This window comes from Heterodontus francisci, unplaced genomic scaffold, assembly GCF_036365525.1.
Source record: "Heterodontus francisci isolate sHetFra1 unplaced genomic scaffold, sHetFra1.hap1 HAP1_SCAFFOLD_43, whole genome shotgun sequence".
NCBI lineage: Eukaryota > Metazoa > Chordata > Chondrichthyes > Heterodontiformes > Heterodontidae > Heterodontus > Heterodontus francisci.
In genome coordinates, this window is record NW_027141852.1 from 17,489,935 (window position 1) to 17,547,420 (window position 57,486).

At 46.1% G+C, this 57,486-nt stretch overlaps 3 protein-coding genes across 3 annotated transcripts; 2 read left to right on the plus strand and 1 right to left on the minus strand.

Annotated features, from left to right (window-relative positions):
• Window positions 1-32,757: 32,757 nt before the first annotated feature.
• LOC137364985 (histone H2B-like) lies at window positions 32,758-47,179 on the plus strand. Its single transcript, XM_068027857.1, has 2 exons — window positions 32,758-32,808; window positions 46,835-47,179. The coding sequence occupies exons 1-2, from the start codon at window positions 32,758-32,760 to the stop codon at window positions 47,177-47,179; spliced, it is 396 nt and encodes a 131-aa protein (XP_067883958.1).
• A 1,002-nt stretch (window positions 47,180-48,181) lies between these two features.
• On the plus strand, window positions 48,182-51,768 carry LOC137364986 (histone H3-like). Its single transcript, XM_068027858.1, has 2 exons — window positions 48,182-48,649; window positions 51,703-51,768. Exons 1-2 carry the CDS (start codon window positions 48,218-48,220, stop codon window positions 51,766-51,768), a joined length of 498 nt encoding a protein of 165 aa, XP_067883959.1. The 5' UTR covers window positions 48,182-48,217.
• An 867-nt stretch (window positions 51,769-52,635) lies between these two features.
• LOC137364957 (histone H2B 1/2-like) lies at window positions 52,636-53,010 on the minus strand. Its single transcript, XM_068027827.1, has one exon. It carries the CDS (start codon window positions 53,008-53,010, stop codon window positions 52,636-52,638), a length of 375 nt encoding a protein of 124 aa, XP_067883928.1.
• Window positions 53,011-57,486: the final 4,476 nt, after the last annotated feature.

The window sequence follows — 57,486 nt, forward strand, 5'->3', positions numbered from 1 at the left end:
TGGCTGGGTTCAGTTCCACACTCACTGCTTCCCCTCCCACTCCTCCCCTGAAGGTGCTAACTCTGGCTGGGTTCAGTTCCACACTCACTGGTTCCCCTCCCAATCCTCCCCAGAAGGTGCTGACTCTGGCTGTGTTCAGTTCCACACTCACTGCTTCCCCTCTCTCTCCTCTCCTGAAGGTGCTGACTCTGGCTTGATTCAGTTCTACACTCACTGCTTCCCCTCTCTCTCCTCCCCTGAAGGTGCTGACTCTGGCTGGGTTCAGTTCTACACTCACTGCTTCCCCTCTCTTTCCTCCCCTGAAGGTGCTAACTCTGGCTGGGTTCAGTTCCACACTCACTGGTTCCCCTCCCACTCCTCCCCTGAAGGTGCTGACTCTGGCTGGGTTCAGTTCCACACTCACTGCTTCCCCTCTCTCTCCTCTCCTGAAGGTGCTGACTCTGGCTGGGTTCAATTCTACACTCACTGCTTCCCCTCTCTTTCCTCCCCTGAAGGTGCTGACTCTGGCTGGGTTCAGTTCTACACTCACTGCTTCCCCTCTCTTTCCTCCCCTGAAGGTGCTAACTCTGGCTGGGTTCAGTTCCACACTCACTGGTTACCCTCCCACTCCTCCCCTGAAGGTGCTGACTCTGGCTGGGTTCAGTTCCACACTCACTGCTTCCCCTCCCTCTCCTCTCCTGAAGGTGCTGACTCTGGATAGATTCAGTTCTACACTCACTGCTTCCCCTCTCTCTCCTCCCCTGAAGGTGCTCACTCTGGCTGGGTTAAGTTCCACACTAATTGCTTCCCCTCTCTTTCCTCCCCTGAAGGTGCTGACTCTGGCTGGGTTCAGTTCTACACTCACTGCTTCCCCTCTCTTTCCTCCCCTGAAGGTGCTGACTCTGGCTGGGTTCAGTTCCACACTCACTGCTTCCCCTCCCACTCCTCCCCTGAAGGTGCTGACTCTGGCTGGGTTCAGTTCTACACTCACTGGTTCCCCTCTCTCTCCTCCCCTGAAGGTGCTAACTCTGGCTGGGTTCAGTTCCACACTCACTGCTTCCCCTCCCACTCCTCCCCTGAAGGTGCCGACTCTGGCTGGGTTCAGTTCTACACTCAGTGGTTCCCCTCTCTCTCCTCCCCTGAAGGTGCTGACTCTGGCTGGGTTCAGTTCTACACTCACTGCTTCCCCTCTCTTTCCTCCCCTGAAGGTGCTGACTCTGGCTGGGATCAGTTCTACACTCACTGCTTCCCCTCTCTTTCCTCCCCTGAAGGTGCTAACTCTGGCTGGGTTCAGTTCCACACTCACTGGTTCCCCTCCCACTCCTCCCCTGAAGGTGCTGACTCTGGCTGGGTTCAGTTCCACACTCACTGCTTCCCCTCTCTCTCCTCTCCTGAAGGTGCTGACTCTGGCTTGATTCAGTTCTACACTCACTGCTTCCCCTCTCTCTCCTCCCCTGAAGGTGCTAACTCTGGCTGGGTTCAGTTCCACACTCACTGCTTCCCCTCCCACTCCTCCCCTGAAGGTGCTCACTCTGGCTGGGTTCAGTTCCACACTCACTGGTTCCCCTCCCACTCCTCCCCTGAAGGTGCTGACTCTGGCTGGGTTCAGTTCCACACTCACTGCTTCCCCTCTCTCTCCTCTCCTGAAGGTGCTGACTCTGGCTTGATTCAGTTCTACACTCACTGCTTCCCCTCCCTCTTCTCCCCTGAAGGTGCTGACTCTGGCTGGGTTCAGTTCCACACTCACTGCTTCCCCTCTCTCTCCTCTCCTGAAGGTGCTGACTCTGGCTTGATTCAGTTTTACACTCACTGCTTCCCCTCTCTCTTCTCCCCTGAAGGTGCTGACTCTGGCTGGGTTCAGTTCTACACTCACTGCTTCCCCTCTCTTTCCTCCCCTGAAGGTGCTAACTCTGGCTGGGTTCAGTTCCACACTCACTGGTTCCCCTCCCACTCCTCCCCTGAGAGTGCTGACTCTGGCTGGGTTCAGGTCCACACTCACTGCTTCCCCTCTCTCTCCTCTCCTGAAGGTGCTGACTCTGGCTTGATTCAGTTCTACACTCACTGCTTCCCCTCTCTCTCCTCCCCTGAAGGTGCTAACTCTGGCTGGGTTCAGTTCCACACTCACTGCTTCCCCTCCCACTCCTCCCCTGAAGGTGCTAACTCTGGCTGGGTTCAGTTCCACACTCACTGGTTCCCCTCCCACTCCTCCCCTGAAGGTGCTGACTCTGGCTGGGTTCAGTTCCACACTCACTGCTTCCCCTCTCTCTCCTCTCCTGAAGGTGCTGACTCTGGCTTGATTCAGTTCTACACTCACTGCTTCCCCTCTCTCTCCTCCCCTGAAGGTGCTGACTCTGGCTGGGTTCAGTTCTACACTCACTGCTTCCCCTCTCTTTCCTCCCCTGAAGGTGCTAACTCTGGCTGGGTTCAGTTCCACACTCACTGGTTCCCCTCCCACTCCTCCCCTGAAGGTGCTGACTCTGGCTGGGTTCAGTTCCACACTCACTGCTTCCCCTCTCTCTCCTCTCCTGAAGGTGCTGACTCTGGCTTGATTCAGTTCTACACTCACTGCTTCCCCTCTCTCTCCTCCCCTGAAGGTGCTGACTCTGGCTGGGTTCAGTTCTACACTCACTGGTTCCCCTCTCCCTCCTCCCCTGAAGGTGCTGACTCTGGCTGGGTTCAATTCTACACTCACTGCTTCCCCTCTCTTTCCTCCCCTGAAGGTGCTGAATCTGGCTGGGTTCAGTTCTACACTCACTGCTCCCCCTCTCTTTCCTCCCCTGAAGGTGCTAACTCTGGCTGGGTTCAGTTCCACACTCACTGGTTCCCCTCCCACTCCTCCCCTGAAGGTGCTGACTCTGGCTGGGTTCAGTTCCACACTCACTGCTTCCCCTCCCTCTCCTCTCCTGAAGGTGCTGACTCTGGCTTGATTCAGTTCCACACTCACTGCTTCCCCTCTCTCTCCTCTCCTGAAGGTGCTGACTCTGGCTTGATTCAGTTTTACACTCACTGCTTCCCCTCTCTCTTCTCCCCTGAAGGTGCTGACTCTGGCTGGGTTCAGTTCTACACTCACTGCTTCCCCTCTCTTTCCTCCCCTGAAGGTGCTAACTCTGGCTGGGTTCAGTTCCACACTCACTGGTTCCCCTCCCACTCCTCCCCTGAGAGTGCTGACTCTGGCTGGGTTCAGGTCCACACTCACTGCTTCCCCTCTCTCTCCTCTCCTGAAGGTGCTGACTCTGGCTTGATTCAGTTCTACACTCACTGCTTCCCCTCTCTCTCCTCCCCTGAAGGTGCTAACTCTGGCTGGGTTCAGTTCCACACTCACTGCTTCCCCTCCCACTCCTCCCCTGAAGGTGCTAACTCTGGCTGGGTTCAGTTCCACACTCACTGGTTCCCCTCCCAATCCTCCCCTGAAGGTGCTGACTCTGGCTGGGTTCAGTTCCACACTCACTGCTTCCCCTCTCTCTCCTCTCCTGAAGGTGCTGACTCTGGCTTGATTCAGTTCTACACTCACTGCTTCCCCTCTCTCTCCTCCCCTGAAGGTGCTGACTCTGGCTGGGTTCAGTTCTACACTCACTGCTTCCCCTCTCTTTCCTCCCCTGAAGGTGCTAACTTTGGCTGGGTTCAGTTCCACACTCACTGGTTCCCCTCCCACTCCTCCCCTGAAGGTGCTGACTCTGGCTGGGTTCAGTTCCACACTCACTGCTTCCCCTCTCTCTCCTCTCCTGAAGGTGCTGACTCTGGCTTGATTCAGTTCTACACTCACTGCTTCCCCTCTCTCTCCTCCCGTGAAGGTGCTGACTCTGGCTGGGTTCAGTTCTACACTCACTGGTTCCCCTCTCTCTCCTCCCCTGAAGGTGCTGACTCTGGCTGGGTTCAGTTCTACACTCACTGCTTCCCCTCTCTTTCCTCCCCTGAAGGTGCTAACTCTGGCTGGGTTCAGTTCCACACTCACTGGTTCCCCTCCCACTCCTCCCCTGAAGGTGCTGACTCTGGCTGGGTTCAGTTCCACACTCACTGCTTCCCCTCCCTCTCCTCTCCTGAAGGTGCTGACTCTGGCTTGATTCAGTTCTACACTCACTGCTTCCCCTCTCTCTCCTCCCCTGAAGGTGCTAACTCTGGCTGGGTTCAGTTCCACACTCACTGCTTCCCCTCCCACTCCTCCCCTGAAGGTGCTGACTCTGGCTGGGTTCAGTTCCACACTCACTGGTTCCCCTCCCACTCCTCCCCTGAAGGTGCTGATCTGGCTGGGTTCAGTTCCACACTCACTGCTTCCCCTCTCTCTCCTCTCCTGAAGGTGCTGACTCTGGCTTGATTCAGTTGTGCACTCACTGCTTCCCCTCTCTCTCCTCCCCTGAAGGTGCTGACTCTGGCTGGGTTCAGTTCCACACTCACTGCTTCCCTTTCTCTCTCCTCTCCTGAAGGTGCTGACTCTGGCTTGATTCAGTTCTACACTCACTGCTTCCCCTCTCTCTCCTCCCCTGAAGGTGCTGATTCTGTCTGTGTGTACATGCTCTCTCTTCGCACCCCCCCCCCCCCCGCACCCCCGCCAACCCCAACACGCTGATCCTCCCGGTTCAACATAATATCTCCCAGTTTTGGTGACGTGCTCTCCCTGACCCCTCTCCATTTCTCCTTCTTATACAGACTTTCCCTGACTGTCACTATTTCACAGAATCATACAGCACAGAAGGAGGCCAATCGGCACATTGTGCCTGTGCTGAATCTCTAAAAAAAAATTATGCAATTAGTCCCGCTCACTGCCTATTTCCCCATAGTTCTGGAGAATTTCACTTTGAAATATTTGTCCAATTCCTTTATGAAAGTTGTAATTGAATGTGTTTCCACCACCCTGTCAGACAATTCATTCCAAATCCGAATCAGTTACTGGGTAAAAAGATCTCTCCTCGACTGTCTTTGACGTTTTTGGCCGATTATTTTAAATCTGTGTCCTCTGGTTACTGAGCCCCAGGACAGTGGAAACAGTTTCTCCCTCTCTACCCTATGAAAATCCTTCATGATTCTGAACACCTCTATTAAATCTTCCCTTAACATTCTCTACTCTGAGGAGAACAATCCCAGCTTCACCAGCCTGTCCAGAGAACTGAAACCCCTCATCTCTGGTATCATTCTAGTAAATCTCCTCTGAACTGTCTCAAAAGCTGTGATGTCCTTTCTAAAGCCTGGTGCCCATAACTGGATACATTACTCTAGCTGAGATCGAGCCAGCGACGCCCACATCCCACGAACGAACAAAAAAAGTCCCCTGACCAGTTCCCATTTCCCTCCATTTACAGACACTCCCTGCCCAGTCCTCAATTCTTATCCATTTACAGACACTCCCTGACCAGTCCCCATTTACAGACACTCCCTGCCCAGTCCTCAATTCTTATCCATTTACAGACACTCCCTGACCAGTTCCCATTTCCCTCCATTTACAGACACTCCCTGCCCAGTCCTCAATTCTTATCCATTTACAGACACTCCCTGACCAGTCCCCATTTCCCTCCATTTACAGACACTCCCTGCCCAGTCCTCAATACTTATCCATTTACAGACGCTCCCTGCCCAGTTGCCCGACATGTCTGGCTGGCAGTTTCCGAGAAGCCTCACCAGGAAAAGCTTCACCGCCGCCATCCGCAGGGACACAGACGGGATTGTTCCATTATATTGTGGCCCTGAGGCCCTGCTCCAGCTGTGTGAGCCCGCAATGAGCACGGTCTTCCCGCACTTTGTGAATATTGCGCTCCCGCTCCGGAGCCGGAGCTCCAACTGCTGACGGAACTCAGCCCCAACCACGCTTGCGTGCCCCCGCTCCTGGAATAGACAGGGCGGATTCCGGAGCGCAGAGCATTCTCGGTAACCACACCTGTCATTAATGCCAGTCTCATATTTTGAGATACAGCACTGAAACAGGTCCTTCGGACCACAGAATCTGTGCCGACCAAGAACCACCCATTTACACTAACCCTACCGTAATCCCATATTCCCTCCCTGCACTCGGGGCAATTTGCAATGGCCAATTTCTTTGGCGGTGGGAGGAAACCGGAGCACTCGGCGAAAGCCCACACAGTCACAGGGAGAACTTGCAAACTCCGCACAGGCAGTACCCAGAATTGAACCCTGGTCCCTGGAACTGTGAAGCGGCGGTGCTAACCACTGCGCCATTGTGACTGTTTCTGCTATTGTCATGTGAGTTTCACCACATGTATTTCAACAACTTGTATGTGAGCATCAGCTTTTGTTGATATCTATCAGTTTCTAATATGTGAGAAAGGGTTTGATTCGATCCCTACCAGTTTTTGTTACATTACATACCTCCTCTAAGTGTTCTCTATACTTGTCAGTCTCTTGTAGTCTGTGTTTTGCTTTGCATCTCTCACTCTTCCAAGTGTGAGCCTGGGTTTGTACCTAGTTTCCTTTGGACCTTGCAGTTTGGATATGGAAGAAAGGTTTTTACACGTTAACTGCCAACTCCTGCTAAGTGATAAAAACATAGAAAATAGGAGCAGGAGTAGGCCATTCAGCCCTTTGAGCCTGCTCCGCCATTCATTATGCACATGGCTGATCATCCAATTCAGTAACCTGTTCCCACTTTCCCCCCATATCCTTTGCTCCCTTTCGCCCCAAGAGCTATATCTAACTCCTTCTTGAAAACATATAAAGTTTTGGCCTCAACTGCTTTATGTGGTAGCGAATTCCACAGGCTCACCACTCTCTGGGTGAAGAAATTTCTCCTCATCTCAGTCCTGAAAGGTTTACTCCGCATCCTCAGACTATGACCCCTGGTTATGGACTCCCCCACCATCGGGAACATCCTTCCTGCATCTACCCTGTCAAGTCCTGTTAGAATTTTAGAGGTTTCTATGAGATCCCCCTTCACTCTTCTGAACTCCAGCGAATATAATCCGAGCTGACTCAATCCCTCATACGTCAGTCCCGCCATCCCAGGAATCAGTCTGGTAAACCTTCGCTGCACTCCCTATATAACAAGAACATCCTTCCTCAGATTAGGAGACTGAACCTGCACGCAATATTCCAGGTGTGGCCTCACCAAGGCACTGCATAATTGCAGCAAGACATCCCTGCTCCTGTACTCGAATCCTCTCGCGATGAAGGCCAACATACCATTTGCCCTTTTTACCACCTGTTGCACCTGCATGCTTACCTTCAGTGATTGGTGTATGAGAACACCCAGGTCTCGTTGCATATTCCCCTCTCTCAGTTTATAGCCCTTCAGATGATAATCTGCCTTCCTGTTTTTGCTACCAAAGTGGATAACCTCACATTTATCCACATTATACTCCATCTGCCATGCATTTGCTTACTCAGTCAACTTGCCCAAATCACCCTGAAGCCTCTCTGCATCCCCCTCATAACTCACCCTCCCACCCAGTTTTGTGTCATCTGCAAATTTGGAGATATTACATTTAGTTCCCTCATCTCAATCATTAATATATATTGTGAATAGCTGGGGTCCTAGCATTGATCCCTGCGGTACCCCACTAGTCACTGCCTGCCATTCAGAAAAAGACCCGTTTATTCCTCCTCTTTGTTTCCTATCTGCCAACCAATTTTCTATCCATTGCAGTACACTATCCCCAATCCCATGCGCTTTAATTTTACATGCTAACCTCTTATGTGGGACTTTGTCGAAAGCCTTCTGAAAGTCCAAGTAAGCCACATCCACTGGCTCTCCCTCATCAACTCTACTAGTTATATCCTCGAAGAATTCTTGTAGATTTGTCAAAAATGATTTCCCTTTCGTAAATCTATGCTGACTCAAATCCATGCTGACTCTGTCCGATTCTACCACTGTTCTCTAAGTGCTCTGCTCTAAAATCTTTGATAATGGACTCTAGAATTTTTACCACTACCGACGTCAGGCTGACTGGTCTATAATTCCCTGTTTCCTCTCTACCTCCCTTTTTAAATAGTGGGGTTACATTAGCTACCCTCCAATCTGTAGGAACTGTTCCAGAGTCTACAGAATCTTGAAAGATGACCACCAATGCATCCACTATTTTAGGCTCACTTGCTTAAGTACTCTGGGATATAGATTATCAGGCCCTCGGGATTTATTGGCCTTCAATTCCATCAATTTCCCCAACACAATTCCTCTTCTAATACTGATTTCTCTCAGTTCCTCCCTCTCACTAAACCCTGTGTTCCCCAACATTTCTGATATGTTATTTATGTCCTCATTTGTGAAGACTGAAACAAAGTATGCATTTAGTTGGTCAGCCATTTCTTTGTTCCCCAGAATAATTTCCTCTGTTTCTGACTGTAAGGGGCCTACATTTGTCTTCACCAATCTGTTTCTCTTCACATACCTATAGAAACTTTTAGAGTCAGTTTTTATGTTCCCTGCAAGCTTACTCTCGGACTCTATGTTCCCCTTCTTAATCAATCCCTTGGTCCTCCTTTGCTGAACTCTAAACTACTCCCAATCCTCAGGTCTGTTGTTTTTTTCTGGCGAATTTTTATGCCTCTTCCTTGGATCTAATGCTATCTCTACTTTCCCTTGTAAGCCATGGTTTGGCTGCCTTTCCGTTTTACTTTTGCACCAGACAGGAATAAACAATTGTTGCACTTCAGCCATGTGCACTTTGAATGTTTGCCATTGCCTATCCACCGACATCCCTTTAAGTAACATTTCCCAATCCATCATAGTCAACTCGAGCCTCATATTTTTTATTTTACTTTTATTTAGAGATACAGCACTGAAACAGGCCCTTCGGCCCACCGAGATTGTGCCGACCAACAACCACCCGTTTATACTAACCCGACAGTCATCCCATATTCCCGATCACCTCCCTACACGAGGGGCAATTTACAATGGCCAATTTACCTATCACCTGCAAGTTTTTGGATGTGGGGGAAACCGGAGCACCCGGCAAAAACCCACGCAGACACAGGGAGAACTTGCAAACTCCGCACAGGCAGTACCCAGAATCGAACCCGGGTCCCTAGAGCTGTGAGGCTGCGGTGCTAACCACTGCGCCACTGTGCCGCCCATACTTTCGTACTTTCATTTTTTAAGATTCAGGATCTAGTCTCAGAATCAACTACGTCACTCTCCATCTTGATGAAGAATTCTATCATATTATGGTCGCTCACCCCCAAGGGGTCTCGCACAACTTGACTGTCAATTATTCCTCTCTCAGTGGACAATACCCAGTCTAGGATGACCTGCTCTCTAGCCGGTTCCTCAACGTATCGGTTTGTGGGTTTCACACTGTATCTGTCAGTCTCTGGTATGTTAGTGTAAGGTTTATACTGGAACTGTTAGTTTCTGGTCTCGGAGTGTTGGTTTTACTCTGTATAGAATCATAGATCGTAGAGTAGTTACAGCACAAAAGGAGGCCATTCAGCCTGTCGTGCTTGTGCTGCCTCTCTGCACAAGCTACTCAGCTCAGGACACATCCTCATGTATTCATGAAGCTCTGCAATTTTCTTTTCTCTTCAGATAATTATCTGATACCCTTTTGAAAGGCATGGTTGAATCTACCTCTGTTACAATCTCAGGTAGTGCATATCAGATCTTAACCAGTCGTTGCATAAAAAAAAAGTTTTTTCTCATGTTGGCTTTGGTTCTTTTACCGGTCACCTTCGATTAGTGTACTTTGGTTCTCAAACTCTCCACCAACGAGAACAGTTTCTCCCTATGCACTCTGTCCAGAGCTCCCATGATTTTGAATAGCTCTATCAAATCCCCTCCAACCATCTCTTCTCTAAGCAGAACAGACAAAACTCCTCTAATCTATCAATGTATATGCCAGTCTCTGGTGTATAATGCACTGTACCTGCTGTCATGCACACCGGAACTGCGATGATACACAACCATGGAATAGCTCTGAAGTGTTATGACAAACGGACTTTGTCTTTAAAAAATAAACCTTTATGTTAGAAAGTGAACAATGGTCCAAAATGGCCACCGAAGAAAAAGGGGATTGGCCTTTTGTGTGTTCAAACTGTCTGACAAAGGCAAAGGACAAATCTTCGAATCTAAAAGGTGTTGAGGTAACCCATCCTACATCTATCCTAAAACATTCCAGAATTGAACGTCTTCTTATGAAACAAAGGAGGTGTGAAGTATCCATGTCCTGGTCCATTGTGCAATCACCATGCGGAGGAAACCAGAGTTCCTCCCAACAAGAGTTGAGAGATAACAGCATTTCCTTGAAAAAGAGCCAGAGAGAGAGAGACTCACCCAGGAGCAAAAAGCAACATCAGAACAGCTTTCATTCCAGCCAAGCAAAGAAGCACGTGCCCTGCTGAAAAAATCCAACATCTCCCTTTTTTAGCAGTGAGAGCTGGAAGTAACCCATCGTTTTCAACAGAACCTTCAATCAAGAGAGAAATCTACAGTCATCTCAGGCCTGAATTCATCTCGAACTTGATTTCCAAGAGTATTCAACAGGTTTATCATAACCTTTCCCCCACTAAAAACCATCTTCCATTTGCCCTTCTCGATCTATCTTCTTGTGTGTGTGCGCGCGAATGCATGAATGGATGTGGTTGCCACAATTTCAGGATAAAGCATAGTTATCAATAAACAATTGATTTTCTGTTTTTAGAATCTACAAGAAAATCTGTCGCTTTCTGTTTATTAGCACAATAAAGCATCAAGATGCTAAACCCAAATTCAAATACACTTGCTGTGGTCAGGTGGGGAGTTGAAGAATGGGAACCGCTCACATCAAACCACATGGCTGTAACACTGGCAGTTTGTGGTATGTAAATATGCATTTTATTCTCTATCTGCCAGTTTCTGCTACTCGAATCTAGGTTTCACTCTGTATCTGTCAGTCTCTTGTATGTGAGTATGGGTTTTACTCTGTACGTGGCAGTTTTTAGTATGTAAATGAATATCTGCTAGTTTCTGATTTGTGAGTTCTGTCCTGTACCTGTCAGTTTCTGCTTTATACAAATGTATATTATCCTGCACCTGTCAATTTCTGTTATGTAAATCCGTATGTTGTTATGTACCTGTCAGTTTCTGGTACATGAGTCTGGGTTTTGCTCTGTATCTGTCTGTCTCTGAAGTGTCTATATAGATCGGTTGGAGACTTGGGCGGAGAAATGGCAGATGGAGTTTAATCCGGACAAATGTGAGGTAATGCATTTTGGAAGGTCTAATGCAGGTGGGAGGTATACAGTAAATGGCAGAACCCTTAGGAGTATTGACAGGCAGAGAGATCTGGGCGTACAGGTCCACAGGTCACTGAAAGTGGCAACGCAGGTGGATAAGGTAGTCAAGAAGGCATTCGGCATGCTTGCCTTCATCGGTCGGGGCATAGAGTATAAAAATTGGCAAGTCATGTGGCAGCTGTACAGAACCTTAGTTAGGCCATACTTAGAATATTGCGTGCAATTCTGGTCGCCACACGTCCAGAAGGATGTGGAGGCTTTGGAGAGGGTAAAGAGGAGGTTTACAAGGATGTTGCCTGGTCTGGAGGGCATTAGCTATGAGGAGAGGTTGGAAAAACTCGGATTGTTTTCACTGGAACGACGGAGGTGGAGGGGCGACATGATAGAGTTTTACAAAGTTATGAGCGGCATGGACAGAGTGGATAGTCAGAAGCTTTTTCCCAGGGTGGAAGAGTCAGTTACTAGGGGACATAGGTTTAAGGTGCGAGGGGCAAAGTTAAGAGGGGATGTGAGAGGCAAGTTTTTTACACAGAGGGTGGTGAGTGCCTGGAACTTGCTGCCAGGGGAGGTGGTGGAAGCAGATACGATAGAGACGTTTAAGAGACATCTTGACAAATATATGAATCGGAAGGAAATAGAGGGATATGGGCCCCGGAAGTGCAGAAGGTGTTAGTTTCAGCAGGCATCAACATCGGCGCAGGCTTGGAGGGCCGAATGTACTGTTCTTTGTTCTTTTTGTTCTTTGTGAGCCTTTTTTCCTTTGTACCTTACAGCCAACAAAATCGGAACTCAGTGAATCCATTGATTCTCTAGCCAGCGGAAAAGCCCCTGGGAAGGACGGCATTACCCCTGAAATAATCAAGAGTGCTAAGCCTGCCATACTTTCAGCACTCTATGAACTGCTTTGCCTGTGCTAGGACGAGGGAGCAGTACACAGGACATGCGCGATGCCAATATCATCACCCTCTATAAAAACAAAGGTAACCGCGGTGACTGCAACAATTACCGTGGAATCGCCCTGTTCAGCATAGTGGGGAAAGTCTTCACTCGAGTTTCTTTAAACAGACTCCAGAAGCTGGCCCAGCATGTCTACCCTGAGGCACAGTGTGGCTTTCAAGCAGAGAGATCAACCATTGACATGCTGTTCTCCCTTCGTCAGCTACAGGAGAAATGCCGCGAACAACAGATGCCCCTCTACATTGCTTTCATTGATGTCATCAAAGCCTTTGATCTCATCAGCAGACGTGGTCTCTTCAGACTACTAGCAAAGATCGGATGTCCACCAAAGCTACTAAGTATCATCACCTGATTACATGACAATATGAAAGGCACAATTCAGCATAGTGGCGCCTCATCAGACCCCTTTCCTATCCTGAGTGGCGTGAAACAGGGCTGTGTTCCCGCACCTACACTGTTTGGGATTTTCTTCTCCCTGCTGCTCTCACATGCGTTCAAGTCTTCAGAAGAAGGAATTTTCCTCCACACAAGATCAGGTGGCAGGTTGTTCAAACTTGCACACCTAAGAACGAAGACCAAAGTACAGAAAGTCCTCATCAGGGAACTCCTCTTTGCTGACGATGCTGCATTAACATCTCACACTGAAGAGTGTCTGCAGAGTCTCATCGACAGGTTTGAGGCTGCCTGCAACAAATTTGGCCTAACCATCAGCCTCAAGAAAACGAACATCATGGGACAGGACGTCAGAAATGCTCCATCCATCAATATCAGCGACCACGCTCTGGAAGTGATTCAAGAGTTCACCTACCTAGGCTCAAATATCACCAGTATCCTGTCTCTCGATGCAGAAATCAACAAGTGCATGGGAAAGGCTTCCACTGCTATGTCCAGACTGGCCAAGAGAGTGTGGGAAAATGGCGCACTGACACGGAACACAAAAGTCCGAGTGTATCAAGTCTGTGTCCTCAGTACCTTGCTCTATGGCAGCGAGGCCCGGACAACGTATGTCAGCCAAGAGCGACGTCTCAATTCATTCCATCTTCGCAGCCTCCGGAGAATCCTTGGCATCAGGTGACAGGACCGCATCTCCAACACAGAAGTCCTCGAGGCGGCCAACATCCCCAACTTCAACACACTACTGAGTCAGCGGCGCTTGAGATGGCTTGGCTATGTGAGCCGCATGGAAGATGGCAGGATCCCCAAGGACACATTGTACAGCGAGCTCGCCACTGGTATCAGACCTACCAGCCGTCCATGTCTCTGCTTTAAAGAAGTCTGCAAACGCGACATGAAGTCCTGTGACATTGATCACAAGTCGTGGGAGTCAGTTGCCGGCGTTTGCCAGAGCTGGCGGGCAGCCAGAAAGGCGGGGCTAAAGTGTGGTGAGTCGAAGAGACTTAGCAGTTGGCAGGAAAAAAGACAGAAGCGCAAGGGGAGAGCCAACTGTGTAACAGCCCCGACAACCAATTTTTTCTGTAGCACCTGTGGAAGAGTCTGTCACTCGAGTATTGGCCTTTATAGCCACTCCAAGGCGCTGCTCCACAAACCACTGACCACCTCCAGGCGCTTACCCATTGTCTCCCGAGACAAGGAGGCCAAAGAAGAAGAAGACCTTACTGTATGGATGTGGATGAGAGTCATAGAGTTTTACAGCTTTTACACTGGATCTGTCAACTCCTGCTAATCAATTGTGGGCTCACTCTGTATCTGTCAGTCTCTGGAATATGAGTATAAATTTTACTCTGTACCTGTCAGTTTCTAGTATGTAGATATGGGTTGTACTCGTACCTGTCAGTTTCTGGTATATAAATGTGTATTTTGTCTGGACCTGTCAGTTTTTGTAAATGTGTATTTTGTTCCGTACCTGTCACTTTCTGCAATGGGTGTGGGTTTTGCTTCATCCCGGTCAGTTTCTGGTATGTCAGCATGGTTTTATACTTTTCTGGGAGGTGAGTTATGTTTTCTTTCTTTTTCTACTGTTATCATTCAATTTCTGGTCTGTGGGTGTGTGTTTCACTCCATATCTCTCAATCTCTGGTCTACGGCTTCTCTATATCTGTCAGTTTCTGATTTTAAGTGCGGTGTTATCTGTACCTGTCAAATTCTATTTTGTGAGAAAGGTCTTATTCTGTATCTTTCAGCTTCTGATGTGTGTTTATGGCTTGTACTCTGTCCTGGTCAGTTTCTGGTATGAGTATGTGTCTAACTCTTTATTTTTCATTTCTGGTTTATGAGTGGGGATTCACTTTTTATCTTTTATTGTCTGGATTTTGAATTTTGACCAGTACCCGTCCACTTCTAATGTGTGGGTGTGATTTTTAATCTGTGCATGTCATTCTCTGATGGGAGTCGGGGTTTTATTCTGGTATGTGTGTGGATTTTACACCATATCTCTTATTGTCCAGGATGTGATTGTGATTTTTAATCATTGTGTCCCAGTTTCTGACATGTTGGTGTGATTTTTACTCCATACATTTCATTCTCTGGTATTGGACTGTAGATTTTATTCCATACCTGTCAGTTTCTAATATGTGAGTGCAAGTTGTAGTCTGTATCTGGTATATAAATCTGCTTAATTGTGTGTGGGTTTTACTCTGTATCTGTCAGAGTCTGAAGTGTGAGAATAGGGTTTTCTTTGTACATGTCAGGTTCTGGTATGTATGAGAGATTTTCACTCTATACCTGTCAATTTCCAGTATTTCAGTATGGATTTCACTCTGCATCTGTCAGTGTGTAAATGTTTTATTCTGTATCTCTCATTTTCTGGGATGCAAATGTCGATTTTACTGCCTGTTTCTGGTATGTGAGTCTGGGTTTCAATCTGTATCTGCCAGGTTCTGGTACGTGTCTGCTATTTTAATCTGTACCTGTCATTTTTCTGGTATCTGAGTATCAGTTTTAATCTGTATCTGTAGGTTTTGGGTATGTGAGCATGGGTTTATTCTGTATCATTCAATCTCTAGCATATGAGTAGCAGCTCTTCTCTGTATCTGTTGGTTTCTGGTATGTGACTGTGTGTTTTAATTTGCATCTTTCAGTTTCTGATTCATGTGTATGTGTTTTTCTGTAGCTATCAACGTCTGCGTGTCATTCTTACCTTTCAATTTTTGTTATAGAGGAATTGATTCCACTCTGGACCTCTCTGTTTTTGGTATATGTCTGTGTGTTTTACATTGTAACTGTCCATCTTTGTTTTGGGAATCTGGTTTATTCTGTATCTGGCAGTCTCTGGTATATGAGTGGTTTATTTTATTCACTGTACATGTCAGTTTCTGTTTTGTGAGTGAGGATTTTAATCTTTATTTAAACTTTTCAAATACTTTTTAATGTGCTTTTCACACTGTATCTGTCAGTTTCCAGTAGATAAGTGTGCGTTTTATTGTGTACAAATCTTGTATCTTCACCTTGGAATGTGTGTCTCAGTTAAACTCCTCTGTATCTGTCAGTCCCTGATGTGGGCATGTTTATTTTAATCTATATCTGTTAGTCTCATTTAAATGATTGTTTCTGTGTGTGTCTGTGTGTTTAGTATTTACTTTCAATGACCAGAACACCAAGCACATCTACACCCAACCCCTCACCTATTTCTAACTCTTGCATTTGTCAAAATATCTAAAATTCAATTACATTCACAGAATCCTGCTAATTTTCAGATTTTTATTTGTGAATTACTACCACAATTTCTGTCCATTAAATACCAACTCAGCTTTCAGTTGTTTGATAACTGTCACAGTTCTATATCTGATACTCATTGAGGCAGTTTGTGTTTGTGAGATTCATTAAGTGTCAGTCAGTCGCTTGATCTTGATCTATTCTGTGTCTTTCTGTGTTAATGTGTGTCAGAGTGTGAATATTTTTATATTTGCCAGTCCGTACTGCTATGTGCCATTGTGGGATTAATTTTAATCTGTCAGTCTCTGGTACGACATGTGAATGTGTGAATATGTAATTGTGAGTCTCTCGTACTGTGTGAGAGTTAGATTAATTCTGTACAACATAGTCTCCAGTGCTGTACGTTAGTATGAAATTGAATCTGTGCTTGTCCGCAATGTGCTGTATGAGAGTCTGTCACATTTTTCCAAATGTTCTTCTGTGCTATTGTATGTTAATTAGTCATTCATTTTGTATCTCTGTCAATCTGTGGTGATGTATGTCAATATGAGATTTATTCTCCAACTGTCACTCACTGCTACTGCATGTTTTGTGGGATTTATTTCTGTGTCTGACAGTCTCTGTTACTCTTTGTGAAACTTTTAAATCTTGAAGTTCAGAGTCTTGGGTGCAGTCGTACAAGGAACACAAAGTCAGCTTGCAAATACTGCAAACAATTAGGAAGGCAGATGGCATGTTAGCCTTTATTAAAAGGACATTGGAGTCCAAGCATAAGGAAGACTTGCTGCAATTGTGGAGGGTTTTGATGAGACCACACATGCAGCTGTGTGTACTCTTCCTGGTTTCCATATTTAAGGAAGGATATACTTGCATTGGAGATGGTGAAATGAATATTCACTCGATTGATTCCGGAGATTAGAGTGTTGTACTATGATGAGAGCTGACTAAATTGGTTGTTTATTCTGTTACGACCAGGTGAGAAGGGGTCCAGGGGTTCCCTCTCAGTCTTTGCCTGGTTTAATCGTAACAGGGTTCAATTTTTAAAACACCGTGCTTTTAGCTCCCCCTTAGTGAATCCTTGTTCATTGCTCCAGTTGTAAGGCAAAGAAATCAAACAGATTTCCTTAGATTTAAACAAGAAAGTTAGAAGTTTATTAACCTTAAACTCTAATCTGGTTAACGACTATGAATACGCGAAGTGACCAGGCTAGCATACCCGATAAACACAGGTGCAGATAGAGACAGAATACATAGAAGGAATAAAGGGGGAACAGTTTGAGGCAATATCTGGTATTTACAGTCCTTTAGGTTCAACATGGAGTCTTTGGTTGCCAGTAAGTCTTGCAATTCGTTGGGGCTGATTTCACACTTCAACTTGTTCCGATGTAGGAGTCTTTTCTCTCTTGAGGTTTATGTGTCTTCTGTGGGTCCGGTGGCTTGGGTGAAAGGAGGAGAGCCAGGCGAGAGACTTGTTTGTTTCAACTACAGTTGCACACCGCCTTCTGAATTCAAACTGTCCTGTGGCAAGTTCAAAAAACCTGGACCAGCCAGTTAGTCATGTGACCAGCTGGTTTAACCGGTCCTGGCTCTGTGAATTGCATCATCTTAGCAGGGCCTGGAATGTGCTTCCTTACACCTTCAATGTCTGGTGATCAAAATCCATTTGGGGTTAATTAGAGCAGGGAAACAGTCCTTTATCTCCACATGCAGCATCTCTTAGTATGTAAATAACCTTCCAGCCCAGTGTCTGGTGATCTTCAAGCAAGTTATTTCTTCATTCCAGCAACAGTTTAAAATCAATGTTCATTTGACAAAAGTAATATGCCTCATTCTTGGCAGGTGGGGGCCAGCGAAATGAAATGCAAATTGTTTTTAAAGTGCATTTCATTAAAAGGGACTGGAGAGAAAATTAGGAATGGAACACATACACTCATCTCTCACACTCATTCAGAACCCTAACGATTGTTACAGGCTGTCTTTTCTTGGTAGCAGTGCTGCTTTAAACGGCATTTTCTGACATCCCAATAAACATGTGGATTTTGGGGAAGTTATTTTTTACAGTTTACATATTTCCAAGATTGTCTAAGATGTCTTTGTCCCAATTGAGGTAAAAGCCTGCTACCCAACCCGAACCAGACGGGACCCGATGACGTGTCGGGTTCGGGTCAGGCCGCTCTTCCGGGTCCGCCTTCGGGCCGGACGCACACTGCAAGAATTGCAGGTAAGTATTAAGAGTTAAAAACGTACCTGAGCTGCGAGTCCAGAATGTCAAGCAGGGAAACTCTGAATCTGCGCAGGGAGCATCTTTATGACGTCATCACGCTTGTGCTGCAGCTTCCTGAAGATTGGGAGTTGGAAGGTAAGTAAAGAGAACATTGCGGGGGTTGGGTCGGGTCGGGCTGGGCTCGGGGGGAAAATGGAGGGAACTCAGGCCGGGTTGGGTCCAATGTGATTCTGTCGGGTTCGGGTTGGGTTTTTTTTGTTATCTGAGCAGGCCTTTATGTTGAGGTCTGCAGAGGGGAGGGTTAGGTTTAAGTAGACCTCGGTGAGAGTTCTGCTCAGGGGTGGGGGCAGTGGGCAGTTCCACTCTGAATTCTCTTTCAGTGCTTTGATGAGTCATGCAAGGGCTCTTCACTCAGGGAACGGCTGATTCCCTTTTTTCCTGACTGTGGGGGTGGATTGTTTGCTAATCCCCCCCATTCTCCTCTGGGACAATCCTGCCTGCAGGTATTTGTCCAATTTCTGCTGCAATCCCATGCGTTACTTCGACTAGGTGAGGCATCACCTGCAATGTTTCTCTGCCTCTTGAGAACTTTATTTGTCTCTGCAGGTGCCTGCAACTGCTGCTAGCAACTCTGGTGGGGTGCTTCTAGTGTCTGCATTTACATAGGAGGATGTGGTGTTTAATTTTTCAAACATTTTGGGGTTTGCTGACTGGACAGTGGGGGTTTCATCCTAGATTCTTTCCAGACTTCCTTTAACCTGCCCTCTTGGTCCCTTTTTCCCCGTTCCTTTCTCACCTTTTGCCAGCCTGATGCCTGGCCTATTCCCTTTTGTTCTCAGCAGGAGTCCCTTACAGTTCACCAGCCTTCTGCTGTCGGGGCCTCCAAACACCGATACAGGACTTAGAGGTGTAGATTTCACTGCAGGCTGGGGTTTCCCCTCAATCTGGCACATGTGGAAACTCCTACAGTACTCCACTACATCTTTGTAGAGTTTTAGCCAGTCAAACCGCTGTGCTATGTGGGCTCTGGGTTTTTGTACACCGACATATACAGCCACTGTAGTCCCGTGGGCCATTCTTAATATTTCTCTCCGGTCCCTCTGTGGCAGCACTAACTGGTGAACCACTGTCCACTCCTTGCTCTCAGGTCTGTGACGAGAACTCCACTTCTTCATCAGTACCTCATTCTTTAAACAGTAGCAATCAGGGACTCCCTCTGCTTCAATTTCAGAATAGGTAGCCTGTGCTAACTCTCTCAATACTGGGTCAGCTCGCTGAGCCTCAGCTAGGGAAGATCTATTTAACTGATTCCCTGGGTCTTCTAACTTTCCAAAGAAAGTCTCGGACAGGCAGACCTCATGGTCATCTGCCTGCAGTGCCAATTCAGTCTCCTCTGGGGGAGCTGGTTTGATCATGGCCTCACTCATTACATTCAGAGAAACTGCAGAGGACCATCTCCCGCCACTGCCCTGTCTCTCTCACCTCCTGCGGTCTCTCTTTCACTACTGGGGAAGCTACCACCTTTGTCCCTGCCCGATCATTACCTAGGAGCAGGTCAACCCCATCCACAGGCAAACTAGGGACAATCCCTATGGTCACCGGTCCTAAAAATAGGTCGCACTCCAAGTGCACCTGGTGCAAAGGTACAGGCATACGCTGCCCTCCAATACCATTTACCACTATTCTGTAGTTTACTGCACTCTCTGGGGCAAAGGTCAGGCCTTTTCCCAGTAAAAGGGATCTAGTGACCCTGTGTCCCTGAGAATTACTATGGGCTTGCTGGCCCCACTCCAGTGGTATGGGGTTACTCTTCCTTCAGACACACAACCGTGATAACCTTCAGGAATCCTATTAAATTTTCCTGCACTTGCAACGGTAGACTTCCTGGGTCTCACTCTTACTGCAGTTAAAGCCATAACTTGTTCTGCTGTGCTTTCCATCAGGGTCCTTTCTTCACTGAGCGGGTGTGCCCTGATTAACCCGACAGGTTTTCCTTTTAGTTTCCAGCAGTCAGCTCTTAAATGCCCTGCTTTATTACAAATGGAAGCACACAGGTCTCCGGGTCTCACTCCTACTTACAGCACTTTCCTTTTTGGCTGAAGGAGGGTCCCCTGTGTCTCCTGCTTTTCTTCCCCTCCCAGGATTGCTTGGGCTTCTATCACCTTCCCACCCTCTGTCCTTTTCGGATTTGTAGGGGTGATTAGGAAAGGTTTTCCCCTGGGAAACTGATTTATAAATGAGAGCAAACTCATCGGCCAGGACTGCTGCCTGCTGTGCTTTATGAGCCTTTTGTTCCTCCACATGTGTCTTTATGGAGAGCAGGAGAGAGTTTTTAAATTCCTCTAACAAAATTACTTCTCTGAGATTTTCATAGCTGTACTTTAAGAGCCCTCAGCCACTGGTCAAAAGCCACCTGCTTATTTCTCTCAAACTCCAGGTAATTTTGATCAGCTTGTTTTTGAGGGTCTAAATATTTGGCGATAGGCTTCTGGTACTAACTCATATGCCCCGAAGATAGCATTTTTTGTCAGTTCATAATTTCATGAACTCTCATCTGGCAACATGGAATAAACCTCATCAGCTTTTCCCACTAATTTGCTCTGTAACAACAGAGTCCAAGCCTCAGCTGGTCACTTTAACTGCCTTATCAGTTTTTCAAAAGACACAGAAAATGCTTCCATGTCTCCCTCATTGAATTTTGGGATCAGTTGGGAAAGTTTTAACAATCCTGTACCCAGCCCTGAATTGTGTTCCTCCATATTGGCCATGCTTTCACTGTGGTTACTCTGTCGCCCCTGAGTTAACTCAATCCATCTCAGCTCTCTTTCTTTGCATTCTTTCTGGAAGGTTCTTTCTCTTTCCCTCTCCTCTCTCTCTCTTTCCCTGTCTTCTAATTCAAGTTTCCTCTGTTCCAATTGTACCTTTGCTAGCAATACCCTGTCAGAGTCTACTTCTAACCCTGTTTCTGCTTCTTCAGATTCAAGGGAAAAATGATTGGCCACTGGTCTTAGGAGTTCAGACTTCCTCACCTTGTCACGTACAGTGATCCCACACTGCTCAGCCATTTTCCTCAACTCCTCCATAGTCAGTGCTTTTAACTTATTCCAAGTTACTTCCCCCTGGCTTGGGGAGCTACTAGCTTCCATCGCAGACATGTTAGTATTCCAGCACACACAACCACGAGAAAACCTGTATTGAAATCTTTTCTCTTTGTTGATTGGGAAAATATTGGCTTCCCACTTCCAATTTCCCTTTTGTCTATGGGTAAAATCTCAGATGCTCGCCCCCAAATTTCTCTTATGACTAGGTGAGAAGGGGTCGAGGGGTTCCCTCTCAGCCTTTGCCTGGTTTAACTGTAACAGGGGTTAATTTTTAAAACACTGTGTTTTTAGCTCCCCCTTAGTGAATCTTTGTTCACTGCTCCAATTGTAAGGCAAAGAAATCAAATAGGTTTCCTTAGATTTAAACAAGGTAAAAGTTTATTAATCTTAACCTCTAATCAGGTTAACGATTATGAACATGCGATGCGACCAGGCTAGCATGCATATACGATAAACACACGCAGCTAGAGACAGAAAAAGTAGAAAGAATAAATGGGAAATGTTTGAGGCAATATCTGGTAGTTACAGTCCTTTAAGTTCAATGTGGAGTCTTTGGTTGTCGATAGGTCTTGCAATTTGTTGGGGCACAGGTTCTGATGTAGCAGTCTTTTCTCCATTGAGATTTACGTGTCTTCCGTATCCAGTGCCTTCAGTCGTTTCTTGATATCATGTGGAGTGAATCGAATTGGCTGAAGTCTGGCATCCGTGATGCTGGGGACTTCAGGAGGAGGCCGAGATGGATCATCAACTCGGCACTTCTGGCTGAGGATTGTTGCAAATGCTTCAGCCTTATCTTTCACACTGATGTGCTGGGCTCCTGCATCATTGAGGATGGGGATATTTGTGGAGCCACCTCCTCCAGTTAGTTGTTTAGTTGTCCACCACCATTCATGGCTGCATGTGGCAGGACTGCAGAGCTTAGATCTGATCCGTTGGTTATGGGATCACTTAGCTCTGTCTATTGCATGCTGCTTACGCAGTTTGGCACGCAGATAGTCCTGTGTTGTAGTTTCACCAGGTTGACACCTCATTTTGAGGTATGCCTGGTGCTGCTCCTGGCATGCCCTCCTGCACTCTTCATTGAATTAGGGTTGGTCTCCTGGCTTGATGGAGTAGAGTGGGGGATATGCCGGGCCATGAGGTTACAGATTGTGGTTGAGTACAATTCTGCTGCTGCTGATGGCCCACAGCGCCTCATGGATGCCCAGTTTTGCATTGCTAGATCTGTTCAAAATCAATCCCATTTAGCACGGTGATAGTGCCACACAACACGGTGGACGGTATCCTCAATGTGAAGGCGGGACTTTGTCTCCACAAGGACTGTGCAGTGGTCACTCCTATCAATACAGTGATGAACAGATGCATCTGCAGCAGGCAGATTGGTCAGGACGAAGTCAAGTATGTTTTCCCCTCTTGTTGGTTCCCTCACCACCTGCCACATACCCAGTCTAGCAGATATGTCCTTTTGGACTCGGCCAGCTCGGTCCGTAGTGGTGCTACCGAGCCACTGTTGGTGATGGACATTGAGGTCACCACCCAGAGTACATTCTGTGCCCTCGCCACCCTCAGTGCTTCCTCCAAGTGCTGTTCAACATGGAGGAGTACTGACTCATCAGCTGAGGGAGGGCAGTAGGTGGTAATCAGCAGGAGGTTTCCTTGTCCATGTTTGATCTGATGCCATGAGACTTCATGGGGTCCAGAGTCAATGTTGAGGACTCCCAGAGCAACTCCCTCCCTACTGTATACCACTATGCCGCCACCTCTGGTGGGTCTGTCCTGCCGGTGGGACAGGACATACACGGGGATGGTGATGGCAGTGTCTGGGACACTGTCTGTCAGGTATGATTCCGTGAGTATGACTATGTCATGCTGTTGCTTGACTAGTCAGTGGGACAGCTCTCCCAACTTTGGTACAAGCCCCCAGATGTTAGTAAGGAGGACTTTGCAGGGTCGACAGGGCTGGGTTTGCCATTGTCGCTTCCGGTGCCTGGGTCGATGCCGGGTGGTCCGTCCAGTTTCATTACTTTTTATTGACTTCGTAGCGGTTAGGTACAACTGAGTGGCTTGCTGGGCCATTTCAGAGGGCATGTAAGAGTTAACCACATTGCTGTGGGTCTGTGCTAACTTATTCGGATTCATTCTGTACCTTTCCATCTGCTGCTCTACCTCATATTTAATTTGTAGCTTAGGCTGCACTCTTGTGGGATTGATCCGGTGCCTTTCAATCTGATAGTGGGTGTGATTTTGAACTGAGATTGATGGATCTACCTTTGAGCAGTACTGAGTTGGGGTGAATTGGAAACAACTTCTGCCTCTCCTGCTTTGTTTGATTGTCTGCTGGATTGAAAATGTGTCTCTGGAACTTGGGATCAGTGTGAGTCTGACTGCTTCTGCTCTCTGTGACTGTGGAACTCATGGCCTGTCTGTGTCTCTGAGCTCTGGGAGTGATAATGTACCTACTCTGTGTTAGAAGGAGTGGACTGTACATATCCTTGTGCTGGGGAATCATCACAATCCTTCTGGTTCCTTCAAGTATTTGCCGAGAGAAAGAAAGAAAAATATCTCTTGTAACTCAAGATCAATTGAGGTGGAAACTAGAAAAGACATGAATGTAATATTTCAATTAATAATCATTATGACCAACCACAAAGGATGATCAGTAATACAAAGAATTTCAGTGTCTGATTCCACTGCAGCACTCAGCTTCTGCTGATCAGGTTTTCTTTGGTAGTTTTATAACAATTTAGTGACATCCAGGAACAACCCAACATCTGCACTGCTCCATGAATGGGAATACCTGCTGGAGCAGGGATATTTGCACAAGTCAGATTTTTAATTCCACCTGGCATTATAATGCAAGAACTAGGAGCAGGATTAGGCCATCTGCCAGTCGAGTCTGTTCCACCATTCAATCAGATCATGGCAGATCTGATCATAGTCTCAACTCCACTATCCTGCCTGTCCCAATAACACTTCACTCCCTTGTAAATCAAAAGTCAGTCTAACTCAGCCTTGAATATATTCAATGACCAGCTTCCACCATCCTCTTGGGTAGAGAATTCCAAAGAACAACAACCCTTTGAGAGAAGAAATTCCTCCTCAATCCATCGAAAATGGGAGATCCCTTATGTTGAAACTGTTCCCCCGAGTTCTTGTTTCCCCTCATGAGGGGAAACATCATCTCAACATCATCAAGCCCCTCAGTATCCTATATGTTTCAAAAGATCACCTCTCATTCTTCTGAACTCCAATGAGTGTAGCACAACCAGGTCAACCTTTCCTCACAAGAGAACCATTCATCCCAGGAATCAACCTGGTGACACTTGCCTGAACTACCTCCAATGCAAATATATTCCTCCTTAAATAAGGAGACCAAAACTGTAGGCAACACTCAAGGTGTGGTCTCACCAACACCCTGTTCAGTTGCAGCAAGACTTTCCTACATTTATACCACATCCCCCTTGCAATAACGGCCAACATTCCATTAGCCTTCCTAATTACTTGCTGTACTTTCATGCTAACTTTTTGGGATGCATACACAAGGACACCGAGATCCCTCTGTACCACAGCATTCTGCAGTCGCTCTCCATTTAAATAATATTCTGCTTTTCTATACAGTCTACCAAAGTGGATAACCTCACATTTTCCCCACACTATACTTAATTTGCCAAATTTTTGCCCACACATTTAACCTGTCTTTATCCCTTTGCAGACTCTTTGTGTCCTCCTCACAACTTGCTTTCCCACCTATCTTTGTATCAGTAAATTTAGTTACAATACATTCTGAAGGGGGAGGTGAAAGGGAAAAGGACATGTAACAGTGAACAAAGGAGAAGGCCTGATGAACCACGAGTAGTCATGTCTGACATAAACCAGACAAGGGTGAAAGTTTCATGCGTTCGTGCCTTGCTAATGATTGGATAGTATAATGTATACCTGCTTAGAATGTAATTGGGTAACCTAGCTATGTACAAGTAGACACAACTGGATTGAGATAAGAGACAAGACTGTGTAACAGAATGATTGGTAAATGTAAATGAGCTGCTATCTGTAAAATGGTATAAAAATGATGTTTTTGGAACTATTTGGGGAGTTCGTACACCATCTCGAATGGGTACGGTCTCCCTTGCAGGTGCTTGCAATAAACCGGTGAACAAAGAGCTTGAGTCTCGTGTGGTCTATTATGGACAGAGGGTGACTGAACTCCTTTTCACACTCGGTCCCTTCATCAAAATCATTAATATAGATTGTAAGTAGTTGAGGCCCCAGCACTGATCCCTGTGGCACCCCACAGTTTGCCAACCTGAAAATGACCCATTTATCCCAGTTCTGTTTCTTGTTCAATAGTCAATCCTCTGTCCATGCTGATATATTACCCCTCAATACCATGAGCTCTTACCTTGTGTTGTAATCTTAGACAGGGCACTTTAGCAAATACCTTTTAAAAGTCCAAATACACTACATCTACTGGTTCCCCTGCATCTACCCTGCTTTTTACATCCTCAAAGAACTCTACTAATTTTGTCAAACATGATTTCCCTTTCATAAATCCATGTTGACTCTGCATGATTGTATTATAAATGTTCTTTTGCTCTTTACTTCATCATGGATTCCAGCATTTTCCCAATGACACCCATTAGGCTAGCAGGCCTGTCATTGCCTGCTTTCTCTCTTCCTCCTTTCCTGAATAGGGACGTTACATTTGTGGTTTTAATATCCACTGGGACTGTTCCAGAATCTAGGGAATTTAAGAAGATTACAACCAATGCATCCACTATCTCTGTAGCCACTTCTTTTAAACCGATGCAAGCCATCAGGTCCAGGGGACCCGTCAGCCATTAGTCCCATTAGTTTTCTTCGTACATTTTCTCTAGTGATAGTGATTGTTTCAAATTCCTCCCTCCTTTTCTGCCTTGATTTTCTACTATTCTTGGGATGCTTTTAGTGTCTTCAGTGAAGACATGCAAAATTCTTGTTCAAAGTCTCTGCCATTTACTTGTTTCTCATTCCACCAACCATTCAACCGAAACCGACAGCCGCTGTTCAAACCCTTAACACTTCTCACCTGGTGCCAGCCATAGGTGTCGTTTGCATAACTGTCCCCATCCCTACTGTCCGGCTCTGTTCCCTCTATTCACTGCTCAATAACAACAAACAGTGTGAAACTGGAGCTAAACCAGGAACATGCATTACAGGTTTGAGGATAGAAAACAACAATTATTTTCAACAGCAGCTTCTTCCCGTTCTGTCTCCCTTACCTTGTCCACAAATCGCCTGAGAAAGGCTTCTCCTTCCGCGCTCACTCCATGTTCCGGGACCAGTTCCTGCTCCACTCCGCCTCTTACAAACAGCCCCCGAACTTGCTCCAGAGTCAATGTTGATCTCTGAGCCCCTCTGCGGACAGGCTCCCAAAACAACGTGCTGCTGGAAGGAGACTGCTGTTTACTCGCTTACACCGGGACTCCCATCTGTTTCAAACAAACTTCTTCCGCTCACAGAGTAAATGACGCGAAAGGACACTGCGAGGGGAGGGGAGAGCGCATGCGCTCTTCTGCTCCTGAACAGTGGGGCGGGTGGGATTGCATCGCGCATGCGCTTCTTTCCCCACTCATTCAGAAAATAAAAATGAATTGGAACTTTCCCCAGTTCAGTTTTCTCCGAGTTTGAGCAAAGGAACTGGGGCTGTGGGGAAAGGTCAGAGTACGTTTCAAGCTGGGGGATTCCCCCTTTCTGAAGCTCAGTTTGAGATCATTCCCTGCAGTGTGTTTGCTCTTCATTCACCCGTCTTCTCAAAGCAATCCTCCGAGGGAGTCGCTGTGTTTGCTGCGATCGCGCAGGAGTTAATATCTGACAGTAACAGTCCCAGATTAATGTCATCACATTGAAACTGTCCCTCACTGACAGTCATATCGAACGGTGTGAGCTGAAAGATTACAGAGATCAACAGGGCCAAGAGCGTTAAATTTGGAACATTGTTCACCTCACGAACTGTTTCACAGAGTCGAGGAATAATAATGTGTCTGTTTATGACACAGTATCAGTTAGAGATGAGACTGCACCGTCTGTCTCCCAGGGGATCTTTCAAAATAAAATGAGGCTTCCAGGTCAGCCTGTAACTGCTGATGGGGATCTCTCTCTGTCTCGCCTCTCATCACCCCCCGCCCGTTTCCACCCCGCCCCCGTCTCTTTCAATTTTTCACTATCACCTCTGTCTCTCGTGCTCTATATAAACGTGGGATCCAGTTATTGGGTGTGACATGGACATACTGATTGAAAATGCACTATTGATACTGTCTCTCTTCCTCTCTAAATGCTGCACATATGTTTGGGATACATTATTGTTATCAAAGTTATTGAGTGTGATACGTGTGCACTTTATTGTGTTACTGATACTGTCTCTGATGATACATATGAATGTGTAATACAGTGTGATTTGGGCACACTGTTAGGAATGGTCGGACTTATTCTCTGCGGTGCTGTATATGAAGGGGGATAATGTTAGTGAACATGATAGAATCATAGAAGGTTTAAGGCAGAGAAAGAGGCCACTTGGCCCATCATGATCTGTGGCAGCAGAAAAAGGGCTAACATAAAGGAATGGCAGGGGTGCTTCAACCTCGAGAATGCACCTCTTGTGCTATGTGGGAGCTCCAGGATGCTTCCCGTATCCTGGAGAACCATTTGTGACAGGAAGTATTGTCAATTGCAGCTGCTTAAACTCTGGGTTTGGAACTTAAGCGGCAGCTGGTGAAACTGCGGTGCATTCGTGAGAAGTGAGTTATATGGATAGTATGTTTATAGATGTGGTCACCCCACAGATTAAGAGTATGCAGGGAGAGAGGGAATGGGTGACCACTAGGCAGTCAAAGAGAATCAGGCAGGTATGCAGGACACCCTGAGTGCATCACACTCTCCGACAGGTTCTGAACACAGAGGACAGTGATGCTTCAGTTGGGGAGTGCAGCCAGAGCCAACTCCATGGCACCACGGGTGGCTCAGCTGCAAAGGGGAGTACAGGGAAGACTGGAAAAGCCATAGTGATAGATGATTCAATAGTCAAGGGAACAATCAGGCATTTCTGTGGCTGTAGACGTGAATCCCAGAATACTGTGGTGCCTCCCTGCTGCCAGGGTCAAGGATGTCATTAAGCAGTTACAGAGCATCCTAAAGGGGGAGGGTGAACAGCCAGCAGCTGTGGTCCACATCGGAACCAATGACAAAGTTGAAAGAAGGATGTTGTCCTCCAGTCAGAATTTAGGGAGCTCGGTAAGAAATTAGCATCAAAAGCAGTATTCTCCGGATTACTCCCAGTGCCAGGCAAAAATGAGTACAAGAATAGAAGGATAAGACAGATAAATGCCTGGCTGGAAAGATGGTGCAGGAGGGAGGGCTTTAGATTCTTGGGACAGCTCGGATGGGTTACACCTGAACAGAGCCGGGATGGAGTTCCTTGTGGGACATTTGCTAGTACTGTTGGGGAGGGTTTAAACTCGTTTGGCAGGGGGGTGGGGACTGGAAGGTAGACTCAGATGGGACAAAATTAAAAATGAAAATGGAAGGCAGAAAATTAATGGATGAGTCTGGAAGACAGAGGAAACAAAGGTTAGAAATTTTTTTTAAAGTTTGGCAGTGCTCAAGAGTATCAATTTCAACGCAAGGAGTATAGAAAACGAAGCAGATGAGCTGAGGGCACAGATAGACACGTAGCAGTATGATATCATAGCTATTACAGAAACATGGCTTAAGGAGGGACAGGAATGGCAGCTCAACATTACTGGTTACAGGGTTTTCAGACACGATAGGGAGGAGGATAACAAAGGAGGGAGAGTGGCAATTTTGGTCAAAGAAACTAATCCAGCTGTGAGGAGGAATGATATGTTGGAAGGTTTATCAAATGAGGCCGTATAGATTGAGCTAAGGAAAAAAAAAGGGGCAATCACACTGCTGGGAGTGTACTAAAGACCCCCAAACAGTCAGAGGGAGATAGAAGAGCAGATATGTAGGCAAATCTCTAAGAAGTGCAAGAACAATAGGGCAGTAACAGGAGGGGATTTTAACCACCCCAACATGAACTGGGATACTTTTAGTGTGAAAGGAATTGAGGGAGCAGAATTCTTGTGATGCATTCAGGAGAACTTTTTTGCAACAAGAGAGGGTGAAGTTTTAGATGTAGTTTTAGGAAATGAAGATGGGCAGGTGGAAGGAGTGGCAGTGGGAGAGCATTTTGGTGGTAGTGATCATAATTCAGTCAGAGTTAACATAATTATTAAAGGACAAGGATAGAACAGGAGTTAAAGTTCTCAGTTGGGGCAAGGACAACTTTACTAAGCTGAAGAGTGATTTAGCAAAAGTGGACTGGAAACAGGTACTTGAAGGTAAATCAGTGTCAGAGCAGTGGGAAGAATTCAAAGGGAAGATTCAAGGGGTTCGGAGTCAACATGTTCCCACAAAGAAAAAGGGTGGGAAGGCCAAATCTAGAGCCCCATGGATGTCAAGGAGCTTATGGGTATGATAAGGCAGTAAAGGAAAAATTATGCCCGACATAGAGAACTCAATACTACAGAAAGCCGAGAGGGGTATAGAATGAGGAGTGGAGCGGGGTGGGGGGTGGGGGGGGGGATGCGGAATCAACATCGAAATTAGGGAAACTAAGAGCGGGCATGGAAGAATATTGGTAATCAAAATCAAGGTGAACACAAAAATGTTTTATCAATGCATTAAGAGTAAAAGGATAACTAAGGAATGAGTTGGGCACAGAAAAGACCAAAAAGGCAACCTATGTGTAGAGGCAGAAGATGCTGGCATTGTTCTTAATGAATAATTTGCATCTGTCTTCAAAAAAGAGGGGGACGATGCAGATACTGTAGATAACGAAGAGGGGTGTGAAGTATTAGACGTGATCAACAGAGGGAGAGAGGACATATTAATGGAATTAGCTTATTTGAAAATTGATAAATCACCAGGGCCGGATGAAATGAACCCCAGGCTCTTCAAAAGCAAGAGAGGAAATAGCGGAAGGTCTGACCATCGTTTTTCAGACCTCACTGGATACAGGTGTGATGCTGGAGGATTGGAGGACTGCTAACATTGTACCTCTGTTTAAAAAGGGAGTGAGGGATAGACCGAATAATTACAGGACAGTCAGTCTGACCTCAGTAGTGGGAAAATTATTGGAATCTATTCAGAGAGACAGGATAAAATGTCACTTAGAAAGGCACAGATTAATCAAGGATAGTCCAGCATGGATTTGTTAAGGGAAGATCTTGTCTGACCAACTTGATCAAAATTTTGAAGAATTAAAAAGGAAGATAGTTGAGGGCAGTGCAGCTGATGTAGTCTACATGGATGTAAATGTAGGAAGCATGATCAAGAAGTTTGCAGATGACACAAAGATTGGCCATGTGGTAAATAGCAAGGAGGATAACTGTAGGCTGCAGGAAGATCTTCATGGTTTGGCCAGATGGGCAGAAAAATGGCAAATGGAATTCAATCCAGAGAAGTGTGAGCTGATGCATTTGGGGAGGTCAAACAAGGCAAAGGAATACACAATTAATAGGAAAATGCTGAAAGGTGTAGAGAAAGTGAGGGACCTTGGGGTAAATGTCCACAGATCCCTGAAGGTAGCAGGACAGGTCGATAAGGTGGTAAGAAGGCATATGGAATCCTTTCCTTTATTAGCCGAGGGATAGATATAAGAGCAGAGAGGTTATGCTGGAACCGTATAAATCATTAGTCAGGCCACAACTTGAGTAATGTGTGCAGTTCTGAGCACCTCATTACAGAAAGGATGTAATTGCCCTAGAGAGAGTACAGAGGAGATTTACGAGGATGTTGCTGGGACTGGAACAACGCAGCTGTGAGGAAAGATTGGATAGGCTGGGGCGGTTCCCCTTGGCACAGAGAAGGCTGAGGGGAGATCTGACTGAAATGAACAAAATTTTGTGGATTCTGGATAGAGTTGAAGTGAAGGGCCTGTTTACCTTAGCAAAGAAATCAGTGACTCGGGGAATAGATTTTCAGTGATTGGCAGAAAGATTACAGGGGAGATGAGGAAAAAAAAATTTCAGCCAGAGGGTGGTGGGTGTCTGGAACTCACTGCCTGAAAGGGTAGTTGAGGCAGAAACCCTCAACTCATTCAAAAGGAGTCTGGATATACACTTCAAATGCCGTAATCTGCAGGGGTACCGACCAAATGCTGAAATGTGGGATTAGAATGGGTGGAAAGTTTTTCATCTGGCACAGACATGATGGGCCAAATGGCCTCTTGCTGTGCCATAAACTTGCTTTGATTCAATAATTATCCAGCTGCTGCAGTGGAATTTGAACTCATGTCTCTGGACCATTAGTGGAGACTTTTGGATTACTCGTCCTTTAATGTAACCACAAAATCACCATACCTCTGTATGAGAGTTTTTACTGGTTTGTCATGTGGAGTTCAGTCTGCACAAATGGAATTGATAATCTATTTCACTCTGATCATGTATGAGATGTTTTTGGCTGGTAAATAATGTGGATCACAGTCAACTGTATTTTTCAATTCTGCAGTCTGGGTGAGTTCTACCCAGGCATCTAATTTACATCACAGTTTACACTTCGTATCAGCATTGCTCAGTCTGATACTGTATGTGATTTTTGGACTGGCAATGTTTAGATAAATTTACAGTAATGGAATTGATACTGTATTTCAGTTTGATATTGTATCAGTTTTTAGAATGGTATGTAATGTTTAGATCAATCTGCACTAATAGAATTGATACTGTGTGTTTTTAGAATGGTATACAATGTTTAGATCAATCTGCATGAATAGTATTGATACTGTATTTCAGTTTGGTATTGTATGAGTTTTTAGAATGGTCGATAATGTTTAGACCAATCTACACTAATGGAATTGATTCTGTATCTTTCCATTTCACAGTGTGGGTGAGTTCTGAACTGGTATCTAATTTGTGTCTCAGCTTACAATATCTTTCAGCACCTTTGAAACTTTCACTGTAATGAATGTTGGACTTGTTTGCGACTTGTATCTCAGGGTACACCATGGGGATGTTTCAACATCCTTTATAATCAATGGGTGTGAGCTTTGGGTATGGTATTTAATTTAAATCTCAGGGTACATCATTAGGTTAGATTCTGTGCCAATCAATCAGTCTTCTTCTTCTTTGGCCTCGTTGTCTCGAGAGACAATGGGTAATTGCCCAGAGGCAGTCAGTGGTTTGTGAAGCAGCTCCTGGAGTGGCTAGAAAGGCCAATTCTCGAGTGACAAACTCTTCCACAGGCACTGCAGATAAAATTGGTTGTCGGGGCTGTTACACAGTTGGCTCTCTCCTTGTGCTTCTGTCTTTTTTCCTGCCATCTGCTAAATCTCTTCGACTCGCCACTCTTTAGCCCCGCTTTTATGGCTGCCCGCCAGCTCTGGCAATCTCTGGCAACTGACTCCCATGACTTGTGGTCAATGTCACAGGACTGCATGTCGCGTTTGCACATGTCCTTAAAGCGGAGACATGGATGGCCGGTGGGTCTGATACCAGTGACGAGTTCCCTGCACAATGCGAGATGGGGATCCTGTCATCTTCCATGTGGCTCACATGGCCAAGCCATCTCAAGCGCCGCTGGCTCAGTAGGGTGTATATGCTGGGGAATGCTGACCGTCACGAGGACTTCTGCATTGGAGATACAGTCCTGCCACCTGATGCCAAGGATTCTACGGTGGCAGCAAATATGGAATGAGTTGAGATGTCAGTCTTGGCTGACGGACGTTGTCTAGCCTTGCTGCTGCAGAGCAAGGTACTGAGGACACAGGCTTGATAAACTTGGACTTTTGTGTTCTGTGTCAGTGCATCATTTTCCCACACCCTCTTGGCCAGTCTGGATATAGCAGCAGATGCCTTTCCCATGCGCTTGTTGATTTCTGCATCGAGAGATAGGTTACTAGTGATAGTTGAGCCTAGGTAGGTGAACTCTTGAACCACTTCCAGAGTGTGGTGGCCGATATTGATGGTATCAATAACAAACAGTAACGTGTACCAATTCTATCTGATATTTAATTGCTAGCTAAGTCTGCATTATACTTAGATTGACACATTGCATTTCAATCTGCTAGTGGGTGTGATTTTGACCTGGGATTGATGTATCTGACTGTCAGTGGGACTGAATTGGGTGAAATGGAAACAACTTCTTTCTCTCCTGCTTTGTTTGATTTTTGGATTGAAAATGTGTCTCTGGAACTTGGGATCCACGTGGGCCTGACTACTTCTGCAGTCTGAGACTAGTGAATTGATGAACCATCTGTACCTCTGTACTCTGAGTGATAATGTACCTACTGTGTGTGAGAGGAGCTGGCTGCACTGTTCCTTGTGCCTCGAGTGCAGCAACCATCACATTCATCATGATTCCGTCAAGTATTTGCCTGTATGAAGAAAAAATATATCTTATAACTCAGGAACAGGTGAGGTGCAAAATATCAGAGATGTGAATTTACTTTCTTAATTAATAATTATTAAGAACACACACAATTGAAAACCCATGTCAGTATCTGCCTCCACTGAAGTACTGAAGCTCCCAGCTCCTGCATCACAAGTGTTCTGGGCAGATCCATCCAGACAAAACACTGCACTGGGATCGTCCCAACTGCTCTATGCTCTACACAATATTTCCAGCCATCCTGCATCATTTGCATAAATAAAGAAAAATAAAGCCTGATATGTATATTGCTCAATTCATTTCTCCCCATACACTTGCTCACTTGTTCCACCTCCCCTTACGTGCATCAATACTATTCACCTCAATCCCTCCATGTGATAGAAAATTCCAGATTCTATCCATTCACTGCGTAAATACAATTTTCATGAATTCCTCATTGGCTTTAGGAATGATGATTTTATATTTTTGGCTCTTGTTTCAGACACCACCACAAGTGGAAACATGTCTCCGTGTATTCCATAAAAGCCCTTCACTATTTCCTCACTTTTTTCATTTGTTATGTGACGTGAATGTTACTTGACACTTATCAGCCTCAGCCTGGATGTTGTCCAGGTCTTGCTGCATCTGGGTTCGGGCTGCTTCAGTATCTGAGGAGTCATGAATGGTGCTGAACATTGCACAATCATCAGTGAACATCCCCACTTTCAGCCTTGTGATGGAGGGAAGGTCATTGATGAAGCAGCTGAAGATGGTTGGGCCCAGAACATGAGCCTGAGGAATTCCAGCTGTAATGTCCTGAGACTGAGATGATTGACCTGAACAACCACAGCCATCTTCCTTTGTGCTAGGTATGACTCCAACCAGCAGAGAGTTTTGCCCAATTCCCATTTACTCCAGTTTTGCTTGGGCTCCTTGATGCCATACATGGTCAATAGCTGCCTTGATATCAAGGGCAGTCACTCTCACCTCACAAGGCAATGTTTCTTTAACTCTAAAATAAAAGCAAAATTCTGCAGATGCTGCAAATCTGAAATTAAAAAAAACAAAATTGCTGGAAATACTTAGCAGTTCAGGCAGCATATGTGGAGAGAGAAACAGAATTAACATTTCACGTCTGTGTCCTTTCATCTTACAATATGTTTTATGTCCTGGTATGTAATGGTCAAGTTCATTCAGTTTGCAGTAATGGAATTAATACTGTGTCTTCCGCTCTGACCATTTGTGAGATTTGTGGAGTGATGTGTAACATGGAGCTCAGTCTGCAGTCTGGGTACATTATTGGGATAAATTCTGTACTTTACAATCAGGTTCTGTTTGTCTGCTGTATCTGACATTGAATTTGTAGTTCAGGCTGCACTCTTGTGAGAGTGACACAGTGCCTTGCAATCTGATAGTGGGTGTGATTTTGGACTGGGATTGATGTATCTCCTGGTCAGTTGGGGTGAAATGGAGACAACTTCAGTCTTTCCTGCTCTGAGTGACTGTTGGATTGAATAAATGTTTCTGGAACTTGGGATCAGTGCCGGTCTGACTACTTCTGCTGGCGGTAATTGTGGAATTGATGTCTCTGCTCTCTGTGAGTGATACTGTACTTACTGTGTGTGAGGAGCTGGCTGCACTTCCTCTTGTGTCGAGGAATCACTGCATTTATTCTGCTTCCTTCATGTATTTGCCTATGGATAGAAAAAAGTATTTATTATAATTCAGGAAGAGATGTGGTAGAAGATACAAAAGTGACCAAAACAATTTTTCAATTAATAATCATTGTGAACAATCACAAAGGAAACCCAGCAATGCAAACAGAGTCAGTGTCTGATTCCACTGCAGTCCTGCAGCCCCCAGCTACTGCATACCAGGGGCTTTGGCCATTTTACAACAATTAAATGACATCCAGAAACAATCCACTGGGACATGAATGGGACTGACCGACGGAACAGGAACTTTTACACAGGTCAGATTTCCAGTTCCCGCTCCCATGGTCTAACCGTTCAAGCGAAACCAAACAGCCGCTGTTTAAAATGTGTCCTTCACACTTCTCACCTGGTGCCGATAATAGATTATCTTTGTGCAACTCCCCACATCCTGACTGTCCGCATCTGTTTCCACACTTCACTGTCCAATAACAAGAAACTGTGGGATGAGGCTGGATCGCTCTCTTTGCGCTGGCACGGACATGATGGGCCGAATGGCCTCATTCTGCGCCGGAAATTTTCCATGTTTCTGTTTGCTGAATTGTTGCAGAAATCTGCGCCTGCGCTCCCCTCCCCCAGCACTGCCTGTGAGCGGAAGAAGATGGTTGAAAACAGCCGCGAATGGAGAGATCCCAGTCCCGGGGGAAGGGAGCAAACAGCAGCCTCCTTCCAGCAGCACATCGCTTTGGGAGCGTGTCCGCAGATAGACTCAGAGATCAGCATCGAGTCCGGGGCAAGTTCAGGCGGAGGCGGGGGCTGTTTGTAAGAGGTGGAATGGAGCAGTAACTGGTCCCGGAACATGGAGTGAGTGGGGGAAGGGAGAGGCCATTTTCGGGCTGTGTGTGGACAGGGAAAGGAGACGGAATGGGAAGAACCTGTTACTGCAGTGCAGTCAAACAATGATAATATTTGTATGGCTGGGCTTCCTTTGTGGGCGTTCATTATTATTTGAGAGATTAAATTCTTTAAAATCCTGTATGTTCTACCTTCCCTGTATTTCAGTTATAAACATATTTTTGTTCAAACAGGCAAATAATTGAATGAACCGGAATAAATGTGATGTTTCCTCCACCCAAGTTACAAGGAAGAGTGTCACCAGCTCCTTCTCATACAGTCCGTACATTATCACTCACAGAGCGCAGACGCACAGACAGGTCATCAGTTCCACAGTCTCAGACAGCAGAAATAGATCCAGAGACACATTTTCAATCCCTCAATCAAACAGAGCAGGAGAGACAGACGTTGTTTCCATGTCACCCCAACTCATAAATCCCAGTCCAAATTCTCACCGACTATCAAATTATCACTGTGCCAATCCCACGATCGTGCAACCTCAGCTACAAATTATGGTTCCCGTTTCAAAGTTACAGAATTAACCTCAATAATGGAGGCATTATGTGTGTTTATGGGCGGCACAGTGGTTATCACCGCAGCCTCACAGTTCCAGCGACCCCCGGGTTCAGTTCTGGGTACTGCCTGTGTGGAGTTTGCGAGTTCTCCCTGTGTCTGCGTGGGTTTCCGCCGGCTGCTCCGGTTTCCTCCCACCTCCAAAGACTTGCAGGTTGATAGATTAATTGGCCATTGTAAATTGCCCCCAGTGTAGGTAGGTGGTAGGAGAATGGTGGGGATGTGGTAGAGAATATGGGATTAATGTAGGATTAGGATAAATGGGTGGTTGTTGGTTGGCACAGACTCAGTGGGCCGAAGGGCCTGTTTCAATGCTGTATCTCTAAATAATATAAAAATATACTCTGAGATTCAAGTTAAATACCAGCCCAACACGTTCTGAGTTTATGAGTAATAATTGCCATAATGTGTCCAGACATATACATTAAAACTCATCTGGATTATGAAAATAAAAGTTACAATATAAATTTGATTTGTGTAGTCTGAGCTATAAATAACATACCAGTCCTAAAACCTCATACTGTGTCAGTTGGAAGATACTGTACAATTCCAGACTGAGTTCATTTTACATGCAAGTCCAAGATTCTCCCTCAGACTGAATGGCACTGATCAAATTGATTCGTACAGCCTGAGTTACACTTGCACACCAATCCTGTATCAGATTGAAGGATACATTATTTTTCACTATTGTGTTTACAGTGACAGATATTTAATATCAGGTAAAACCTCAAACATACTGTCTGCTTAAAACCTATCACATCTGTGGCCTGTTGCATTGCTGACATTTTATGTAGAATGAATCCAGACTTGCAAACAGTCCCAGGGACGGAAGGTTATATCATGATTCCCACACTCACACAGAGTACCAGATACTGACAGATACAGAGTGATTCTGATACACATGCTCAGTGCCAGATGCTGAAAGGTATAGGTTGATTGCTGCACTCACTCACAGTATCGCAGCCCGAGTCATCTAAAGCAATCTAACACACAAATAGTAGCACTGAGAGATTGAGAAAGAGTCCAAAACTCACATAGAGTACCAGGCACTGACAGATACAAACTGAAAACTACACGCACATGGATATAGGATTGGCTAACTCACAGAAAACAGAGTGGGGATAAATGGGGCATTTTCAGATTGGCAAACTGTAACTAATGGAGTGCCACAGGTACAGTGCTGGGGCCTCTTCTATTTATGATCTATATTAATAACTTGCATGAAGGGACTGAGTGTACTGTTGCCAAATTTATGGATGGTACAAAGATAGGTAGGAAAGCAAGTTGTGAGGAGGACACAATGTGTCTGCAAAGAGATATAGATAGGTTAAGTCAGTGGGCAAACGTTTGGCAGATGGAGTATAATATGGGAAAATGTGAGATTGTCTACTTAGGCAGGTAGAATAGAAAAACAGAATATTATTTACACAGTGACAGACTGCAGAATGCTGCTGTACCAAGGAATCTGGGTGTCCAGGTACATGAATTACAAAAAAGTTAGCATGAAGGTATAGCAAGTAATTAGGAAGGCAAATGGAATGTTGGTATTTTTAGCAAAGGGAATGGAGTATCAAAGTAAGGAAGTTTTGCTATAACTTTACAGGACATTAGTGACATCCCAACTCCACACAGTTTTGGTCTCCTTACTTAAGGAGGGATATACTTGCATTGGAATCAGTTCAGAGAAGGTTCACTAGGCTAATTCCTGGGATGTTGGATTGTCATATGAGAAAAAGTTGAGCAAGTTGGGCCTATACTCACTGGAGTTTAGAACATTGAGAGTTGATCTTCTGGAAACCTACAAGATTCTCAGTTGCTGGCCGGGGAGATGCTGAGAAGATATTTCTACTTGTGGGGAAAAGTAGAATTAGGGACCACAGTTTCAAGATAAGTGGTCTCCCATTCAAGAAGGAGATGAGGAGGATTTTCTTCTCTCAGAGGGTTGTTCATCTTTGGAATTCTGTTCCCCAGAGGACTGTGGAGGCTGGGTCATTGAATATATTCAAGGCTGTGACAGACAGATTTTTGATCTACAAGGGAGTCAATGGTTCTGGGTGCAGGCAGGAAAGTGGAATTTAGGCCACAATCAGAACAGCTATGATCTTATTGAATGGCGGAGCAGGCTCGATGGGCCAAATGGTCTTCCCCTGCTCCTATTTTGTATCTTCTTATCTTCTTGCACACACACATTCAACCAGTGTGTGGTGGACCGAGAATGAATCCCACTTTCATCCACAATTGCAGTGACTGAAAGGTATAGAATTAATCCCACAGATGCACGCAGTACCACTGACAGGTGCAGAATGAATCCCATGCTCACACACAGCAACAGGGATTGAAAAATACATGTGATTCCCACCCTCACAGAACAATATCAGACTGAGTTATAGAATGATTTCCACATTCACATAGTGCACCACTGACGGCTAAATAATTCATCCCACAATCGCACACATTACAGAGGCTGACAGATACAGAATCTATCTCACACTTTCACAAATTGAGTGACAGGTACAGAATGAATCCCAAATTCATAAACTGTCCGAGAGAATAACAGATACAGTACCAATGACAATTCAGAATTAATCCCAAATTTACACATGAAATTCGAGATGGACCGATACAAAATTAATTCCACATTCACACTCCGCGAGAGACTGATAGTTACAAAGTGGATCCAGAACTTGCAGACAGTGCCTGAGACTGACAATTACAGAATGAATTAAACACTCTCATACAGTACCAGAGATGACTGAAATGGAATTGATAACACACACATATGTGATACCAGCGATGGAGCATACAGAATGAATCACATTCTGGAACAGAGATAGAGTTATACAGTATGAATCTCACACTCATGTACAGTACAACAGATTAACAGGTAAAATATCAACCTCAAACACACATACATTACCAAGGGTCAGTTCAGAATGACTAACAAACTCAATTAATGTGTTAGAGGCTGAAAGATACAGATGAATACAAAGCTCAAACACAAGATACAGCCTGAAAGCCACACTCAAACACAGTACTGGAGACCAACAGATACAGAATGAATCCCACACTCGCACATAATTCCAGAGACTGACAGATGCAGAATGGATGTCACACTCAAACTTCTTCTTAGGCAGTCCCTTGGGAACAAGGATGACTTTCTTCCACTACAGGGTTGTGTGTCCTTAAGTAACTGAATAGTCCAATTCTTGATCCACACACTCGGCTACAGGTGGGGCAGATGGTGTTTGGTGAGGTGGATGAATGGGATACTTGAATTTCCAAATACTCCTTCCACTGTTTGCGTTTGGTTGCTACCTGGGCATGCCGACGTTGTTCAAACTGGCTGGCACCTTCACGGTTGCTTCTTCACCATTTTGGGTGGTCTCAGGTAAGAGATGCCCACGAATCAGTGGAGATGTTACTTATTTTTCAGGGAGTCTTTAAGGAAATTCTTGTAACGTTTCCTCTGCCCTCCTGGTAGTCTCTTGCCCTGACGGACCTCAGAGTAAAAAGCTTGATTTGGAAGTCTGGTGTCAGGCATGCGGATAATGTGGCCCACCCAACATAACTGACTAGCCATGAACAGTGTCTCGATACTGGGGTTGTTGGCCTGAGAGAGGACACTGATATTGGAAGCGCCTGTCCTGCCACTGAATTTGCAGGATCTTGCGGAAGCACCGCTGGTGATATCTCTCCGGGGTTTTGAGATGTCTGCTGAACAGTGTTGATGTTTCCGACACATACAGGAGGGCAGGTAACACTGCAGCCATGTCAACCATGAGTTTGTGTCTGATTTGAGGTCTTTGTCATCAAACATTCTTTTCCTCAGGCAACTCAAGGCTGTGCTGACACACTGGAGGTGATGCTGAGTGACATTTTTAGTTTAGTTTAGAGATACAGCACTGAAACAGGCCCTTCCGCCCACTGAGTCTGTGCCGACCATCAACCACCCATCCATACTAATCCTACACTAATTCCATATTCCTACCACATCCCCACCTGTCCCTATATTTCCCTACCACATACCTATACTAGGGGCAATTTTTAACGGCCAATTTACCTATCAACCTGCAAGTCTTTGGCATGTGGGAGGAAACCCACGCAGACACAGGGAGAACTTGCAAACTCCACACAGGCAGTACCCAGAATTGAACCCTGGTCCCTGGAACTGTGAGGCTGCGGTGCTAACCACTGCACCACTGTGCCGCCCTATATGCCGCTGTGCCGTCTTATGTGAAAAGGTTGAGCAGGTTGGGCCACTGCGCCGCTACTGTGCCATCTTATGTGAAAAGGTTGAGCAGGTTGGGCCAAAACTCACTGGAGTTTAGAAGATTGAGAGGTGATCTTTTTGAAACCTATAAGATTCTCAGTTGCTGGACAGGTAGATGCTGAGAGGATGTTTCTCCTTGTGGGGAATGTAGAATTAAGGGCCACAGTTTCAAGATAAGTGGTCTCCCATTCAAGAAGGAGATGAGGAGGAATTTCTTCTCTCAGAGGGTTGTTCATCTTTGGAATTCTGCTCTCCAGAGGATTGTGGAGGCTGGGTCATTTAATATATTCAAGGCTGTGATAGATAGATTTTTGACCTACAAGGGAGTCAATGGTCATGGGCGCAGGCAGGAAAGTGGAATTAAGGCCACAATCAGAACAGCTATGATCTTACTGAATGGCGCAGCAGGCTCGATGGGCCAAATGGCCTTCTCCTGTTCCTATTGTGTCTCTTATTATCTTCTTACACACACACACTCAACCAGTGTGTGGCGGATCTAGAATTAATCCCACTTTCGTACAAAATACCAGAGACTGAAAGGTACAGAATTAATCCCACAGCTATATACAGTGCCAACGACAGGGACAGAATGAATCCCATGCTCACATACAGCATCAGGAATTGAAAGATACATGTGATTCCCACCCTCACAGAACAATATCAGACTGAGTTACAGAATGAATTCCACATTCACATAGAGCACCACTGACTGCTAATTAATTCATCCCACAATCACACACACTACCGGAGGCTGGCAGATACAGAATGTATCGTTCACTTTCACAAAGTACTAGTGAGTGACAGGTACAGAATGAATCCCAAATTCACAAACTGTACTTGAGAATGGCAGATCCAGTGCCAATGACCAATTCAGAAAGAATTCCAAATTTACACATGACACTAGAGATGGAGAGATACAAAATCAATTCCACATCCACACTCTGCGAGAGAGTGATCGTTACAAAATGGATCCAGAACGTGCAGACAGTGCCAGAGACTGATCGTTACAGAATGAAATAAACACTCACATACAGTACCAGAAATAACAGAAATGGAATTGATACCACACACATATGTGATACCAGTGATGGAGCATACAGAATGAATCACACACACATAACAGGAACAGAGATAGAGTTATACAGAATGAATCTCACACTCATGTGCAGTACAACAGATTAACAGGTAAACCAACAACCTCAAACACACATACATTACCAAGGGTCAGTTCAGAATAACTGCAAAACTCAAATAATGTGTTCGAGGCTAAAAGATACAGATGAATACAAAACTCACACACAAGATACCAATAGATACAGCCTGAAAACTGCACTCAAACACAGTACCAGATACCGACAGATAATGAATGAATCCCACACTCATACTCAATACCAGAGACTGACAGATGCAGAATGGATGTCACACTAAACTTCTTCTTAGGCAATCCCTCGGTAAGGAGGATGACTTCCTTCCACTCCAGGGTTGTGGGTTCTTAGGTAACTGAATAGTCCAATTCTGGATCCAGACACTCGGCCACAGGTGGGGCAGATGGTGCTTGGTGAGTTGGGATAATGGGATTCTCCAATTTCCAAGTACTCCTTCCACTGTTTGCATTTGGTTGCTTACTGGGCATGTCGACGAATTTTGAACTGGCTGGCACCTTCGCGGATGCTTCTTCTCCATTTTGGGTGGTCTCAGGCAAGAGATGCCCATGAATCAGTGCAGATGTCACGTTTTTTCAGGGAGTGTTGAAAGGAAATTCTTGTAACGTTTGCTCTGCCCTCCTAGTAGCCTCTTGCCCTGACGGAGCTCAGAGTAGAAAGCTTGTTTTGGGACTCTGGTGTCGGGCATGCGGATAATGTAGCCTGCCCAACATAACTGACTCACCATGACCAGTGTCTGGTTACTGAGGATGTTGGCCTGAGAGAGGACACTGATATTGGAGCGCCTGTCCTGCAACTGAATTTGCAGGATCTTGCGGAGGCACCACTGGTGATATCTCTCCAGGGTTTTGGGATGTCTGCTGTACAGTATCTATGTTTCTGACACATACAGGAGGGCAGGTAACACTGCAGCCATGTCAACCAAGAGCTTGGTGTCTGATTTGAGGTCTTTGTCATCAAACATTCTTTTCCTCAGATGACTGAAATCTGCCCTGACACACTGGAGGTGATGCTGAGTGTCATTGTCGATATCTGTCCTTGGTGACAGGAGGCCCCCAAGGTATGAACAGTGATCCACATTGTCCAGTGGTTCGCCGTGGATCTTGATAGTCGGGGGGCAGTGTCAGGGAGCAGGTTGGTAGAGGACCTTTGTCTTCTGGAGGTTTAGCTTAAGGCCAATTATTTCATATGCCTCTGTGAATGCATCGATAAGGGTTTGAAGCTTGGCCTCTGAGGGTGTGCATATGCCAGCGTCATCAGCATACTGCAGCTCGATGACAGAGGTTGGAATAGCCTTGCATCTGGACTGGAGGCAACATATGTTAAATCGTTTCCCAGCAGGTCTTGCAGCATCTGTGGAAAGAGAAGCAGAGTTAACGTTTCAGGTCAGTGACCCTTCTTCGGAACTGGCAAATATTAGAAATGTCAAAGGTTATAAGCAAGTAAGTCGGGGGTGGGGCAAGAGATAACAAAGGAGAAGGAGTAGATTGGACAAGGCCACATAGCTGACCAAGAGGTCATGGAGCAAAGGCAAACAATATGATAATGGTGTGTTGAAAGACGAAGCATTAGTACAGATAGGGTGTTAACGAACTGACGATTGAACAGCAGCAAGTACAAACATGAAAAAAACAGTGGGTAAGCAAACTGAACAAACTACAATGAAATGAAATGAACAAAAGAAAGAAAATTGTAAAATATGTAAAAAAGAAAAAAGAACTAAAAATAAAAGTAAAATGACGGGCCCCCGTCCTTGACTACATTCCAATGCATGGTACCCACCGTGCTGTCAGCACAATTCCTGACTGACAGAGACTGAAAAGGCAAACTGACAGCTAAAAATCCATAAGGCCGCTTGCGTATATGGAATTCCCGCCGAAATTCTAAAATACGGCAGAGAAGCACTCTTGACACAAATACATGGTCTCATTTCTCTCATCTGGAAGGAAGAGAGCATGACAGGGGATCTCTGAGATGCCGTAATTGTGATCATCTTCAAAAAAAGGTGACAAGACAGACTGTGTTAACTACAGAGGGGTATCCCTGCTGTCCACCACAGGGAAGGTCATCACAAGAGTCCTTCTCAACTGCCTCCTCCCCGTGGCTGAAGACGTCCTACTGGAATCACAATGTGGATTCTGTCCATCAACAGACACAGTGAACATAATCTTCACAGCAAGACAACTTCAAGAAAATGTAGGGAGCAGCAGCAACCTTTATAAATGGCCTTCTCTGTCCTGACAAAGGCCTTCGACTCGACCAACTGGGAGGGATTATGGAACGTCCTCCTCAAATTTGGCTGCCTGGAGAAATTCGTCACCATCCTCCGATGACTGCATGAGGACATGCAAGCTGTAATCCTTCCCAACAGCCCTACCACTGAACCAATGCTAATATAAACTGGGCTCAAGCAAGGCTGTGTCACCACACCAATGCTCTTTTCTATCATCCTCGCCACAACACTCCACCTCATCTCCTCACACTCACATTACCAGAGACTGAGAGACAGAATGGATGTCAAACTCACACACAGTACCAGAGTCTGAGAGATACAGAATGAATCCATACAGCACCAGACACTGAGAGCTACCGAATGACAGAACACTCTCAAACACAAAAGAAGAGAGTAAAATAATTGAATTAACTGCACACTCACCGACAATAGCAGAGACACAAGGACACATAAGTGTCCTCCCAACAACAGCCAGGACATTTCCAGGGAGGTTTACACGGGCAGCGGCTCTTTCAATATAAACTGGGTTTGGAGAGAGTCTTTATGAAACATACTTCCTGATTGCAGGTAGGGTGTTTGTGATTGGTTGCAAATCTTTAATCTGATTGGATGGGGAAAGACACCAATTAGAGAATTACAATATAAAACCTTTGTGACATCACTTCCAATCACCCAATCACAATCTTTACTTTCCCCCATCCGTCAATAGCATAGAGCTGTGGGATTGTCTATTTAATCCGCACTCGGAAGGGGTTTGGTTTATTTCTGTGTCTGAAATTGGAACTGAAGATGGTTGAGGAGAAGAAGAAAGCTCGACACAAACATCAGTAGCGCAGTCTCAATCAACGGGTGGGAATCTGAAAGTTTCCCGATCAAATCTGGAGTCAGACAGGGCTGTCCTCTGTCCCCGGTCTAGTTTGTTTGCTGTATTGAACACTTTGCTGAGTCGATGAGGAAGGATGCGAGCATAAGAGGGGTGACAATCCCAGGCAGCGGAGGCACTCAGGTCAAAACCTCCCTGTACATGGATGACGTCGCCGTTTTCTGCTCGGATCCGCTGTCCGTGCGCAGACTAATGAGCATCTGCGACCAGTTCGAACTGGCCTCGGGAGCCAAAGTTAACCACGGCAAGAGCGAGGCCATGTTCTTTGGCAACTGGGCTGACCGATCCTTTGTCCCCTTCACCGTCAGGTCAGATTACCAGAAGGTGCTGGGGATATGGTTCGGAAGGGCCGGGGCGTGCACCAAAACATGGGAGGAGCGAGTAGCCAAGGTACGACAAACGTTGGGCATGTGGGGGCAGCGATCTCTCTCCATTGTGGGTAAGAACCTGGTCATCAGGTGCGAGGCGCTCACGTTGTTGCTCTACATGGCGCAGGTCTGGCCTATACCCCACTCCTGCGCCGTGGCAGTCACCCGAGCCATTTTCCGCTTCGTCTGGGGATCTAAAATGGACCGGGTCCGGAGGGACACGATGTTCAAATCTCTGGACAAGGGCGGGAAAAATGTACCCAACGTGGCCCTCATCCTGATGACCACCTTCGTGTGCGGCTGCATCAAGCTGTGTGTAGATCCCCAGTACGCAAACTCCAAGTGTCACTACGTGCTGAGGTTCTATCTGTCCCCGGTGTTGCGAAGGATGGGCCTGGTCACATTGCCGCGGAACGCACCATGCAGTTGGGCGGCGCCGTACCACCTATCCTTCGTGGAGCAGTTTCTGCGGAAAAACACCTTTGACCACCGGTCCATCAGGCAGTGGTCTGCACGGAATGTCCTCAAGGCCCTACGGGAAAAGGAAACGGTGGATCCTGTCGGATGGTTCCCCGAGCAGACCGTCAAAGTCATTTGGCGGAATGCCTCATCACCAGAACTTTCAAACAAGCACCAAGACGTAGCTTGGCTGGTGGTGAGAAGGGCCCTCCCCGTCAGATCCTTCATGCACACCCGAAGTCTCGCCCCCTCCGCACAGTGCCCCCGCGTTGGCTGTGGTGGGGAAGAGACGGTCGCCCACCTCCTCCTGGAATGTGCCTTTGCAAAGCAGGTGTGGAAAGAGATGCAGTGGTTTTTGTCAAGGTTCATCCCAAGCACCTCTGTAACACAGGAGTCTGTGCTCTGCGGGCTGTTCCCAGGGACGCACACCGAGACAAACATCATCTGCTGCTGGAGGACTATCAATTCGGTGAAAGACGCCCTTTGGTCTGCCCGAAACTTGCTGGTCTTCCAGCGCAAAGAGTTGTCCACCACCGAATGTTGCAGACTGGCACATTCCAAGGTCCAGGACGACGTGCTGAGGGACGCACTGAAGCTTGGGGCAGCCGCAGCAAAGGCTCAATGGGGAAAGACCACAGTGTAAGGTTCCCCCACCAAGCTGGACTGAGGAGCTGGATCAATGGGAAACCCCTCGAACTGTATCGTTAATATTCTCAATTGCTGTAAATGTAAAACTGTAATTGACATGACAATTGTGAAACGGAAGGGTTGGGAAGAAACTCATGACAGTATTGAAGGAAACTGATCTCCCTTGCAATGTTTGTATTTTTTGGTGCTGTTTGGAAACTGTAATTTTGACAGATTTTTATGAATAAAGTATATTTTGGAAAAAAGAAAGAAGAAAGCAGCTCCTAAGAAGGGCGCCAAGAAAACCTTAAGTGAACCATCAGCAAAGGGCGGCAAGAGGCGGAGAAAGTCGAGGAAGGAGAGTTACTCCATCTACATCTACAAAGTGATGAAGCAGGTTCACCCCGACACTGGCATCTCCTCCAAGGCCATGAGCATCATGAACTCGTTTGTGAACGATATTTTCGGGCGCATCGCGGGTGAGGCTTCCCGCCTGGCCCATTACAACAAGAGCAGAACCATCAGCTCCCGGGAGACCCAGACCGCCGTGCGCCTGCTGCTGCCCGGGGAGCTGGCCAAGCACGCCCTGTCGGAAGGGACAAAGGCGGTGACCAAGTACACCAGCTCCAAGTAAAACTGCACAATGGACTGAAAAACATCCCAAACACAACGGCTCTTTTAAGAGCCACCCACAATCTCTCTGAAAAAGCTACAACTTCATCTCTATGGTATCGATTTGTTTTGTTTCTTATATATGAAAAGTCTGGAACTTTCTAATTGCCTTTGTGATCTCTGTTTTATCCCAGGTATATTTGGGTGATTCACTTTCACTGTCTGTGAGATCTTTGTGTCTCTACTTAATGATGCCGTGTAAATTAATTACTGACCACTGACCGCAAGTGCGCTTTGATTTCAGACGCGTTCATATTCGGCCCCTTTCCTGTATTCCGCTAATAAAAGCTGACAGATCAGTTCTCAGTCACTTGTTTCCCTTGTTCAAGCTTGGCCTCAATAATTAATAAGTACATTATCTGGAAACCCCGCTGTTGTAGGAAACCTCAGTCTCACATTTCAACTCCTGACAATAAAACACTTTCTCTCCGCTTTTGTCTCCCACAAATAGGTTCAATCTAGAATCAGTGATTCGGTATCTTGACAAAGATTGACCTGAAATGTATCCGTTTGCAGAATGCTGTGAAAGAGACTTTCTGCCGCCGCTTCCAGACTGTTTCAAAAAGGACGGAGAATAAACCCGAATAGATACCAGATTGGAAAAGTGTATCTGGAACTTGTGACAATGTGTGGAATAATACAAGAGAAAGAGTTTAAAATCTTTGCTGTAAAAGATCTTTGCTGACAAATATCATTGAAATGTTCTGATCATGTTCATAAGATGAATTAAAGCAAATTTCTCCTTTGTCAAAACCGTTGTTTCCGGCACTGATATTGGCGGTTTTTTTAAAATTGAGTAATCAGTAATAATCGACCAATCGGAGGCAATAGCTTCCTGTGTTTCTGTTTATTATCGGGGTTTGGTTTAAACTGACTGGGCGTCGGGTTCCAGCCAATTACTGCTCAGGGCGGTTCCTCACAGAGTTTAAAAAGGCGGATGTGCAGCAGATTCAGTATTAACAGTCTGTGTGTCTCAGATTGTGCAGAATCCGTTGAGAAAATGGCCCGGACAAAGCAGACAGCGCGTAAATCGACCGGAGGGAAAGCTCCTCGCAAACAGCTGGCTACCAAAGCGGCCCGGAAGAGCGCTCCAGCCACGGGTGGAGTAAAGAAGCCTCATCGCTACAGACCCGGCAGTGTGGCTCTGAGGGAGATCCGCCGCTACCAGAAATCCACTGAGCTCCTCATCCGCAAACTGCCCTTCCAGCGCCTGGTCAGAGAGATCGCTCAGGAATTCAAGACAGACCTGCGCTTCCAGAGCTCGGCCGTCATGGCCCTGCAGGAGGCCAGCGAGGCTTACCTGGTGGGGCTATTTGAGGACACCAACCTGTGCGCCATCCACGCCAAGCGAGTCACCATCATGCCCAAAGATATCCAGCTGGCCCGCCGCATCCGCGGGGAACGCGCCGAAAACCCGGCTTCAGTAACAAGTGTAACAAGGGCTCTTTTCAGAGCCACCAAATCAGCAAAGGAAAGAGCTTCCATCTCTGTTCATCATCAAACACATTAGATTGGAGGGGCGTCACATGGTTTCTGTTTTGTCACATCACTTTCCCGAAAGGCCTGTCGGACTGAGAGCTGATCTGGAATTTAGAAAGCAGCATTACCGGAGACTCATTGCTGTTCAGCACAATCTCAACCCTGCTCCTGGGATCCGTTAGCTGACATTTGGGGAAAAGAAATGGATCCCAGTTTTATTTGGAAGGCATTAATGGAGCCAGCTCCGTTCACATGAGGGTTATTTACAAACATTACCCAATGAGTTCGCTAATAGTTGAATCCCTTGGAGATCGGTACACAGGACATGTAAGGCAGCTCGGTCACACTGACTCGAACCGCCAGTTCCCCGGGGTTGCAAACCCTGACACTGCGGGGAGAGAATCCCCGACTCTCCCGCCGCCGGGGGAGTAGACAGCTTTGTGTCCGGAGAATAGGGAGGGCCGGGGGGGAAGGCACATATTAAAGCGCTGCAATGGACTCAGCTCCCGTGTGTGAGCAACTCTCAGATTCCGTCCTCTGGGAACAGTGCGGTCTGAACAGATCAGGTTAGGAGAGAAACATACAGCCCGAGAATGGCCTCTTCCTGCATTTACTCTGCTCCGGGAGCAAATTCTCATTGAGAAGCCGGAGAGAGAGAAAAAACAGAATTCAAACTGTCTGCATGCGAAACAGGTCAATCCACTGTTACAATAACTCCATCTCTGATTCCCTCCTGACAGTAACCAGCCCTTTCACAGAGACTGTGGGTGGCTCTGAAAAGAGCCTTTGGTTTATTAGATGATATTTTGGCCGCTTTACTTTTTCTGGGAGCTCTGAGCACTGGTTTTCTTGGGCAGCAGCACGGCCTGGATATTAGGCAGCACCCCACCCTGAGCGATGGTCACTCCTCCCAGCAGCTTGTTGAGCTCTTCGTCGTTGCAGACGGCCAGCTGCAGGTGTCTGGGGATGATGCGGCTCTTCTTGTTGTCCCGGGCCGCGTTCCCGGCCAGCTCGAGGATTTCAGCGGTCAGATACTCGAGCACAGCAGCCAGATAGACCGGGGCTCCGGCACCCACACGCTCAGCATAGTTACCCTTTCTCAGGAGTCTGTGAACACGGCCCACTGGGAACTGCAGTCCAGCCCGGGAGGAGCGAGGCTTGGCCTTGGCCCGAGCTTTCCCGCTGGTCTTTCCTCTTCCTTTTTTTTTATTTCCATAATATACTTTATTCATAAAAATGTGTAAAAATTACATTGCCAAACAGTTTCCAAAGAGCACGAAAAAATACAAACATTGCAAAAGAGATCAGTTTCTTTCAATAATGTCATGAGTTTCTTCCCAACCCTTCCGTTTCACAATTGTCATGTCAATTACAGTTTTACATTTACAGCAATTGAGAATATTAACGATACAGTTCGAGGGGCTTCCCATGGTTCCAGCCCCTCAGTCCAGCTTGGTGGGGGAACCTTACACTGTGGTCTTTCCCCATTGAGCCTTTGCTGCGGCTGCCCCAAGCTTTAGGTCGTCCCTCAGCACGTAGTCCTGGACCTTGGAATGTGCCAGTCTGCAACATTCGGTGGTGGACAACTCTTTGCGCTGGAAGACCAGCAAGTTTCGGGCAGACCAAAGGGCGTCTTTCACCGAATTGATAGTCCTCCAGCAACAGTTGATGTTTGTCTCAGTGTGCGTCCCTGGGAACAGCCCGTAGAGCACAGACTCCTGTGTTACAGAGCTGCTTGGGATGAACCTTGACAAAAACCACTGCATCTCTTTCCACACCTGCTTTGCAAAGGCACATTCCAGGAGGAGGTGGGCGACCGTCTCTTCCCCACCACAGCCAACGCGGGGGCACTGTGCGGAGGGGGCGAGACTTCGGGTGTGCATGAAGGATCTGACGGGGAGGGCCCTTCTCACCACCAGCCAAGCTACGTCTTGGTGCTTGTTTGAAAGTTCTGGTGATGAGGCATTCCGCCAAATGACTTTGACGGTCTGCTCGGGGAACCATCCGACAGGATCCACCGTTTCCTTTTCCCGTAGGGCCTTGAGGACATTCCGTGCAGACCACTGCCTGATGGACCGGTGGTCAAAGGTGTTTTTCCGCAGAAACTGCTCCACGAAGGATAGGTGGTACGGCGCCGCCCAACTGCATGGTGCGTTCCGCGGCAATGTGACCAGGCCCATCCTTCGCAACACCGGGGACAGATAGAACCTCAGCACGTAGTGACACTTGGAGTTTGCGTACTGGGGATCTACACATAGCTTGATGCAGCCGCACACGAAGGTGGTCATCAGGATGAGGGCCACGTTGGGTACATTTTTCCCGCCCATGTCCAGAGATTTGAACATCGTGTCTCTCTGGACCCGGTCCATTTTAGATCCCCAGACGAAGCGGAAAATGGCTCGGGTGACTGCCACGGCGCAGGAGTGGGGTATGGGCCAGACCTGCGCCATGTAGAGCAACAACGTGAGCGCCTCGCACCTGATGACCAGGTTCTTACCCACAATGGAGAGAGATCGCTGCCCCCACATGCCCAACTTTTGTCGTACCTTGGCTACTCGCTCCTCCCATGCTTTGGTGCACGCCCCGGCCCTTCCGAACCATATCCCCAGCACCTTCAGGTAATCTGACCTGACGGTGAAGGGGACAAAGGATCGGTCAGCCCAGTTCCCAAGGAACATGGCCTCGCTCTTGCCGTGGTTAACTTTGGCTCCCGAGGCCAGTTCGAACTGGTCGCAGATGCTCATCAGTCTGCACATGGACAGCGGATCCGAGCAGAAGACGGCGACGTCATCCATGTACAGGGAGGTTTTGACCTGAGTGCCTCCGCTGCCTGGGATTGTCACCCCTCTTATGCTCGCATCCTTCCTAATGGACTCAGCAAAGGGTTCAATACAGCAAACAAACAAGACCGGGGACAGAGGACAGCCCTGTCTGACTCCAGATTTGATCGGGAAACTTTCAGATTCCCACCCGTTGATTCACACTGCGCTACTGATGTTTGTGTAGAGCAGTTGGATCCAATTGCAGATTCCCTCCCCAAACCCCATTTTGGAAAGCACGTCCATCATGTAGGTTTGCGATATCAACAATCTCACAAATACCTTGACGAAGAATGGTTATTTTCCGCAGCATTTACTGTACTTATAGACTGAGATCTCATCTCATTGGTCGGTACTTAATTCACCTCATTTGCCTATATTCTTCACCAATCAGGACACTGACAAACGGAAGAGGGCGGGATTTACCCACCACACTACCAGAAGCAGAGAATTTGTCAATTTCACAAAGCCCGCCAATTTCATTCTCGGAAAAGAGCGGATTAAAATAAATGTCATCCTTAGTCAAAGATTTCAAATCCCTTCTCTTTTTTTTGTTTTATTCAATTCTTTCCGTCACCAATCACAAGCGCGGTTTAAAAATGTTGTGTAAATTGTGGTTCATTCTACAATCGTTTACAAACTGTTCCAGTTGGGAATAAATCCCTGTTCATAGCATTTCCCTGAAGGAAAACACTCAGTTTAGTCTTCAATCAGAGCCCAGTGTCCTCTGAAAAGAGGAAGCCGGATCTGCTCAATCTGCTCTGTTCCTGTTCCGGCGAGTTGCTGTGAATAAAACGATGAATCAGTTCACATTTCAGGAATAGAGTGAAGGGACTAAGGTCTGACCTTTACAGCTAAAAACAGCTGTTCATGCAGTCATTGAGGAGCTGTGCAATAATAACAGCTTTTAGCAAAAAAGCGAAGGCGATGAGCGGATTATGTGTCCGTGTACAGTTTATGGGACAGAAGACACAGGTACAGCAGTGGGAACGTTATTATGTTATACATTGTTTTAAAATAATTTAATAGAGATGTTCGGATGCAGCTTTTTCAGAGAGATTGTGGGTGGCTCTTAAAAGAGCCGTTGTGTTTGATCTGTTTTTCAGTCCATTGTGCAGTTTTACTTGGAGCTGGTGTACTTGGTCACCGCCTTTGTCCCTTCCGACACGGCGTGCTTGGCCAGCTCCCCGGGCAGCAGCAGGCGCACGGCGGTCTGGATCTCCCGGTAGCTGATGGTGCTGCACTTGTTGTGATGGGCCAGGCGGGAAGCCTCACCCGCGATGCGCTCGAAAATATCGTTCACAAACGAGTTCATGATGCTCATGGCCTTGGAGGTGATGCCGGTGTCGGGGTGAACCTGCTCCATCACTTTGTAGATGTAGATGGAGTAACTCTCCTTCCTCGACTTTCTCCGCTTCTTGCCGCCCTTTGCTGACGGTTTATTTAAGGCTTTCTTGGCGCCCTTCTTCGGAGCTGCTTTCTTCTTTTCAGGCATCTTCAGATTCAATTTCAGACACAGAAATAAACCAAACCCCTTCCGAGTGCGGATTAAATAGACAATCCCACAGCTCTATGCTAATGAGGGATGGGGGGAAAGTAAAGATTGTGATTGGGTGATTGGGAGTGATGTCATAAAGGTTTTTTAACTGTAATTCTCTAATTGGTGTTTTTCCTCATCCAATCAGAATAAACATTTGCAACCAATCACAAACACCCTTCCTGCAATCAGGAAGGATATTTCACGAAGATCCTCCGGCCCCAGTTGATATTGAAAGAGCCGCTCCCTGTGTACAGCTCCCTGGAAATGTCCTGGCTGTTGGTGGGAGGACACTTATTGATGATTCTCTGTCGTTGTGTCTCTGCTATTGCATGTGAATGTGCAATTAATTCCACTGCTTTTAGTCTGTGGTACTGTGTTTGCACATGTTATGTAATTCGGTAGCTCTCGGTCTCTGGTGCTGTATGGATTCCTTATCTATCTGTCAGACTCTGGTACTGTGTTTGAGTATGACATCCATTCAGTATCTGTCAGTCTCTGGGATGGTACGTGAATTTGGGACTGACTCTGAATCTGTCAGTGGTTCTGTATGTGTGGAATTCAAGCTATCTGTGTCAGCATCTCACAATATGTAGGAGTTCACGATTTATTTGTCAGTCTCTGGTAATTTTGGCAGTTGCTGAATCTGCCAGTGGTACTGTAGGAGTGTTTGTGATTGATTTTGTATGTGTCAGTCTTTGCTACTACATCGGAGTGTGGGATTAATTTTGTATCTCTCATCCTCTGGTAGTGTGTGAGATTGTGGGATGAATTGATCAGCAGTCAGTGGTGCTCTATGTGAATGTGGAAATCATTCTGTAACTCCGTCTCATATTGTCATGTGCGAGTGGGAATCACATGTATCTTTTAATACCTAGTGGTGTGTGTGAGCATGGGATTCATCCTGTACTTGTCGGTGGTACTGTATGCATCTGTGGGATTGATTCTGTACCTTTCAGTCACTGGTATTGTGTATGAAAGTGAGATGAATTCTGGATCTGCCACACACTGGTTGTGTGTGTGTGTGTACACGTGTGTGTAAGAATATAATAAGATAAGAAATAGGAGCAGAAATAGACCATTTGACCCATCAAGCCTGCTCTGCCATTCGATAAGATCATGGCTCTTCTGATTGTGACCTTAATTTCACCTTCCTGCCTGCGCCCATAACCATTGATTCCCAACCATTGATTCCCATGTAGATCAAAAATTTGTCGAACAGAGCCTTGATTCAATAACTCAGCCTCCACAGTCCTCTGGGGAACAGAATTCCAAAGATGAACAACCCTCTGAGAGAAGAAATTCCTCTTCATCTCCTTCTTGAATGGAAGACCACTTAGCTTGAAACTCTCGCCCCTCCATTCCCCCACAAGGAGAAACATCCTCTCAGCATCTACCTGTCCAGCCCACTGAGAATCTTATAGGTTTCAATAAGATCACCTCTCAATCTTCTAACTACAGTGGGTATAGGCCCAACCTGCTCAACATTGTCTCATAAGGCAATCCTTCATCACAGAAATCAGCCGAGTGAACCTTATTTGAGTTGATTCCAATGCAAGTATATCCCTCCTTAAGTAAGGAGACCAAAACTGTATGGAGTCCTTTAGTTGGGTTGACACTAATGCCCTAGACAGTTATAGTAAAACTTCCCTACTTTTATACTCCATTCCCCTTGCTAAAAATGCCAACATTCCATTTTCCTTCCTAATTACTTGCTATACCTTCATGCTAACTTTTTGTAATTCATGTACCTGGCACCCAGATCCCTTGGTACAGCAGCATTCTGCAGTCTCTCTCTATGTAAGTAATATTCTTTTTTTCTATTCTTCCTGCCAAATTAGACAACCTCACATTTTCCCACATTATACTCCAGCTGCCAAACTTTTGCCCATTGACTTAACCTATCTATATCTCTTTGCAGACACTTTATCCTCTTCATAACTTTCTTTCCTATCGATCTTTGTCACATCCATAAATTTGGCAACAATACACTTGATCGCTTCATGTAAGTTATTAATATAGACCATACATAGTTGAGGCACCAGCACTGATCACTGTGGCACTCCATTAGTTAGATTGCGAAAATGAAAATGCCCAATTTATCCCCACTCTCTGTTTCCTGTGAGTTAGCTCATCCTAGATCCATGTGTGTATAGTCTTCAGTTTGTATCTGTCAGCATCGAGTGCTCCATGTGAGTTTTGGACTCTTTCTCAATCTCTCAGTGCTACTATTTGTGTGTTAGATTGCTTTAGATGACTCAGGCTGAGGAATTGTGAGTGAGTGCAGTCATCAACCGATGCCTTTCAGCACCTGGCACAAGGGCATGTGTTTCAGCATCACTCTCCATCTGGCAGTGTCTGGTACTCTGTATGAGTATGGGATTCATTATATAATCTTCTGTCCCTGGGACTGTTTGCAAGTCTGGATTCATTCTACATAAAATGTCAGCACAGCAACAGGCCACTGATGTGGTCGGTTTTAAGCAGACAATACGTTTGAGGTTTTGCCTAGTATTAAATATCTGTCACTGTGAACACAATAGTGAAAGATAATGTATCCTACAATCTAATACCGGATTGGTGTGCAAGTGTAACTCAGACTGTACGAAGCAATTTGATCAGTGTCATTCAGTCGGACAGTGAGAATTTTGGACTTGCATGTAAAATGACCCTATACATCTGGAACTGTACAGTATCTTCCATCTGACACTATATGTGGTTTTTGGACTGGTAGAAAACTTATAGCTCACTAGACAAATCAAATTTATATTGTATCTTTTAGTTCCACAATCCAGATAAGTTTTAAACTGGAATCTGAGTTTGTATCTTAGGTTATACTGTTTTTCATAATCTCTCAATCTGATTATGCAGTTGAGATATGGATTAGTGTCCAAATGTGGGTGATGCAGTGGTTAGCACCGCAGCCTCACAGCTCCAGTGACCCGGGTTCAGTTCTGGGTACTGCCTGTGTGGAGTTTGCAAGTCCACCCTGTGACCGCGTGGGTTTCCGCCGCGTGCTCCGGTTTCCTCCCACAGCCAAAGACTTGCAGGTTGATCAGTAAATTGGCCATTGTAAATTTCCCTAAGTGTAGGTCGGTGGTTGGAGAATGGTGGGGATGTGGTAGGGAGTATGGGATTAATGTAGGATTAATATAAATGGGTGGTTGTTGGTCGGCACAGACCCGGTGGGCCGATAGGCCTGTTTCAATGCTGAATCTCTAAATAAAAATAAATACATTATGGGAATTAATACTGCAACTTCTAAACTCATAACGTGTAAATATTTAGCTGGTATTTAACCTGAATCTCAGAGTACATTATTGAGGTTAATTCTGTAACTTTGAAACTGGAACCACGTGCCAGTTCTATATGTATTTAAATTGTAGCTGAGGTTAGTCATAGAGTCAGAGTTATACAGCATAGAAACAGGTCTTTCAGCCCATCGTGTCCATGTCAGCCATCAAGCACCTATCTTTTCTAATCCTATTTTCTAGCACTTGGCCTGTAGACTTGTATGCTATGGCATTTCAAGTGCTTATCTAAATTATTCTTAAATGTTGTGAGGGTTCCTGCCTCTACCGCCCCTTCAAGCAGTGTGTTCCAGATTCCAACCCCTCTCTGGGAGAAAAGGTTTTTCCTCAATTCCCCGCTCAACCTCTTGCCCCTTACCTTAAATCCATGCCCCCTGGTTATTGACACCTCTGCTAAGGGAAAAAAAGTTTCTTCCTATCTACCGTATCCATGCCACTCATAATTTTTTATACCTCAATCAGGTCCCCCCTCGGCCTTCTCTGTTCTAAGGAAAACAACCATGGCCTATCCAGTCTCTCTTCACAGCTGAAATGTTCCAGCTCAGGCAACATCCTGGTGAATCTCCTCTGCAACCTCTCCAGTGCAATCACATCCTTCCCATAGTGTGGCGACCAGAACTGTACACAGTACTCCAGCTGTGGCCGAACGAGCATTTTATACAACTCCATCATAACCTCCCTGCTCTTATATTCTATGCCTCGGCTAATAAAGGCAACTATCCCATATGTCTTCCTAACCACCTTTTCCACCTGTGCTGCTGCCTTCGGTGTTCAATGGACAAGTATACCAATGTCCCTCTGTACTTCCTGTGGTCCTTTCATCTATTGTATATTCTCTTGCCTTGTTAGTCCTCCCAAAATGCATCACCTCACACTTCTCAGAATTAAATTTTATCTGCCACTGCTCTGCCCACCTTACCAACCCATCTATATCGTCCATAATCCAAGGCTTTCCTCCTCACTATTTACGACACCCACCAATTTTCATGTCATCTGCGAACTTACTAATCATATCACCTATATTCACATCTAAATCATTAATGTACACTGCAAACAGCAAGGGTCCCTGCACCAATCCCTGCGTACACCACTGGTCACAGGCTTTCAATCGCAAAAACAACCC

Excerpts from the sequence above, each read along its gene's own strand:
- LOC137364985 (XM_068027857.1), top strand. The coding sequence starts at position 32,758 with ATGTCAGTCTTGGCTGACGGACGTTGTCTAGCCTTGCTGCTGCAGAGC. Across the intron at positions 32,809-46,834 it reads CCTTGCTGCTGCAGAGCAAG|AAGGGCGCCAAGAAAACCTT; the intron begins GTACTGAGGACA and ends GCAGCTCCTAAG.
- LOC137364986 (XM_068027858.1), top strand. The coding sequence starts at position 48,218 with ATGGCCCGGACAAAGCAGACAGCGCGTAAATCGACCGGAGGGAAAGCT. Across the intron at positions 48,650-51,702 it reads ACCCGGCTTCAGTAACAAGT|AGCAGTTGGATCCAATTGCA; the intron begins GTAACAAGGGCT and ends ATGTTTGTGTAG.
- LOC137364957 (XM_068027827.1), bottom strand. The coding sequence starts at position 53,010 with ATGCCTGAAAAGAAGAAAGCAGCTCCGAAGAAGGGCGCCAAGAAAGCC.